This window comes from Apodemus sylvaticus, chromosome 16, assembly GCF_947179515.1.
Source record: "Apodemus sylvaticus chromosome 16, mApoSyl1.1, whole genome shotgun sequence".
In the NCBI taxonomy this organism is placed as follows: domain Eukaryota; kingdom Metazoa; phylum Chordata; class Mammalia; order Rodentia; family Muridae; genus Apodemus; species Apodemus sylvaticus.
In genome coordinates this window covers 67,995,002-68,051,201 of record NC_067487.1, presented here as the reverse complement: position 1 = coordinate 68,051,201, position 56,200 = coordinate 67,995,002, and the positions used below count along the sequence as shown (strand labels likewise).

The 56,200-nt window shown below is 36.8% G+C and overlaps 1 protein-coding gene and 1 pseudogene across 4 annotated transcripts; one reads left to right on the top strand and one right to left on the bottom strand.

Moving 5' to 3' along the window:
• Positions 1 to 1,070: 1,070 nt before the first annotated feature.
• Tent2 (terminal nucleotidyltransferase 2) lies at positions 1,071 to 43,864 on the bottom strand. 4 transcript variants are annotated; one of them, XM_052159414.1, is made up of 16 exons: positions 43,527 to 43,863; positions 41,363 to 41,456; positions 37,470 to 37,643; positions 37,161 to 37,250; positions 35,468 to 35,705; positions 27,451 to 27,565; positions 27,271 to 27,362; positions 26,413 to 26,491; positions 23,598 to 23,667; positions 21,389 to 21,465; positions 20,931 to 21,059; positions 14,066 to 14,109; positions 7,793 to 7,929; positions 5,079 to 5,170; positions 3,667 to 3,746; positions 1,071 to 2,467 (listed from the first exon to the last, which is right to left on the bottom strand). In XM_052159414.1, the coding sequence occupies exons 3-16, from the start codon at positions 37,604 to 37,606 to the stop codon at positions 2,393 to 2,395; spliced, it is 1,455 nt and encodes a 484-aa protein (XP_052015374.1). In that variant the 5' UTR covers positions 37,607 to 37,643; positions 41,363 to 41,456; positions 43,527 to 43,863; the 3' UTR covers positions 1,071 to 2,392. The 4 variants fall into 4 exon arrangements, with proteins under 4 accessions (XP_052015374.1, XP_052015373.1, XP_052015375.1 ...); XM_052159413.1 differs by lacking the exon at positions 41,363 to 41,456; XM_052159415.1 differs by lacking the exon at positions 41,363 to 41,456 and having other exon boundaries at positions 26,413 to 26,479.
• Positions 43,865 to 49,832: 5,968 nt separating this feature from the next.
• On the top strand, positions 49,833 to 50,152 carry LOC127666770 (40S ribosomal protein S21-like; annotated as a pseudogene).
• Positions 50,153 to 56,200: the final 6,048 nt, after the last annotated feature.

Sequence of the window (56,200 nt, the reverse complement as noted above, 5' to 3'; positions counted from 1 at the left end):
GACTGTTTCTCTTTATCACACCACCTAGTTCTTATAAGCAATTGAATGTTTCTGAAAAGGTCGAGAAAGTTGTTTCGGCTAGATCTCCAAACCTTTATTTTAATCATCGCAGATTCTACTTACAGTGGTTAAACGAGATGGGAAATAAGGGTATTATTCTCCAATTACATCAGCTTGTATGCTGGACATTGGGCCCGAGGACAAAGAGGTATAGATCTGCAGCCTCTTTTACCATTGATTTTGCCAAGACCCTATTTCAAACTAACTCAAAACTTAGAATTACTTACAGAATCCACACATTTAATATTAATAATATGTTAACAGCACATACAAACAAAAAATGCAGTAGTCACTTGAAATTGAAAAGAATTTAAGTCTCCATGTGGGGAAATAGCTCGATGGGTGGAACATTTGCCTAGCAGACACCAGCTGTGTTCAATCCCCTGCATTGAAAATAAATTAGGAAAAAAACCTGTCTAATATATTAACAGCCCACTTAGCTGATACCGCTGGACTGCCGAGGGTCTATGATCTTAAGTGCTGGCTCATTAACTCCGGGATGCAGATTTCTTAGCCTTTTGGTCTATTTGACACATATCTGCTGACTTGGAGAGCAGGGCCACTGAAAACAGAACACAGTGGCAATCGAGTCCACACCACAGCAAAGTCTGAGGCTTTATTAAATGCCATATGACGCAGAGCAGGAGACCCATCCCCAAGGGACTATGATGGACAAACATTACCTGGGGTCACACTCAACTGCCATACTCAACACACTCTGAAAAAGCACTGCACAATGTGGAATAAATCTTAGGGATATTTCCAAGAAAAAAAATATATAAAAAAATTTTACTGCATCAGTATTCTAAAAAACTGGCCCATATAGAAAGTTCTATTCCTAATTATGCCACAGAAATAATGTGGTTCACAGGCTAGCCACAGATGAACTTCATCCCAAGAACTCTGTGTATTAAACAATCAAACACAATTAGGTCCAGATCACTTAAGATAATTACAGCCTCAATCTTATTACAAAATCAACATTCACAGAAAAATAACACCTCAACAACTTCCAGATATAAACTTTATTCCATTTGACAGCATACAAAAATTTAAACATAAAAAGAAAAAAGAAAATATGCACCCTTTGTAAGTCAAACAAAGTGAAAGTTTTAGTTTTTTAATTGGTCTGCAAAAAATAGTTTGGTAGTACAAACTACCACTGTAGGCCTACAAGAAGCTTGCAATCTTTGAAAAAGTCAAAACTGCCTTCAAGATTATGTTTTATATTTAAATGTACAATACAGGTACTGATCAATTTACAAGTATTTACAGAAACTAAAAACAATCTTACTAAACAGCATAGCTTGTATCTGAACTACTACTTTCATGTGGAAAAGAAATACTAAAAAAGATTTTTGTATAAACATTAAACTTTTATTTATAACTTTATTGTCTTATCTAAAACACTTTGTAGTGGCTTACTGCCTAAAAATTCCAGTTTAGATTATAATCCACAGAAATCTGATTCTACAAATAGGATATAATCTTAACTTTGATGTTTCAGTTTTTTGCTGTTTCCTATCATGAGGAAAATAAAACCAGGAAAATGGAGGTGAAGCAACAGTGCACAGAGCACTGTGCTATCAGAAAGCATAAGAAACTCCATTTTTTCCAAAATATTTAAGTCAGAGACTTTCAAATAGTCCATAAACAAGTCACTAACTGTTGTTAGTGTTCCCATTACAACAGTGCAAAATGTATTGTTTCAACACAAAATCTAAAGCAACCTCCAGAGTCTATCAGAGCAAGGTGTGAGGTGCTAATCAACACACTAACAGACACACCTCAGACTGTCTGTCCCAGAGTCAAGTGAAGACTTAAGGCAATTGTCCAGTATTTCAAGACTCCACAGTGATTTCACTGAATGAAAGATTTCATTTGCTTCAAGTAACTGAATAACTGACTTGAATCTTGACTTGACTAGAACTGAGCTAGACTACTGTCTAGTTACACTAAGTACGTATTACTTAGATCCTTTGCAAAATTCCACATAGTTCTTCAGTATAAGCACGTGGTACAAGTACTTGAGAATATATCAAAACCTTATTATTAGTTCAGGTAATTTCTCAAAATATATTTTATGCTGAAAAGACATGCCATAATACTACTAATCATCAATGTAAACATTTTCAAAAATACATTTTTAAATCAAAGAGTTTATTAGGAAATGTCATAATAAAATATGCAATCTTTATATAAGTATGTCCTTTTAAAAATAAAACATGAAAACAAGAACATTAAAAATAAACCATGATGGAGGTAAACAAAATGAATTATGATATATCTGTTGTTCTTTATTTCTTGGAAAAATTTAAGAATTAGAGACCAGTTATCTTTTCAGGGTAGCAGCTCTCAAAGGTAGAACACTGTTCAGATCTCGCTTGTTTTTCAATCTCTGCCATGACTAGGAAAGGACAAAAAAAATCAATCTTAGAATATAAACTAAACACAGAAAAGACCAAATTCAAAGAATTAAAAGAATATTAGTAGTGTTTCTAAGAAGTTTAGATTATGTTTCTTATTTTTATTTCCCAAGGTAATTATTTCCCAGAAAAGAAACAATTATTTAATATTCTTCAATATTCTATTATTTTTTAAAATAGGCACACAGATACACAAACGCTATGTGACAATAACATTACTTACAGATTAAATTATTTCATCTAAAATAGCAAAGTAGTCAATTTGAATTTAAGAAGGAAATGACTTTGTTTTCTAGCTTTTATGATTGAAAACAGTATTTTTATGAAGGCCAGAGTAAATGTAAAGCTTTGTATTTACCCTGAAAAATAGTGAAAGAGTTCCCAAGGAAAGACTGCAATTCCCAAACACCAAAGCTCCAGGTCACAGCTTTGTGAATACTTTAGTTGTTGGAGTAACTAAAGTATTGGTTTTATAGCTGAGTGACCTTCAGGAAGCTCCCTCACTACAGGACAGACAGCAGGAAGGGAGGCAGCGTTGCACTCTGCCTGCCATAAGGCAAGGCCTAAGTTGAAGAGAACTCGCAACAATGCACTACTTGCCTTTTCACTACATCAAAGTCTGTGTGTGTCCAAACAATGGAAACAGTCTCTCTACTGTCCCCATCTTCTGATCTTTCCCTCCTACGAAGCCTCCACTTCTAGTTCTTACAGATGTGACTCTGTCAATGCATTCATTGCAAAGAGGTGCCTCATCAAGCAAAACTATGGATGAATATTATGGACACAAACACATGCATACATCTTTTAAACTTTCAAACATGCTTAAGGTAAAATGCCATGGTGGGAGCAGGAGAAAAGGTAACAGGCATGATTCACACATCAAATCTTTTCTCTGTAATAAATGCCCTGAGATTTAAAAATATCCAGATTCCGTTGATAGTCCATTATTCAATCATTTGCGAATTTAATATGCTCCCCATTAAAAATGTTGTTTCCACAAAAGTAAAACTCATAAAGGAAAAATAGAGTTAGCTCTCTCTGGAGGAAAATTCATCTAAATTCAAGTCATAAATTCTTTTTTCTGTCACATTGGTGATTTTTTTTTCATAGTTTTAGTCTTTTCATCTTAAAGCAAACTAGTCCACTAACATCTTTAGAGTCAACATGGTCTACTGTTTACCTTTAAAAATTGATCCTTGATCATATCAAACTTCTGCTTCTCATGCACAGCTCTGGCGGTATTAGTTCCATCAAAAGGTTCTGCGTCATGAAATGTATACGTGGAAAAATTAGCACAACAGGGTTAGTTTTTTAATGAATTGGGATCAAACATAGGGCCTCATATATGCTAGGCAAGTGTTCTACCATGAGTAATGAACAACAGTTTAAGAACATATTTAGATTAGGTCCAATGATAGGAAATTGCCAGTTTGTCATAGCCTTTGATTTATAAAAACAGCAAGTTCATATGGCTTAGTTTAGTATTTTTACTAGATGTGTAAGTACACACACACATACAAATCTGATCTATCGATGAGCGGTCTGATAAGACAGGTGGAATTCCTGTCAGAAGAATGACTAAATGAGCAGGACCATCTGCAGGAGAATCAAAAGTGACATAAAGACTCAAGGGATCCGTCCTAGGTGTTACAGGAGTAAGCTTAAATTTTATTTAAAAGCTGATCTTGTTCAGGAGGGGAAAAGTCAGGAACCTTTGAGTAGAGCAGTGTTTCTCAGCCTTCCTAATGCTGTAACTTTAATTCAGTTCCTCATGCTGTGGAGACTTCCAACCATCAAATTTTTTTTATCACTTTTATGTAGATTTATTTCATTATAATGTAAGTTTATTTACATTACTGTAGAATCATGATGTAAATGTCTGTTTCCTGAGGGTCTAAAGCATCCCCAAAGGGGTTGCAATAGCCAAGTCCAGATTAAAGCATTCTTGATTGGCCTGGTATGGTAGTGCACGCCTTTAATCCCAACACTCAGGAGGCAGAGACAGGTAGATCTCTGAGTCCAAGGCCAGCTTGGTAAACAAAGTTCAGCCAGAGCTATATTGAGAAATCCTGTATTATGACGAAGATGATGATAATTGTTATATTATTACAAATATTCTCAACCTAATGTTTACTATAAATGTTGATATTTTTATTCTTTTTCACCTCAAGATTGAAAAGAATCTTCAACTTTTATTCATGAAAGCAATTTTACGGTTTTTATCAGGAGCACAAGTAGTGCTGGAGATACAAATCAGGGCCCAGCACGCTGAGGGGAATCTGGGGATTAGTTTCTCACCGAGTCAAAGAAAATGTATTAAGAACATATTCAACTACATCTAAACTCATTTTAGAAAATAGAATTATTTTCAGATTATCTTTAAAGTTAAATCAACTTCGTAATATGTATCACAGATTATACAGTTTCAATAGATTCAGTATGAAGAAGGCATGAACTGCTCAAGTCTTACCAACTACAATGTTCACATTCACATTTAGCATTTCTCACAAGTAAGGAACTTTACAGAAATAAAGGTTGGACTCAGTAGTTCCAGGTGGTAAAGGTAACTAGACAGTGGTCAGGGGAGCCTACCTTCAACACAGATGTATTTATTTCTCCATTCCATATCATCAGGCCTTGGGATGGCTTTGGCTTCACGAACTGAAATCATCTGAGTGTTCCAGCTGACGGGAGAAGACAAAGAATCAGCTGCTTTCTGAATGTTTCCTGTATTCATCAGCTGAAGCTGACCTGGCTGCTGACAGAACACCAGCCTGGCCTCCTCCACCCTCAGCCCCCATTCTCCATGTATGTCACTATGTGTGATGTGATTCTGCATACTCTTCCAAGGAGAGTTTAAGTTCCAGAATACGAGATATTTCTTTCACTGTTCTACTAGTTTCTCAGTATACTCTAGATACTGTATACACTTTCCGTAAGAAAGAAAACAGTACAAAGATGATTCTTTAATGTTCTTTAAAATTTAAGTAATAAGTAAAACACAAACACTGCCTACTGCTAATGCTGCAATAAAAATGTTTTAGTTATGTGTAGTTATGAGGTAATCTTATGGAATTTTATTTTTCTAGTAACATTGCTTAATTTTCTTTAGGTACACTTTACAGGATTTTTCAATAAAAATTTGAAAGTAGCTAGCAGAAGTAAGGAAGAAAACAAAATTAATGTTTTTTGTGTGTGTGTGTTTTTATATAAGAAGCAGCATTAGTTAACTAAGGCAGGATGTCATGTAGCCCAGGCTGACCCTGAATTTTATACCCAAGAGGACCCTGAACTTCTGGTCCTCCTGCCTCAACTTCACAAATGCCAGTTTATGCAGTGCTGGAAACACGCTCATAAACAGAGCTTCCTAACCATAGCCACGTAGTTTACTAACTGAGCTATACCCACATCCCTAAGAGTAAGATGTTCTGAGTGAAACAATTTTGTCTACACTGATCCTCCATCTTCCACCCCTTAAGTGCTGGTTTATGGTTTATGCAGGGCAAGAAATAGTACCTACACTTCATGACCCTAAGCAAGCAGTTTACCACTGTATACCACATATTCAATAGAAAATATTCTGAGTGGAAGTTTCATCTATATATTTTAATATAAACCATATCCATTCTACAGTAGCTACTAATTTTACATGTTTTTAAAGATTATAAACATTTACTTTTATTTCTAAGTTACTATAATAAAAGCATTTTTCATTTTTCCAAGGAACAGTCCAACATATATGAGCACTCAGCTGGTTTACAAAAAAATAAAATAAAAATAAATTTGAGAATGAGGTGAAATACTGTCAACTGTATTTACTTTTGTCTATCAACAAGATGAGAAAGACCATGGCTTGGGACCCACCAACACTCAACCAACTCCTGCTCCATGTATCAGGAAATCTCTAAAAACATAATCATGGGTCACGTATGGAAGGTTTCTAGAAGAAAGATTTTCATTTTTAAATATGTAAGAAATAATTTGTTTTTTGTGAAGTTCGATCATTAGGAAGCATCCTCTAAGCATGGTTTGTTATGTCTTTAATCAAGAGCTGTTCAGAACATAGGGTGGTGACATGTCCCTAGAACCCTAGAACTCAGAAGGCAGAAGCAGTGAGACTGAAAGTTCAAAGCCAGCCAGATAGTGAGACCAAAGACTGAGGACCAGTAATCGTGAGTACTATTGCCTGGCATGAGCAAGACCTTGGGTTTGAACCGCCAGGGAGTGCATATGGGGAAGGCAACTAGTGTTGAGCATTAAGGTACACATCTATAAAACTATATATATGTGTGTGTGTTTATGTATATATATGTGTGTGTGTGTGTGTGTATATATATATATATATATATATATATATATATATACATACATATATCTTGTGAGTTGTCTAGCGAAGATATTCTAACAGTGATTGTTGCTTACAGTTCCAAACAGAAAAAGAACTTTGTTCCATAACTACAATGTTTCCAAGATTTTCTATTTAAAAAAAAAAATTAGAAATGACTTTCCATTTATTTATTTATTTATTTATTTATTTATTTATTTATTTATTTTACATGAATACATTATAGTTGTCTTCAGACACACCAGAAGAGGGCATCAGATCACACTGCAGATAGTTGTGAGCCACCATGTGGTTGCTGGGAATTGAACTCAGGACCTGTGGAAGAGCAGCCAGTGCTCTTAACCGAGTCATCTCTCCAGTCTGATGCAGTGAGAAAAATCACCACATACTGAACAAGACACTGTTACAATGTTACATTTGCATCACTTTATATTATACTATTCAAGATCTTTGTTGTTGTTGTTGTTGTTTTTGAGGGGAGGTAGAGGTCTTACAAAACCCAGCCTAGACTCAATTTTGCTATGTAGTCAGGACATCCTTGAAATGCTCAATCTCCAGCCTCCACCTATTGGGAATACATGCCTATCCCACAATACCTGATACTAGAAGCTGCAGCCCAGACTGTCCTCAAACTTATGATGCCCCTGCCTCATCCTTTCTAGCATATTACCTTGCAGTACCACAACCAATGGTAACTTTTACTAACTCATCTTTATTAGCTTTTATTTTGTTTTAAGAGACTATATTGCTAGCCGGGCAGTGGTGGTGCACGCCTGTAATCCCAGCACTCTGGGAGGCAGAGGCAGGTGGATTTCTGAAATCAAGGTCAGCCTGGTCTACAGAGTGAGTTCCAGGACAGCCAGGGCTACACAGAGAAACCCTGTCTCGAAAAAACCAAATCCAAAAAACCCAAAAATAACATAAAATAAAGGAACAAGCACAATTTATAAGTTTTACTTACTCAAATTCTGTAGCATAGTATTTAAGAAAGCCCAGTAGGAGTTCCCCAAGACTCGATTCGTTCTTTGAGAGGTAAGGAGGAACATTACATGGGGCGTGATGAACAAGGTGCAGCTGCACAGAAGTACTAAAAGATTCCTGTTGGAAAAAAGGGAAACACACAAAGCCATTTAAAATATACACTCAGAACGTTACCCAGCGTATCTAAGATCTCTGAAGACAGCACAGTTCTTTGTACTGGCAATTTAGAAATTTTTCTAATTTTTTTTTCACTAAAGATCTCATCAGTACTTGGAGTAGGGTAGAAAGTATATGAAAACATAGTATTTGGCTTGAGTATATCATTGTGGTAGCAAAAGATTTCAAACATGAGACAAATTTTATTATACATACCATGATTCTCCTTAATGACCTACATTCATAAATATAATCCCCTTAATTGTTTTTATGGTGAAGGGCTGTACTTTATGTATGAAGGGGATATCAAGCACAAAGCAACAGCTTTTGCCAACTGCCACTTAACATTCTTCTCAAAGGTCACAAAAGTATATGTATATGAGTAACTATTCAGTATATGAATAATTCTGCATTGGTTTTTGTGGTTTTTTGGTTTTTTTTTTTTTTTTGAGCCTTTCAAAGCTGTCTGATTTTGCTGTTGTATTTTAAGGAAAATAGAAAGATGGATGCTCCATGTGCTAAGCTTCATCGACTTGAAAAGACGATGAAGGGGAAGGAGACAGAATATATACAAACAACAAAGGTCCACCAAACTTTTACCATAGTGATCCACGAAGCAGTTCTTAGTATGTGGGGTCTAGGTCTAAATAAGACATTTATTAGAAAAAATATGAATGGGTACTTTCTTTTTTTTTTTTTTTTTTTGGTTTTTTTGGATTTGGTTCTTTCGAGACAGGGTTCTCTGTGTAGCCCTGGCTGTCCTAGAACTCACTCTGTAGATCAGGCTGGCCTCGAACTCAGAAATCCGACTGCCTCTGCCTCCCAGAGTGCTAGGATTACAGGCGTGCGCCAGTACCGCCCAGCGAATGGGTACTTTCTGATCTAAAATTTATCTTTCCTCTTTCAGCAAGTTTGGATCTGAAATATACTAAATGAACAGGGTGATTTTAAAGTAATATATATTCACCAAGTCTTTTTAACTTCAGGCCCATGCTGGCCTCAGGCTTAGTCTGTACCAGAGGATGACCTTGAACTTCCAATCCTCCAGTCCTTCTGTCCCAAGGAGGAGATCACAAGCATGCACTACTACACCCACTTTTAAAAGGTGGGGTTGGGGAGGTGGGTCGGAATTAGGGCCTTGTACATAGTAGGAAGTCATCCTTGCAAATCACATTCCCAATCCCCCAAAGACAATCTAAGGTAATTTTCACAGTGCCATTAAAAATATAAAAAGTTTTTTCTTCCCTTATTGCTGTTCTATTTGAAATGTATTTTAAAAGGGAGCTGGAAAAGGATTACAGCAGAATAACATTCTTAATTCTGAAATATATCCACCTTAGGTACCATTTCAATTGGTGACAGCTAAATAATTACAAGGTTAAAAACCAAAAAAAAAAAAAAAAAAAAACCCAAAGAAAAGGTTTTGCCTAAATATATAAGTGGACAATGTACCACTGACTGCAATCCTCAGGGTGAGGAGGGATCAATAAAAACAAAGGAACAAAAATTAAAATGTTCCCTTGTGTTATTATCTGTAATTCCATCACTAATACTTATTAATTAAGGCCCCCCTTCCCAAAAGTACACAGTAAAAAAAAAAAAAACAAACAAACAAACAAACAAACAAAACCACAGAGAATCACTCTGACAAGGCAAGCTGCACAGCAGAGGAAGCTGTCTTGAGTCATTCTGCTCCTGTGAGGAGCCCCTCACTCACCCTCCATGTAAACCCTTTGCACTTCAGTGGTATATGGATCTGGGTCTGTTGTGAGCTCCCTATCAGGGTTAGTTAGTAGATGTATATGTGTTGTATCTAAGAAAGTTTGTCACATAACAATGAGTGATTTCTTTTCTTTCCCTAGGAAAAAAAAACTGTATTCCAGTCACAACTGCAACGCCAGTAGACGTTTAGTTTTACATTTCTAACAGTAGAGAGAGATACATCACTCAACTCAGGCTCTTAACTGATAGAAATGTGGACAGAAAAGCAGCTCTACTTTACAACAGAGCCTTAAGGAGAAAAAATGCATTGTCCCTATCACACTTTTATGGGTGGAGACAATGCATTTGTCTCCTTTTGATTTATTACCTATTAAACTGATCATCAACTATTAAGTTTAAAATTAAGGAGATATGAGACTTATTCTTCTAAAATACTGAATGACCTGAAACAACAATTTGGCTAGTCTACTTCTATTGTTCCTTTTGGTATGACTTTATACAAGAGTTATGTCATGCTGTCAGAAAAAACTTAAGAAAGTAAGTACACACACACACACACACACACACACACACAGAAAGTTAAAATAAATACCCCATCATACCTAAAAAAAAAAAGCCACAAAGAAACAGGAATTTATGGGCAGAAATCCTCAGTTTGGGGTAAATATTCATATATGGAAAGATTCTCTGGATTAAGAAAAATATAAACGATTCTAACTGCTAAGCAGGTAAAGAACTTAAGACTAATGTGTCGGGAGCATAAGAATAAGAACTACATAATCAAAGGGAAGAGAAGCCTTAAAGTACAGTCTAGAATCAGTGGGAAAGCAATTTAACCAAATGCAGTCTCTGTTAACGGATTTTCCAAATTAACACTTAATGGAAGGTTTTCCTCATTACAGTTTTAAAATATTCTTACTTTGAATAAAAAAAAGTATAATGACCTTCTAATGTGTGAGAGTATTTTCCAAATAATATATATAAATGTTGATTTTTTTTTGGATAATATAGTTTGCCATTTCTCTTTCATCAATGCCAGCTTAAAAAATATTTAAGATGAACCCTGAGAAATATCTGATAGTCCTTTTGTAATTGCCTATCAATACCCTGAGCCACAAAAACACTTTGAGCCACTACATCATCTGAACAAAGCACTTTGTCACGACGCTTAGGCTGCTCCTTCTGAGGTAGGAACAGTTGACAACCCTCTTCTAATACAGCTTGTGGAGGTGATGCTCTTTATATCTCTTATGCTTTTTCTGTCACACTCAGTATCACAAGTGAACTGAAATGTATCAATTTTCAGGATTATTTTACCTCAGGGACTACGGCAATAACTAGACATAATTTCAGTCCTCAAAGCCAAGCAAGAGGCTGCCCTTGGTAGCACAGGCTACAAGGTCAAGGCAAACCTGGACCTGTAAGAGGTGCTGTCAAAGGTAAAAACTACACAAAAAAAAGGGAAAATATTTAATTGTAATCTTTGAAAAATAGAAAAAAAAATCTCATAAGTCATTTGTAAGAATTTGCCATATTCTTTTTTTTTAAAGTTCATATAGGAATATAAGTCTTATACAAATAAAGTAAAATGCAATATACAAGTACAATTATATTAGTGAATGCTACAGTAATCTTTCCCTAGGAAACACAGTATTGGGGAAATACCAGTTTCTGGATCACCCATTTGCAACTGTATGATTTGACCAATAATGAAAGCCCTTTTGTAGCACTAAAATAGGCATCAACATTACAAGGTTGTTTGTTTGGGAGTAACTAAATTTCATACAAAACTTGACATTTTTAGTAGTTAGAAAAGTGATGGTTATTATTAGTGAGAAACAATATAATTTGCTTGTTCTATCAGATAGACCACTGAAAAAGTGTTCTGCTGAACAGTAAACAGATTTCATATAAAATAAATCCTACATAAGATGGGGTAGTAAGTTCTTATGAACATAAACATTAATCGTATATCAAATATAACAGTGTAGTTTAAACAGTAAAGACGGCAACTAACCCCACCTGAAAGCAAATTAAAGCATTCTCAATCTAGGGCATTCTACAATTAGTTTTTGATATTGGTGGTAGTTTTTCTTTTGTTTTAATCTGGCCCAACTTCTTTCTCTTGCCTCTGCATGCCTATCTCCAACATACTAGGGCTACCTATGTGTTCCTTCCCTACCAAGTACACTTAGTATCATGTAAAGCTGTGAGACTAAGTTAATATTATTTTAGCTATATACATTGTATGACTCATTATAGTCATACAAATAGGATCCTTAGCAAAAGAAAGATGGAGAATATAGAAGCACAAGTGGATGTAAATAGAAATCAGGACTGTTATGAGGGAAAATTAAAAAAATTAGAAAAATGAAACAAATAAGTAAAAACTAGGGTGCTTACTAGTAAAACTTAGCATGTTTACTGCCTCTTCCACCCCCAAGCACAGTATATTAAAGTGATATTTCTCTATTGTATTAGTACAAAGGATTTCACATAGAACAGGATTTCAAGTGAGATTTTCACAGATGTACTTTCAATGCACAGTAAGATTGTTTTTGCTTCTTGAGGCAGATCTTATAGTATAGCTCAGGCTAATCTCAAAGTCACAATCCTCCTGGCTCAGTCTCCAAGTACTGGGTCACAGGTGTGTGCCACCACATCAGCTAAGGGCCTTTTAGAGTTAAGTACTGGATACTTTGTATGATGAAATACATCACTCTTTTTACATCAAATACTGGACCTTAAGGAAAAATAAAGCTGAAACAATAAAATGAACACATAAATAATATTTCAGATCATTCAGTATGAGCTAAAGTATAAAGTATTTGTGGAAGGAGGAAGACATTTAAGAATAACAAAGAAGCCACTTCCCAAGCAGTGTCACTGTTAAGCTGGTTTACCTGTCTTGCTATTAGGACATTTCATTTTGAAGGATGCTTGTGGCTAACTGTTCAGATCTGGTGCTGACTGCTGTTCTTAGCCATCACAAAACATTAAATTCATGTAATTGGAGCTTCCTGCTGTTCCCCAGAAATGGTGGGAATGCTCAGATTTGTATATTCCCTAAAGTATATTAAAATAAAAAGAAACTATTGCTACTATTTAAAAGAGAATGACAAAGTTAAGTAAGCTACTTTTTGTTCTACACTTGTTATATTTATTTTTCCTATTTAAGAGCATAAAGACTGATTCCTAACTATATTAGAAGCCCACTAGAATAATTCTTCACTAGGAGAAGTTTGTTCTAAAAAACAAAACAGCCAGATGCCAGAGGTTCTTATCATAGTCTGTTCTAGTAGATGACCCACAGGACCTGGGAGACCGACCCCACCCCACCACAGTACCTAGGGAACCTCTATTAGGCAGCATCCCACGTGTGCAGTGCGGCAACTGCTATTCAAATACAAGGATCATCACGTTGCCTGAGTTACCACAGGCTCAATTGTACTGAGCTGCACGCCAAGAATACTTACTTTATGCACAACAAGAATGTGCTGGAATACCAAGCATACACGCTGCACAGATATTCACCTTTGTAATATGCCCATCAAGTATTTTTTTAAAAAATCTTTTATGCATGAAATGTATAACATAACATAAATGAGACAGGCCAACATTATATGGTTTCACAAGTTTTAGAATGTTGGCCATTCTAGTGAAGCAGCTAAACAATGATTTTTAAAATAAATCATGAGCTATGATGACACAGATTAAAGAAAAATTATCAAGAAAAAACATGAGAACATTGAAAAACCATCAAAATGCCTATAAATTATGACTATGTATCTGGATTTCTCTCAACTGAAATAATATATACTAAATTTTTGCTAGGGTGGCATGTCAACTTTCTATTAATATCAGAATTCTTACTATTATATAAACAAGATAGTATGCTACTGCTATTTTTTCTGCACTGTTATTAAAATGATGTGAATGTGAAAAGATTATCCAATTGTTAACTTAATTTTTCCCTTTTTTCAAAATATAAATACACTAAAATGAAATTTTTCTGAAGTACTAAACACAAATGCTGCAAAATTATATAAAACAGTATGAAGAAAATTAGGATAAGGTCAAATGAGCCCTAACCAACTGAGTATGTGATTCATATTAGTGATAACCATGCATATCATGCAAGAGAAATTCAAACAACGTAACTGACCAGATTATGTACCAAGAACCAAAAAGTATCAGAATATTCTTAAAAAGTGAACGAAATATTTAAATGTTCTCAAAGTTAATACTTCAGTCTATATAGAAAGTGCTATTATGTATTTAGCTTTATACTTTTTATATTCACATTAGTACTGCATATAATAATTCCATACATATTGACAATATATATTATAATAAATTCATAAGAAACACTTACTGGGTAAATTTTTTGGAGGGATGGAAGGATGGGTTCAGGTAGGGCTATAAAAAGAAAAAGTTTAAAGCTTCTGTGATTCACATGATTCATATTACAATGCAAACTTGTCAGCTTCACCCCAGGTAGAGACCTCAAGGGTTGACATGAAAATTCAAGATTTCATGTATCTCATGGAATCTAGCTCCTACATTTTCAGTTCATATGAAGTGTCAACTTAAGATTGCTAGTGAACTCTGTACATCCATATATATAAATTAATGTCTCTTCAGGGTTTCAGAGTAGAGTCCACACAAGTCATTCAATTAATTATCAAACACAAAATAGGCAAGACAGAATTCTACAGATTCTGAACGGACATTAACATGAACATGACTATCAAAACATGTAATTGTAAGAGTTCGGTGCTCCTAAACCATCATTTCAATGTTCCTGTATCATTAGAGAATATTGTTATCATTACTGTCCCTTTATTATTTAATTTCTATTAATGAGCAATACTAAAGTTATAAGAAAATTGAGCTATTTAAAAATCAAAACCAAAGTCACATTCAGATACAGAATAACATTGTTTAAAGAACATCTTAGTAAAGATCAGAAATTTAAATCACAAAATTTGTACAGCCATCCTAGAAACATAAATAAAATATATCACACGAAACTCATTAACCTATTTATTGCCCTTGTTTAAACGTTTTTCTTTCTTTCTTTTAGGCAAGATCTCATATAAACCAGGTTGGCCTCAAACTCACTACTTAGGTGAGAATGACCTTGAATTTTGGGCCTTTAGGCCTCCACCTCCCAAGTGCAAGAATCACAGAAATGCAACACCACACATCTGTTCTGGAGTGCTAGGAATAAAACCTACAGTTTCACATATGCTAGTAAAGTTCTTACCAACAGAACTACATCTCCACAACTCAATTATTTTTGAGCAAACCCAATCTTATTAAATGTATAAAAAAAAATCTCATATCATTATAAATCTGATATAAAAGACAAGAATACCTGTTATTCACAAAATATGAGGAGTATGACAAAATACAAGTGCTTTAATTCTAACATATCTTTTGTATTAGAGGCCAAATACAGCAGCATATGATAAAGTTTATACTTAAGAAAAAGGACCACATTATATATCATTGAAGCTTAGTAACAAAGAATGCCCAATACTTGGCTACCTAGCCAAAAAAAAAAAAAAAAGTAAGTGATCTACATTTACAGACATGTAATTAAGCATTATGACCAACTTATATGGCCTCCAGCTGTCATTTCTAACATGTATAGTAGTACAGAGTACATTTACATTTCTCTTTTATATACTTCAATCCTAATTTGAAAATTGCACTAACAATTTTGCAGTATGAACATGTGCAATTATGAATAAGACTACTCTAAAGAGAAGAGAAATATTTGTCTACTTACCAAAATCACCCTCACAATTAGTGTTAAATACATTCAGTCATATATACTTTCTCCAGAGGTATTCAGACATTTACCATTCTACAAGACCTTCCATGTAAAATCAGACCCAGACTCTTTTCTGAATGTCTTTATATTTTTACAAAATTTTTACAAAAATTTTTAGTGGTTTCCTAATAAATTTCACAATATAGAAGTAACATTGTGAATCTCTTACCAGCAATTAGTTTTCTTAAAATTAAATAATTTACTTATAAGTAAAAATTAAAATTTAATTCCATTAAATACTTTATAAATTAAAACTATTATAAGACAAAATTTTTAAAGAAAATCACAGAATTTTTATCACATTCTAGAATCATTATTTGGAGTAACAAGGGAGAAAAATACCAATAATTGGGCTTAGATTAATTCAAAGAACCTTTAAAAACTAAGGAATTTAGAAGGTTTTTGGAGCATAGATATGGCGGCTGGAGAGAGAATGGTCTCCATAGACTTTTTTGCTTGCTTACCTCCCAGTTGTTGGAACTGTTTGGGAAGGACTAGGAGGTGTGCCCTGTTATAGGCGTGTCACAGGGGTGTCTGGCTCCTGCTCATGGATCAAGATGTGAGCTCTCAGCTGCTCCTGCTATCATGCCTTTGCTCCAGTATCATGAACGCTAACCTCTAAAACCATATGCCCAATTAATTGCTTACTTTTATGTTACCTTTTAATTTATGGTCTTTTGTTACAGCAATAGAAAAATAATTAAGACAGAAGTTGGTGAGCTATGGATGGGACAGACCTGACCATATGCGGTTTTTGGAGGAATGTGAAATACTTTGGAACTGAGAACCAGGGAAGTGGCTTAATGTTCTAAGTGTATCTTAATGGGCTATCCTAGTAGGATCTTGGAAGACTGAGAGTTATGCTGTGAAAGCCCAGATCAAGAGGTTCCATAAGCTAGAGACCATTCTTATAAAATTTGGCAAAGAATGCGACTGCTTTTCATGTCCTAAGAATTCTCCTGAGGCTAAATAGAAAACAATAGAAAACAGACTAATTTCTTTGGCAGAGGAGATTTCAAAACAGTCTAATATTGCCTTTGTGCTATCAGTAATCACTCTTATGTAGTAGGTCTATAATGAAAAAGAGCGAGGAACAAATAGAAATACAAAATATACAGCTGAAGGAGCAAACAAACACCAGGAGACTTGATGCTGAAGCCAAGGCTAGGCTGAATAAGATGAGAAGATTAAAGAGAAGCTTGATATGGAACAGAATAAAGGGAAGGGTGCTCCCAGGGCAAGACCCCGGCCAGCTAAGCTTACAACTTATAAAAAGGAAAGGCCTAAGGAATTTTCTGCTCTACTGCAAATGTGATTCAAGGGAGCCTGGTTCCATCCCAAGCAGGCAGTCAAACTTGGCAGTGCTATCCACATGGTTCTAGCTTTAGTAACAGAAAGGATGCATGAGTAAGGTTAGTGCAGTGAAGCTGACCCACTGAGGTCAAGTGTGTCCCAGGACTCCTTGCACGGAGAGACTATTCATGAAGCTATCAAAAGTGAAGCCTGGATTACACTGGAGACCCCAAGATATTGGAGATAGCAGAATCAAGAGACTGCAAGAAAGCTACACATGAGAATTATAATGAACCAGAGGCGGGGGGGGGGGGGGGGCGGGAAGGGGGAGAGGAATATGTGATAGATGCCAAAACTGGAAGAGGCCTCTGACATCAGACACATAGCTACAGAGGGGTTTGGAATTTGCCCTGCTGGGTTTTAGTCTTGCTTTGGTTCAGTATTTCTTCACTAAGTCCGCATTCCTCCCTTTTGGAATGATACTATACTGTGTCACTATATGTTGGAAGTACATTTGCTTTTTAATTGAAAAGGAAGACTGCAACTTAGAGATTGCCTTGAGTCTCACAGGCCTTAAGATTTGAATAGTATTGAGACAGGAAAGGCTGCATACTTTTGGAGTTGAACTAAATGCATTTTACATTATAATCATGCCCACCATGGAAGTCAGGGAGTCAAATGTAGTGCTTTGAATTTGAATGGTCTGTCTGCCTCATGCTTATGGATTAAGATGTGAGTTCTTAGCTGTTTTGATGCCAAGTCTCTGCTCCTACCATCAAGAACTCCCAACCTCTGAAACTGTAAGCCCAATAAACATTTTCCTTTGTAAATTGTCTTGGTCACGATGTTTTTGTCAAATTACTTTTCAAAAGTAATTATGACAGACATTATTTATCAATTTCTTTGCCTTTCAACCTTAAAGATTTTAGGCATTAAAGAAGCCGTAGGTAGATTTATATAACAGGTAATTGTAAACACTACCATAATGGTAGCTTAACGAGTTCACTAGTTTAAAAAATATCTTATTCAAAAACAACATGAACTCAGAAAAAATAATCTGGCTGTATAATTCATTTTTATTTAAGAATTTTGGATTTTAAATGTATCTTTTAAATTTATCTTTCAACGGAAACAAAACATAAACAAAAGTTTGTTTTCAATATAAAACTATTATATAATACCTTGACAAGGACTTACGGTAAGATTACTAAAACATTACACAATAAGCATCCCATAATGATTCATCAAAACTTTTTAACAGCCAAAGAGTACATTTTCAATACTACTAAGCAGTCATTAATTTTGAAAATTCAAGACAATTTAAAAGTAGATGTTGGGAAGTTTTCTTCCCCAAGAACATGCTAGCCAATCATAATATTCTTATTTCTCCCCAACTGATAATTTCATCTCGGTAACTCTTGCTCTTAGATTATCTTTAGAATCTATTTCAGTAGTTTTCCTGTTAAGCTTTGATCAGTGATTTACTGAAATATGTGTAGTCTGTGACTCACTACTAACATGTATCATAAGAAATGCTATGGTCTTTATACTCTTTCAACATGTAGAACACCTGTTTACTTCATGGTAAATATTATGTTTTAAAACATTCATAAAGCTTAACAATAATCATTTACTCAACAACTTATCTTATAGGTTGGAATATGCAGGCAAAAGAGATGAAATAATATCATCAATTTCACAAAAGTGATAGTAGTTCCCTGATAATAGTCAGTTCCCTGTACTAGACCGAACTGCTCAAACCAACCTTCAGTCTCTTGTAAGTCACTTTCCCTCCCACCAAGGAGATAACAACAAAGAAAATGATTCCTCATCTCATCATTTATTGGGGAGAGGGGGGACACAGTGATGGGTTAGCTTAAGTTGGCCAACATAGTTATATATTATAGTAGAGTTTCTTACCAACAAATAACTGATAACAAAGTGGTTTGTCATTAAACACAAACCACTCCAGTAAAAAAAAAAAAAAAAAATCTTAAAACAATTTCATTAATCTGGCAAGATTTTATTTCTTGATGAACTTTCAATCTGTTTACAAACCAGCTTAAAACAGTCTAAAGTACTAAAGTTGTCAAGAAAATTAAATTTTAAATATGACCAGGATTGGGCATATATCATATAGATACTTGCATGTTATGACAATCAAATATAATTCTGAATTACTACCAAAATTGAAATGAGTCAACACTGGATGAAACATGGTTATTGTATTGTTCTTCATTGTACATATAAGAAACCCTTTCATTTTTTAGTAAAAGTCAACTGCGATACAAAAGATGATAGCAGTCCCTAAAACTTATCTAAGAGATTATACAGCTGGAAAATTAGATAAAAATGATTAGTGGCAGTGATATATAGAGTAGATTAAAACAATATATAATCACATTCCAAATGAGCAAGCATTTTCAATGAGCAAGCAAATCATCAAATTAACATGCAACCAAGACAGATCAGCAAAAAATACGCATATATAGCTTAAGACACTTTATCAAGAAAGAGGACAAAAGACATTCTGATGACATCTAGAAAATACTTGGTGTACTTAGACAATTTTAAGTCTTTCTATAACTTTAAAGAACAATTTTCATGTCTATGTTCAAAAGAAAATGACTATTTTGCATAATATATAAAATATATACTGTAGAGTAAATATTAAGATAAAAGATCCCGGGCAATGGTGGCACATGCTTTTAATCCCAGCACTTGGGAGGCAGAGGCAGGCGGATTTCTGGGTTTGAGGCCAGCCTGGTCTACACAGTGAGTTCCAGGACAGCCAGGGCTACACAGAGAAATCTTGTCTCAAAAAAAACAACAAACAACAACAACAACAAAAAAGATAAAAGATCCCATTTCCTATTAAAAATATGACAAAATTTTGACACATAACTTCTCAATATTTGCACACATATATACATAAAGTTATTTTTCAAAAAAATGATTAGTCTCATGTTTTATAAGATGTTCCTTTTTAAAAAATCTTAAAAAATCACTGTGCTAACTATATAGCTTTTATATTATAATATACCATAATTAATTTAACCATTACATTCATGAAAGCTCAGATCTTTGTTTTGTTACTTCATAAATACTATGAAAGTTTTATATGTATATCTGTTTATTACTGCCTTAGAATAAATCTCTAGAGAAAAAGAAAACAAAATTAGAGTCAAAGTACATGAACTCTGTTATCTTTTCCAGAATCTAAATGCAGAAGACACCAAACAACACAATAAAATTTTTTACAAATCACTACACTGGAATAATTAGTTAAGACCACATGATACCGACAGTGATCTATTAGTAAGTCATAGTATGCTGGGGAAAGGTAACATTTTGTTACTAAACAAAAAGTAAAGATTATGACCCTCTAATGGTCATAACAGTATGACCAAAGGGTAGCCAAGCTGGGCCCTACAGAGTAAAAGCCCAAGATCAGGCTTCAAAATCCCACCAACCACAGGCCACCCTGGAAAAGTTCACCCCCAAGAAACCCTATCTAAAACCTGCCCCTCACTTGTTCTCTGCTCCCAAGCAGAGGCAGCCACCCTCCTGTATTTCTCCCAACAAATCTCTTGTATGAGGAGGTTTGTTGTGCAGTATGACTTTGTGGTTAGTACTCCGTGACTCTCAGAGCTCTAATTCTTGTACTGGGAGAGACCTTTCATCTCAGCTATATGACTGCAGCTGGGGATAGCTTCCCTTCAGAGCTAGAGCGCTTCCATTAGTGGCTGCCTTCCCCTCAGAGCTGTAACATGTTTCAAAGAAAAAACTAGTCTTTCCGGACCCTCATCTGTTGCAAAACAGTGGGATGGATCAACAATACAGTAGTGAAACGTCTTTAGTTAAAAGTGCATCTAAGAAAACTGTTAAAAAGATAAAAGCATATTGAAACTTCTTCACAATGTTTTCCAAGGAATGAAATTTCCGAAATATTAGTTCAGGGTAACAAAACAGGATAAAAAGTTGTATGGGCCTTAGACAGAGAACCTTTTTAAAACAATGCAAATTATAAACAAGCAAAAGATACTGCAATGAGGTTGATCTGAATTTCAGTTTTAAAAAGTGAAAAAACTCCCACAGTACTTACTTTGTAAATAGTGCAAAACCATCAATACAAGACTATAGCTGCTTAAAGTGCCACGACTGGCGTCATTTATATCATGGTGACTTGCCCACTTCTTAATCACCAGCACTAATGGACGAACTCGATTTTCAACTGCAAGTAAAATCAACACTTAAAAATGATCATATCACAGTTTCTTTGAAAATGTATGATTTCCTAATTCTATGCCACTAAGAAGCACTACTTCTCTCTATGCTAAAGATAAAACTCATTCTCAATGAGTTACTTACAAGCTTACCTTAGTTTCCTTTAAACCATTGTTTCCTTACTTACATATAGTAACATATCCAAAAAGCAAGAAACAGTTTAACAAAATACAAGTAATGCGGTATTGCTATTTATTGTAAACATAGTTAAAGGCCCACAGAGAATACAGGAAAAACTGAAGCTGGCGTTTATTTACAAATAAACCAAAAACTTACGGTATGCATAAGTTCTGAGAAGGAATGTGTTTCTTATCCCAACGGTATTGTTTACATTTAAGTCGAATTCCACACAACTATTTAAAAGAACAAAGGAAAACACACTTCAATATGAATACTTGGAGGTGGACTATTAATTAAACTGATTCCAATCTATCCACTGATGCAACATGGAATGAAAACCACCACAGACTGCATTTTTAAAATGAGTCACTAAAGTAGGAATATATACCTAGTGTACCATTTAAAGTAGTTTGGTGTGTATTAAAAATATAAACTAAGATTATTATTTAAAAGACCCATAAGATATAAATATTTCTAATTATTCCATATGAAATTTTAAAATCTTGTAAACTTTTCCAGATAAAATTCCACGACCAAAACATTCTTGTGTGAACTATCCCACTAAGTTATATCTTCTCAAAGCATAGGCTTGCCTATTTTCAAACAATAAAAATAAAAAGACAAATAAAATTCAAGTTTTAAAAAACCAGTATCTATACATCATATTTCTTCTAAAACTGGCTGAAAAACTCTATGTTAAATGCATGTGCTGATGATCTAGAAAGAGATACAGTACTTGAAACATCACCAAAGGATGCTTCCTTGAAGCAAAAATACCCAGCTCACAACATAGAAAACAGGCAATTATTGTTACAGTCTACAAGAAAAAATTACTTTATATAAATTAGTTCCACTTATACTCATTTTCTACTGCGTCTAATTTCTTTTAATGCTGCATTGTTCTGTGAAAAGACTTCCAAAAGGGTAAGATGACTCAGCAAATAAAGGTGCTTGCTGCCAAGACTGACACTGTAAATTCAATCCCCAGGACCCATAATAAAAGAAGAGAAGAACTGCATATACACTATAGTGTGTCCTACATGAACACATGCACTAAATAAATGTATTCCCCTCTTAAAACACTGTCAAAAATAAAATTCCTGCCTATGATGATAATGCATGCCTCTAACCTAACACTTGGGAAGCCAAAACCAAATTAAAAAATTTGAGGTCAGTCTGAACCATGTGTGAGATCTTATCTCAAAATAAATTAGTCTTATCAATTAACTAAAATAATTATTTTCTGCATTATTACAAAATCTGAAATTTACCTTATAATTTTCTTGCTTGGGGGAAATCAAAAAAACATCTAAAAAGTAGTCCCTCACTTCTACTTGTAATAAATGGATAGTAGGTATTAGTGCTACAGAGATATGCACAACTTTGGAAAACTTATGGTGACAACAGTTACAGTTTATGTCTATGTGAGAAATGCCAGAGGCAATTGATATATCCTCTGCAGACAAAACTATGTAGGTAGAGACCTGTATACTCGCGTCTTTTCAAAGGAGCTGGAGAAATATGTCAGCAGTAAGTTACTTGCCTGCATGTTTAATGCCCTATGTGAACATTCTCCAGCACTAGCAGAAAAATAATTTTCTAAAAATATGAACGGAATACCCATAATGTTTCCTCCATAGGACTAATCAGAGGTTTTTCACACAAACTGATAAAAAAAAAAATAAGTACAAGATCATTCTAAACAGTAAACTATGAAATATAAACAGTGACTATGAAAAAGGGCATTTTTCTGCTGTGCAAGAAAGCTTTAACAAGAAGGCAGAATGTCACAACACGAGGAACTATATTAAAGGGCTACAGCATTAAGAAGGTTGAGAACCACTAGTGCAAACCAAGCCTGGACTCAAACCCATAGAAATCCATTTGCAAGTGTGTACCATTATGCTGAGCAAAAAAGAATCACTTTAAAACCTAAATTGGTCCCAAATATTCAAAATTCAAGCAGAGTAGCTAAGTTCAGTTAAGCATGAAGACTGCTAGATTATTTCAAAATATAATTTAAAAGACAATGGGCGCAGAGAAACACACCTACAATCCCATCCCTCGGGAAGGGGAAGCAGAAGAATCCACAGTTCAGGGCTGTCCTTAGGCATATAATAACCTCACAGCCAGCCCGACTCATGAGACTGTCTCAAGAAGAAAATAGGAAGAGGAGGAGGAGGAAAAGAAGGAAGGAGGAAAAAAGGAAGAAGAGGAGGAAGAGATTATTTAGAAAATTCTTTCTCAAACCTTGAAGGTAAGCTGTTGTGCTGTAACCCTGGTTTCATGGCTATCCACATTAGGTGACTAGCCAACATTAACAAAGCACCTGAAAAAGAGGGGTGGCTGGTTGGTAATTATTTACCTGACTTTATCCCTGAACTTCACAATTGGCACTTTTGCACGAATCAGCTGAGGTCTCTCAATATAGCCAGCTGAAGAAGAAAAGATAATGTGAGTATCTGCCAATGTTTCCCATTTATAATGTTCCAATGCACAGTTTTAAAAGTAGCATTTTAATAAACTAAACCAACTTAAGAACAACCATACTGTCCTTGAAAGTGAAGAATAAGGACACAAAGAGAGTTCTAAGAATCCAGGGCTACACAGTGAGACCCTGAAGGGAAGGAAGGAAGGAGTGGAGAGTGAAGTCCAGATAACAGGGACTACACAGTGAGAAACCCTGACAATGGGGTTGGGTAGGGGCAAGGAATAGAAATCAAGAGAAGGAAAAGGAGGAATGAAAGAAGGACAGACAGACATCAAGTCCTTGTAAGAGTTGCTGATACTATTTAAAGGGCTTTAAGGTTTTGTTTTCAAAAACACCATCTAGTACATAGTAGCATCTATAAAGACATTCAGTGGAACATCTGAGTGCAAAAACAGCTAAAATTAAGGAAACTGCTAAATTCTGGTAGGACAAATAATGGGAAACAGAAATCAGTTGTAATGCTCAAATGTTCACAAATTGGTGAGCCAAGAATAGATTCAATTATGTATGATCTCAAAGAGGATAAAATATATAAACATATTTTTAATTTCATCAAAGGAGTAAAGAATATGTTGCAGAAAATAATACATGTAACTTGCAGAAAATCAGGAACTGCAGAGGTTAAGGGCGCACACTGCTCCAGAGGACCTAAGTTCAGACACTGGCACCCACTTTTGAGAGCTAATAACAGCCTGCAACTCCAGCTCCAGAAAATCCAATGCCTTCTTTTGGTCTCCATGGCACCTGCACATGTGTGCACACACCCAAAAGCAGACAGATAATTAAAAAGAGAAATACTTTTTTGAAAAAAATTGCAAACCTTTATCACAGGAGCAGTGTTCTAAATTTTTAACTATAGAAAAGGGCAAAACCAGATTTTTTAAAAAAAAACAACTTTGTTATTATGTTGTTGGTAGGGAGGATACTTTCATGTTTCCCTCCATGTACATATGTAAGCACACATGCATGTGAGTACATGTGTGTGGAACCCAGGTCACAATCCAGTATTTTCTTCTATATTTCTCCAACATTTTTTTAAGATTAAAAATAAATGTCAGTGAATCTTATGCCCAATAACTGGACAGAATGGATGCTCATAGCCAAGATCCTCCGGTCTGTACCACTCCTGAGCCCTAATGCTGGAGTTACAGACATAAGCTCCCACATTCAGCATGTTATACATGGGCGCTGGAGATCGGAACTCGGGTCTTCATGTTTACACAGCAGGAGCTTTATCTATTAAGCTTTACCCCAGGCCCCTGTTTATTAGGTTTACCATGGCAGGAATGATTAAAATCCACTGAAAGTAGGAATTATTCCTTTATAGGTAAAATAACATATCAACTCCAATAAATAACTGACTTTTTTTTCCTACAGCAGATCTAAACTATTCAAGGATAGTGACTTGTTACAGTTTCACATTCAAAGCCTTGGACATAAATGTCTGTTTAACATGATGGAGAAAAAGCTCTCCACCAGGACTGGAGAGATGGCTCAGCAATTAAGAGCACTGACTGCTCTTCTAAGGTCCTGAGTTCAAATTCCAGCAACCACATGGTGGCTCACAACCATCTGTAATGAGATTTGGGGTGTCTGAAGACAGTTACAGTGTACTTACATATAATAAATAAATAAATCTTTAAAAAGAAAAATCTCTCCAGCATCACAACATTCTTTAACATTCAATTGAAGTTCAAAGTAAAGTATATATGATAGATTAGTATAGGTTAAAAAGTAATGAGTTCATTAAAGAATAAAATCTTACAATTAAATGTCCCAAATCAACAACTTTGCTTTCTTTGGGAGTAACGCATTTGAGTCTCAGGTTTAGAGTTCACATTTGTAATATAAGTAAAGATGCATACCACTACAAAATAGACATCGTTCTTCCCTTACAAAGACAGTTATTGTAAGCCCCTCAAGGCACACAAGTGGCCAGCCTAAGGGCCTCTAACCAACCAGAATATTCTAATGGCTGGAGCTAGCTCCTTGAGACCCAGCTGCCCCCAAGCACAGGCAGCCACCCTCCTGTTTCTCCCAGTAAGTCTCGTGTATGAGGATTGTTGTGCATCTTGACTTTGTGGTACTCCTTGGCTCCAAGCTGCCAAGATCCCTTTCCCCTAAGAGCTGTACACACCCATAAGACTATTTCTATTTTTTTGGTTGGTTTTTAACTACTCACATACTTTCATTACAGCTAGCTGTTCATTCATGCCTATTTCCCTAAGCATCTTTTTAAGAAAAGGGAAGCTTATAGATCTTAAAATCTTAAGATGACTTCAATAGAATATTTTTCAAGTAAATTCAATAATAATTTGCTGATTCATGCTTTTTAACTAAAAGCTAAAAACCAAAAGTTAAAAGAAGACAAAATATAGGTGATACACACCTATCACTCCAGAACTCAGGAGGTGGTGGCAGGAGGAGCACAAGTTCATGGATTCCCTAGGCTCGCTCTATCTATCTATCTATCTATCTATCTATCTATCTATCTATCTATCTATCTACCTACCTACCTACCTATCAATCAAGACCCTATCTTAAAAAGAAAAAAAAAGTTTAGAAGAATTTAGTTGGAAGAAATCAATCCACATCATATCTCTTCTCATCAGAAAATAAACAATTCTTACCAGAAAAATTAAGTGACCAACATTTAAATAAGTTACATCAGAAGGTGTATGAGACTTACAAAGTCTAGTACAGAAGTGCTTATGGACTAAGGTGAGTATATGTCGTGCTTCAGTCTTCTGATTGACCTGGAAAAAACACTGAAAAGTTAAAGTGTTTTTTCATTATTTTTCTTAGCTTGGAGTTTGATTTTTTTTTCTTAAAGTAACATAACAGCAAAACACAAACAGTCAAACATATATTTTTCTTTCAAGTTACTTTTCAGAATATATACTACAAAAGTCAACCCTCGATGCTGTCTTTCATATCCATATTCCTTATCTCAGCAACTACAAGAGGCTGTGTTGGGTAAGTTTAGTGAATACCTATTGTGATAGTACTAAGATATATTCAAAAGATCAGTTAGCAGGAAATTCAAATAAAAATAACTCTAAATAACACAACTGGTTGTTAATAAAAATAAAAGCAAAATTAAAGCCAGTATCTTACAAATATATTCTTAAATTTAATAAATCACAATAGTCTTAAATTTCATTGAAGCTTTATCCTCCCCCTCCCCCGCTCGCCACCAAAAAACCTCAAAAGCCCATAGCATTTTCAAAGGGGAGGGGGAATGAAGATTTTAAAAAGGAATCACTAAGAATCCAAAGGAAAGAAAAAACATCAAGAAGATACTACATGCTTTGCTTTACAGCATCCTGGTAAACACTCAGCCCAGTGACATTTCACACTAGGAGGTGTCACTTGAAAAACCACACAGAGAAACTAGCTCAATCAACAGCTCAAAACCAATTACTGCTAGAGCTGTTCTTATGCACACCATGCTAGTGTGCCTTACATGTGTGGGGCAGGGGAAGAGGTCTTTCTGGAACTAGAGTAAACAGAAAATTCAAATAATTAACATAGTGTCATCACTTACTGGTTCTTCTTTAACAACTAAGCATAAATCGCCATCACTGCTTCGGGCACCAAATCCATTTAAAGACGATCCAACCAAAAAAAGTCTGCTTTCTAGAGAAGCAGAAGAAAACCGTAAGAAATTCTGCAGGTATAAACAGGACATACAGACAGCAAAGACATGCAGAGAGGGCAGACGTACGTGGGAAGAGCAGCTGGATCTCTCTCTGCAGCTGTGCTCTACAGAGTTCTTTCTTCTTCAAGTCACTTGCTTGCTGCTGACAAGTTTCAAACAACTCTAGTATCTGCTGACTCAACTTGAATATACCACAAAAGAAAACAAAACCAAAACACTTGTTCAGAAACGTGTAACTACTGTACTAAGCAGTACAGATGAACACTGACAGTGTTTTAAAAATAGATACACACTATCTTAACCCTTTCTGATTCAAAGCTACTCAAGTACAAAGAATGGCCTGAAAAACTATACATACATTTTATAAAATAAACTACTATGTAAGTGACACAGAGTAGTCAGATAATTCATAATGAGTATAATTATGGCTCATCAGACTGAAACCCTTTCATCACTGTCTGCTTTTATGTGGACCATGAAAAAAGGATAAAATTGTATGCTTTTAAGAGTCAGGAAACCAAGTGAATAAGAATATGAAAAAGTAAGAATATGCAACAGCAACCATATATACATGACATATTCTAGAATATTCACTATAGGTCACTTTCAAGAAGTTTGCTCAACCTCTAATAGTCACAGTGAGGAATTACTGCTAAATGTAACAGATGTTAGGAATTCCCCTGTCTTTTCAATCCACACAAACATCCCCTATTTTTATAGCTTTCTTGGAACTCTGATGTCTTGAGAGTTGGCCTCTCCTTTGTTTACGTACCCACATAGTTAACATTATTCCTTCACCCCAACTCTCCCTGCCACATGGGATGATAGGATGATTAAGTGATACCCCTAGATGTAGTCAACTACTTTTATCACAACATATTCTTCTGAAATTTATTTTACTATAATATTTTTCACTGGTGTACTCTTATACGTATTCTAGTCCTGATATTTTAAATTCTAATATACTGCTTCAGCTTTAATTTCCTGTTCAACTCACTTTCTTATTACCCCCACCTCCAATATATCTTCTCTAGACATAGTCAGGAGTCCCTTGAGACTGCCCTTTTCTTCTAACCCATCAGTACCTAAGTGGTCCTGATGTCCTTCCCTTTACAGCCACTATCCCAGAATGCATCTCCTGAACTCTGTGATATCATACACCAGCAAGATTATACCTCATGCTCTAATGCCTGTGCTGCAAAATCTTTACCTGAAGGCAATCCAACACCACCTTCTCTCTAAAATTAAATCTAACATATACAGAAAGACAAAACTAAAAAGTTTTTTAGAAAGAGTTTTTCAAATGTATGGTGTAAGAGTTAGCCTAGCTTAGTATCCTTAGCCTTTATTTTGATGTTTCGGGTAATACTGTTCCCATTTTTCACTACTCCATTCCAAAATGTTTACTGCCTTCTTCAAGACCCCTAAACTTACTTTCTCTTGCAGATAAGCTCACATTAAAATTTTCTAAGAAAAGCCAAGCGTAGTTGTGCACATCTGCAAATCCCAGCACTCAGAAGATGAAGGTAGGAGGATCAGGAGTTCAAGGCCATCCTTTGCTTCATAGGGAATCCCAGAACAGCCTAGGCTACATGAGACCCTGTCTCAAAGAAAAAAGGGAGAAACCTAAGAAAATTAAAAATACCAGATTCAATTCTTCATTGCTAAGGCTTACAAATTAATATTCTCGAAGGAAATCTCACCTATTTCCTTCCTACTATGTTCAAATCTAATTCCCTCTACCAATACTTTTATATCCAAGCCTGCTGTTCACCTCAGGAGCACAAACAACTTCATCAATTCTTAATCTCTTTTGTATTTTCAGCCTCTCCTTCTTCAGCCTCCCCATACTCTATATATAACCAGCCAAAAGTCTTATTCATCATTTAAGATGTTATTTTTTATATCATATTCAAAATATTTAAGAAGATTCAAGAGCTGTTGACAACTTGACCATGAAACTGCTGTGATTTTTTAAAAAACCATCTATAAATACCTGCCCCACAAAAAGAGACAGAACAACTAGAAGAATAAAGTAGATTAAACTAAACTAAAACCAAACAGTGGCAACAAATACAACATAAATGACTGAGTATCCTTCATGAACCCCTTTCTGACCAGTAAAGGTCAAACTCAAACACCAGAATGGCACAGTATCTAAATAGTGAGAAGAAAGGGAAACAGCGTTAGGACAGCCCTTAAATAAGATACTCAGAAATAAAATGGTCTCTAGCTACTACTGCCTTTTTGTTTCTTTCCCTCCAAACTGAAGGTTCACTGTTGATGTAGAATACAACTGAGATAGTATACAATTCTAGTAGAAACCTTCACAAGCTATAATGTAAAAGCAAATGCAAGAAGTCCTTTGAAAGCTCAAGGACTTTAAAGAAAAGTCCCTTGTATAACAATAAAAAAATTGTCAAGCACTTATCTCTAAACAGAGCAAAGCCAAAAGAAATAGGAAAGGTCTAGAATGATTCTGACTACTCAGGGTATTTGATAATTTTTGGAAAGTCTTTTGGTTACCATAACAGGATAGAGTTATATAACTAGCATCAAAAGACAAGGGATACAACTAATCATCCTACAAAACACAATATTAACTGTCCTCTGGGAATATTTGGTCTAAAGCATCAATAATGGAAAAGTCAAAGTTCCTGTTTTAGACAAAAGTAGGGAAGAAGTAAAACAGAAAGAGCCGTAAAGCCGTGGGGCTAGCCAGCCCGACCTTCTCCATCTAAAAGCACAGAAAAAGTAGCCATCTTAATCACACACACACACACACACACACACACACACACACACACACACAGAGGGGGTGGGAGGGAAGAAAAAAGGAAACTAAAATCTCAGGAAGAATAGGAATAAAATTAAAAATTAAAAAAAAAAGGTTTGAGAATAATACCTAAAAAAGATCTGAAATTATTTCCATAAAGTTTTTCTAAGAAAGGAATGAACAGAGAAACACTGCTAAGATAAAGCACATTTCCATGGAGACCTGAGGACATGTTAACATTTTTAAAGGCCTTTTCTCATTTTAATTCACTGGGAAGATAACAATTTAAATTATACATATGAACACTAAAAATTTTAGTTTAGAAACAAATTACAACAGCAACAAAGTGCATGAAATCTGACAAATCTATTCTTCAGAAGTTATGCAGTACGTATAGACTGGAGTTCCCAAACCCTGCCGTGACAGACATCTGACCGTGAGACGGAAGCCTGGTGTGCTCAGCATCACCTCCACTCCATCCACATCTGCAGCACTTGGGAGCTGGGGGCAGAAGTGACAGGAGCTCGAGGACAATATGATCTACAGAGCAATGCCCTATCTCAAAACAAAATTAAAGATATGCCATACTAACAAAACTATTGGTAAATATATTGATTCTCTTGAAATGGATATGTAGAATTGATATAATAATTTTTTAAAAGCAGAAGGCTTCTTTCTAGAAATTAGAAAATATGTGTTTTATTTGGAAAAGTAAAAGATCAAGAATATTCAGGAGAAAAAAAGAAGCTAAAGAGATAAAGCTACACTGTCAAGAAGAAAAAAATAAGAGAAATATACATATATTCATGACTAATACATGACAACTAGAAGTTGATCCAAAACTAAAAAGTGGGAGAAGTATGGACTAAAATAAGATTGGTTCTATGATCAGTCATAGGATATGATCAGTGGGCATATTATACTAATATAATAGTGGGATGGTCAAAGCTGAAAGATTTACTAACAGTACTGACTACATTATATATATATATATTTTGCTATTTGCTATAACAAGAAGATACAGGTACCCAAGTTTATAATAAACTCAGTAAAAAATGGTTAGTGAAAAAATTTTAATGTCATGTAAAGATTAGATTTTATTCATCTGGAAGAAAGGTTGATAAACTAGAACCCACAGGCCAAATACAGCTTCCAGTCTATAATATATGAACAAGTTAAATTATTTTCACATTTTATTAAGTGGAGGGAAAAAGCCAAAAGCCCAAATAGCTTGAATTCCTAGAATAGTTGTTATCTGGTCTTTTAAAAACATATGCTTGCTAACTGAAGTAGAAACAAGTAATCCCAGATGTCACATAGGTACGGAGTATCTGTTGCATAACACAATGAGGAAACTGGCACAATGCTGAAACAAAACTAACTGTGGTTATACGGGGGCCAAAATGGTGCATATCTGTAATCCCTGCACTCAGGAAGCTAAGGCTGGAGGGCTGTGAATTTGAGGTCACCCTGAGCCACAAAGCAAAGCCCTATCTATCCATAACCCTTAGACACTATCTAACATATCATTTTCCCTGACATCTGTTACAACTTAATGCTGCAGTATCTCATATCCAGATACGTTAACAACCTAGATGACAGTTCACCTACAAGGCCACTTCATTCTAAATGACTCTATTCTGCAAAAAATTATCCTCCCAAAAATACAAACTCATAGTGTTATTTCATCTTTTCAAAAACTTTAACTACACATTCAAGGGCCCAAATCACTGCCTAATTAACTCACATTAAATACTGTATTCACTATACTTTATAGGAGTAACATGTAATTGGTGATCACGCTGCTAGCAGCAATAGTCACTCAGTAAAATTATTAGTTTACAGTCACAGATCATGTGATATTACAGCCAGGTCTCACAACTTTAAGCACATTAAACTCCTCCTCTCTGCATATCTACAGACACAGGTCAAATCTTGGTTTTAACACTTAATAGATATGACTCTGAGCAAACTATTTAACTTTCTGAACTTAATCTGAGCTTTCAGAAAGTGGAACCAAGAGGATCACACAGTGAGATCCTATCTCCAAAAACAGTCTCTTATAAGAACAAACAGAAGTGCGTTCCTTCTTTTTCCTCACAATAAGTCAGAAATAAAGTTATCACTCAAGAAATAGGTTCAACTACAAAAATCTATCTTTACTTTTCTGGGGGAAACATCTTAATTCCAAAGATAGCATATTTGTGAGAAATTTTTCTATATGACTAAGCAAAAAAGATATGGAATCTCATCTTACCATATGATTTGATAGACTAATAAGAATCATACTTTATTAACTTTACAAAGAATCAACGTATGCCTAGGCTACATGTAAAAGTAAGTTCTCTGGTTTGTTCTACTTGCCTACTACAAACATAAATATATACAAAATGTATTCCAGTATCTATACATAATAAACCTGTTTTTAAATGTCCTATTAGCATGTATACATTTAAAATCCATTTATAGTAACTATATTCAGAGAATTCACTGCGTTCGCCTTATAACACAGATGTTCACAGTATGGTATCAGGAATTAGAAAGCAAAGCAAAGAAGAAATGGCGGAACGAGGAAAACAGAGCAGCACAAACATCCCATGTTGGTGTGTTTTCATTTTAATTTGCTTTCTCACTGATTTTTGTCTACTTGTTCCTATTTCACGGTAAGGAAACTGGTAGCATAGAAGGGATAAAGTCTTTTTAATAAATAATCCTGGGACAATGAACCAAGCACCGGAAAATATAGTTGGAGCCTACTTTCTACCATATATATAAATCAATTACAAATGGATAAAAGTCATAAATATAAGGAATAAAAGTAAAAATTCGTAGAGCACATTCTAACTCTCAGGAGAATTAAATGAGCTCAAGGGCAACCTGGTCTCTATATCAGTTTCAAGCTAGCTAGAGCTACATAATGAGACACTGTTGATAGGTAGGTAAGTAGGTGAGTGGGTAGGTGTGAATGGATGGACACTAGATCAATCTTATAATACACAGGTATCAATATTCAAGATACTGTACTGAAAGATGGTTTCTGAGATTCAACACTAATAGCATTAGCAACCAAAGAAAAACTAATAAACTGAACTACCAAAAAATAATTTTTGTGCTGTAGAACTCATCACAAGCCAGTCAGTGGTGGCGCATGCCTTTGATCCCAACACTTGGGAGGCAGAGGCAGGTGGATTTCTGAGTTCGAGGCCAGCCTGGTCTACAGAGTGAGTTCCAGGAGAGCCAGAGCTACACAGAGAAACCCTGTCTCGGGGAAAAAAATGCATCACAATAAATCTAAAAATATAATCACAGAAAGAAAAAAAACACCTGCAAATCATCTATCTGACAAGAGCTAGTACGTAGAATATATAAAAATAATTCTAACAATTCAGTAGTAAAAAGACAACCTACTAAAATCTGGACAAAGAATCTGAATGGACACCTCTCCAAAGAATACACACGTGTCCACCAAGCAAAATATAAGATGCTCAGCACCACCAGACATCAAGGAATGGAAACTGAAATCACTGTTACGCCGGAAGGCTCCAATATAAGAGACAAGTTAAGGATAAACCTTGAGGGGCTGGAGAGATGGCTCAGCAGTTAAGAACACTGACTGCTCTTCCAGAGGTCCTGAGTTCAAATCCCAGCAACCACATGGTGACTCACAACCATCTGCAATGAGACCTCTTCTGGTGTGCCTGAAGACAGCTACAGTGTACATAAAATAAATAAATCTTAAAGAAAGAAAAGAAAAGAATAAACCTTGACAGTAATTCAGTGTTTGCTTAGCATGTTGAAGTCCTGGAGTCCATCTCTAATAATATAAGGAACTGAGAGGAGGGCAGAGAGAGGGGCGGGGGAGAGAAAGTCACAGACACAAATGTCACAGGGATGTAAACAAAGTTGAGCATCTGTATACATATAAAATCCACTACTGTTCTATAACACTTAGGTGGTTCCTAAAAGGTTGAACATATTTTGCCATATTACCCAACAAATTCACTTCTGTGTACATATCAGAGGAAAAACACATATCCACTCAAAATTCTGTATACAAGATATTTACAGCACCATTATTAACAGTCAGAGTAAAAAGCCTAAAAGTCCATCACCAAGGAATTCATTAGCAAAATACAGTATATATCTACACAATAAAATATTATTCAACTGAAAAAATGCAGTTTCAACACTCAGTGAAGCTGAGACAGGAGGTTAGTGTATTCAAGACCAGCCTAGACTACACGGCAAATGCCTCAAAACAAAAACAAAAACAAGTACACGTGGATAAACCCGAAAACCATTACTTGAAATAAAGAAACGAGGCACAAATGGCAACAGATCACATGGTTCTCTTCACAGCAAGTGGGAAGAAGTGAACACTGTTGAGGTACGAGTTTCCGTGGGAATAATGACTATGTTTTGGAAATAGGTAACTGCACAACTTTATGAAAAGTTTTGCACATTTGAAAAGGGTGAATTTCAATCTGAGGCCAGCCTGAACTACACCGCAAGAGCCTGTGAAGACAGGAGTAAGGGAAGACATGTTCCGGAAGCTCTCAGAGGACAGGGAGGGCAGACAGTATGCTCCTTTCCAGCCACCTACATGTGCTTTGTAACTCTCACTAAATACAGCTGAGGAAAGAGACATGAGATATTAAATAACGCTTTGTTCCCTATGTTAACATCATTTTCCAAGGAGGAGCAAATTCTTCCATTTAACCAAAATAACTTTTATTGATCTTTTGGATAAATCTTTCTGATCACACCATTTAAATGTATATTTCCCCAGAGAACATCCAAAAAAACAATGCTTTTTAACATTTTACTATAATTCGCATATGACTGGCCATGTTTTTCTATAGTAAGAACATGTTGTAGTGGGTGCAGTGGGACATGCCTTTCATCTGAGGACTTGGCCACAGACGCAGGCAAATCTTTGTGAGTTCTATCTAGACCAGCCTGATCTATAAGAGTAAATTCTAGGATCACCAAAGGTATAAAGAAACCTTGTCTCAAAAAACCCACCACCACTACCACCACCACCAATAATTCATTCATTCATTCATTTAAAAAATAACAGGTTGCAAAAGAATTCCCTAACAACTAAGAAATCAAATGTTTTAGGTTTTAATCCCAAATTTCGTACGCTAGAAAAAAATCTGATCCTGAAAGGTATACTTATGAGAGGAAAAAAAACATTGATATTTAGAAAGAAAATAAATATAGAAAATTAGGTATTCTGATCCTTTTAATACATTCTTTATATGAAACTTCAAAAGGCAAAACAAAAAACTATATTAAAACTACCTTATCTTTGGCCTCAGGCAGTGTGATTTCTCTAGGTTCTAACAGTGGAATTTCTCGAAGAGGTGGAACACATCTGACTATATCTGGTACATAGTGTGTGTGAAACAACGGTGGCATGGAATATCTTCGGTCACCAGATAAAGGCACTAGCTGGTTGATTATAGTTGGCTCTTGGTGGGGTGAATGGAAACGCTGCCGTTTACCATCAAGAGGAAAGGCTTTTTCATCGCTTATTCTCCTGAAAACAAACAAATATACCTTAGTGACTAAAGTCACAGCTTCATGACCAGAGAAGCATAAACCATGGAAACAGATAATAACAACACAGTGACTCTTTGGGAAAGGTAGCATTGTAAACTCTCTAGTGGACTTTTACTATTTACTTTCAGCACAAGAAATGGCTTCCAATGCCTGACAAAAATAAAGACAATTAATGGTATGCATTTGAACTACCAAAATGAGTCCCACACTGAACACACTATAGAAAAATGGCTACTTATGCATTATACAATAGCTAAGAATTAAAGATAATTAACAAAAGGTTAAGTAAATTGAATAAGATATAACGACACACAAACATATATTTTTAAGGGCCTTCAAACAGACCTATATTCTGGTTCACTGGTTGGGAGAAAATGGACATTTTTATAAAGGCCATAAAAGGTATAAGACCTCAAGAAACACGTTAAAAAAAGCTGCATTTCAGATAAAGTGTGTTAGCATAAATGTCTTGGGCATGATTAAAGTATTCTGGTTACATAGGTTACATGTATTTTTACTTAAAAGGCTGACATGTTTTAGCATAAAGTAAAGTAATGCCAACAATTTCCTTCCCTATAATTCAGGGCAACTGTGAGAGTGGGAGAGACAAAACAGGCAGCCAAGGTGTGCAACAATGATCTAGCAAAGAGCACACAGATGTCCATTATAATATCTTTTACATATTTCACAAAGTTCGAAAGCTTTCAAAAAAATACAAAAAAAATAATTAAGTCAGAACAGAAAGCCTGCCAAAAACCCCAGTACCAGAAAGGAGGGAGGTAAATAAGTTGACAAGGAAAATAATATTTACTAAGCTGTTCACATAAAATATCTTATGTCACAGAACATGGTCCAATTGCTTTCTAGCTCTAAAATCCTTTGGGTCAACACCATCTAAAGGTTTTATTACTATACGGCTCCTCTGGGATTCTTCCAAATTGTCTATCTTTGAAGTCTCACAAAATTACCAGAACTCCTACTCATAAGTAAAAGTATACAGGGCTAGACATATAAATATTCATTTGTTATTTTTAATACTGAAAGTAATTACAGCATACACAGAGTATCTTCAATTAAAATACCAATTTTAATTTTAAAAAATATTTCTTAACTATGAACTAATGGAACTTATCTTAACTCATGGCTACTAAGGCAATTTCAAAAGATACACAAATAAAACTAATGAAGTCAATATTCTTAAAATCAGTATATAACTTTCCCAATGATAATCCAGAAACTTGCAATGCTAATCCTAAAGCCTTGGTTCTAGAAGCAGAAAACTAGATTTCAGTTCCAGCTATACCATCTATGCTGCATCCTTCAGCCTTGATATAAAGGAATGAATAGCTACACTCTCCATATAATTCTATACAACTATTACATAGTTCTTAGGACTATAACATTTCTTCTAAAACACTTAAGAAATACTTACTTCCTTCCTCGAAATAATGGGGATGTTGAGGTCTGTATTGGACTGACAGTTCCATACGTCAGGGGCTGTAAGGACACAGCTCTAGACAAGCTACCAAAAGCAAAAAAACAATAGTAACATGAACATTTTTCCTTAGAACCAAAAGTTCCACACAAACTATATACTTTTCTAGTCAAAAAAGAAAACAAACAAAAACCCCAAGGTTTAATAATATTTTCTCTATTTTCAAATACTGAACACAAAAACTTTATATATCACAGAAAAAAACAACATAATGACGTGCACGGTTCAACACGACACTGTACTTACTCTACATTCTGAAAGTTGAACTGTGCGTCTATAAGTTGCTGGTGTGAATAAAGAGTTGGCGAGAGAGCAAAGAAGTTATTATGCGGCTGGTGGGTTGGAGTGAAGGGTGGGCGACCCAAAATTGAGTTTGGGAACATGCTCTTGTTCACTAAAGGTAAACATGTATTCTTCTACCTATAATTTAAAAAAGATAATACTATGTTATTATAGTTTAAAGATACAGAACTCTCTGATAAGTATCTTCTACTTAAAATAATCAGCTATCAAATTAGCCATTTCATTTGCAAAGTTATTTCTGATAGTTTGAATAGGCTTTAAGTTCTACTATAGGTAACAAATCACTGATAGTTAATTCAAAATCTAAACCATAGTCAAACACTTTCAATATTATTCATATTTCAAATTTTCTGATGAATTTACTCTAATAAGTTTACCTTAAGAGCAACAAATCTTTTATCACCACTATTCTTACAATAAATCATTCAAGAAATTTAATTAAATTGCTCAGACTGTTATATTTATTCACAACCTAACTCATAAAAAGGCACAAGCTATCATGTAATAACCTGACCAGAATATGGTACTTTACATATCTCAAGAGATGAGGAATGTATGTCACCTACCAATTCATGAAATTCCAAGATTCTTCCCCATGTCTATACATAAAAGACACAATAAAATAGTGTTGTTCCATAGAGGAAGAAAAACTATAGAGGACAATCAGAGCACCTTACTAACCTAGTAAGATACTAAATGCTGCTTTTTAAAATTTTTTCAATGACTAATCCAGCAAAGCCGTAGTCTTCAAATGGGTAGGTAAGGTAGTATACAAAAACCAAATAAAGGAAAAATGACACTCCCTGGTCACCTTCTTAAAACAGGCAATTTGAAAACTGTTAACTGAGGAACAGTGTACAACATAACAATAAACAAAATGATATAACCAGTAAAAGGGTCTGCCATGAAAAAGAGAACACCCAGCACTCTGAGAGGCAGAGGCAGGAAGATTTCTGAGTTCGAGGCCAGCCTGGTCTACAGAGTGAGTTCCAGGACAAAAACAAAAAAACAAAAAAACAAAAACAACTTAGTAGCTTATCTACAAGAAATGCTAATAACTGCCAAGCACATATATTTTCCATTTAGACTTCTAACAGCTCATGCCTAAAATAATGTATTCACAGATCACCAAAGAGGGAGGGAAAAGGGGAAATATGCAAAACTATAACAATGAACAAAAAGGAAAAATAATAATGATGATGATAATAATAAAAGCCTAGAAAACCCAAGCATGCTATATTTTCAGCAAAGTTCATGATAAACAGAGACACAAATAAGAAAATCACTGAACAAATAAAAAATTATCCTGGACTAAAAATTACACATACACACAGACAGAATTTCAGAATAGCCAGAGAAAAACAATTTAACAATATTCCAGGGAGGAAATATTAAGAAGCTGGGGATCAAAAATGTCTCTGGACTTTCTAATAGCAACAGTGGAAGCCACAAGAAACAAACTAATGCCTCTAACTTTTTAAAGCTTAAGTAAAACGTTCTTAAGTCCCTGACTATAGGGAAAATGAAAATATTTGTAGATATGGGGGGTAAAAAGAGAAAGATGAGGCTAGGTGACATCCACAAGTAGTCCCAGCACTCAAGAGACTAAGGGAGGTGCAAAACTGTTTTCAGCCACTGGTGACACAGAGCCAAGTAGATCCTCAAGGGATCAAGGCCAGCCTGGTATATACAGAGTTTCAAGCTAGCTAGGGTAACATAGTGAGACTGTCTCAAAAGAAAGAAGCCCCAGACTAGGGTAAATTCCCAGAATGATAGAAAAGGGAAGCTGACAGTTGCTCAATCAGAAAAATAATCTTAAGATAATGATCAAGAAATGCAAATCGAAATAACTTTGAGATATCATCTTATCCCAGTCAGAAAGGCAAAGATCAACAAGACAATGAATAGCAAATGCTAGAGGGGCTGTGGGAGAAAGGAAACCCTCACATAGTCACTGTAGGATTACAAACTGGTCCATGCATACTGGAAATCAACATGGAGAATCCTCAAAAAGCGGAAAAATAACTGGGTGTGGTGGTCCGTGCCTCGTCTTGCACTCAGGAGGCAGAGGCAGGAATACCTCTGAGTTCAAGACCAGCTTGGCCTCTTCTACAAAGAGAATTCCAGGAAAACCAGAACTACACAGAGAAAGCTTGTCTTGGGGGGAAAAAAAAGCCCAGCACTTGGAGGCAGAAGCAGGCTGATTTCTAAGTTCAAGGCCAGCCCAGTCGGTCTACAGAGTGAGTTCCAGGACAGCCAGGGCTATACAGAGAAACCCTGTCTTGAAAAGAACCAAAGAGCTGGGCAGTGGTGGTGCACACTTTTAATCCCAGCCAGCACTTGGAAGGCAGAGGCAGGCAGATTTCTGAGTTCAAGGCCAGCCTGGTCTAAGGAGTGAGTTCCAGGACAGCCAGGGCTACACAGAGAAACCCGGTCTTGAAAGAAAAGAGAAGAGAAGAGAGAAGAGAGAAGAGAGAAGAGAGAAGAGAGAAGAGAGAAGAGAGAAGAGAAGAAAAAAGAAAAAAGAAAAGGAAAGAAAGAAAGAGAAAAGAAAGAAAGACAACAACAACAATAATAACAATACCTAGACAGCTAAATGAATTAGAGAATAACTAAGAGGATTGGAAAAATTCTAAGAGTTAGAAAGGGGGCTGGGGGAGACTGAAAAGAAAGTAAAACTCATGTATATAAATTCTGTTCCTTGGTTTTTCAATTCTATGGGATTAAAATTCCCTAGGTTGATAGATACATCAAGCCAAGGTTCATTATAGGTAGTAGATAGGCAACTTATCGCCATTATCAGACCTCATTCCAAAAGCCCAACTCTAATTTGAATCAGGAACAAAGTATTTCCCATAGGAAATAAGTCTGTCCAATTCCTCCACCAAGTCTACACTTCCTGCTATAGGGGTTTTGTTGTTGTTGTTGTCATTGTTATATTTTATCAGTAACTGCAGACCTGTACTCTGAATTACACTGCTCAGAGTAAAGGGGTGGTTAAGATTTGATTCCCTTTACTCTGCTTCCCTGAACAAACTTCTCATTCAAAAACAATCTCTTTTATGGGGTTTATGAAAAAAAGTCATTAAGTGGTTAGCTATAATGAATTTTGCTTGACATATCATTTTATTTGGAATACAGAACCTATGGACCTAAGTAAAAGAAGCATCTATACTTAGGAAAACCAGAACTAAAAAGTTCTATTTCAAATCCTGCACAGAGAGGCACACACCTGAAATTTCGGTGCTTGGAACGCTAAGGGAAGATGATCAGCAGTTGGAGACTAGCTGGGAGGCTCTCAAAAAACAAAACAAGGAAGTTCTATCTCCCAGCTAGCAGTAGTGGTACATTCCTGAAATCCCAGAACTCAGGAGGCTGAGGTAGATGGAAGTGAGGTGTAAGAATAGCCTGAGTTTCAAAGGAGTGAAAACCTCTCCAAAAGCAAACAAGGGGTTCTAGGGTCAAAAAGAACCGACAGCTCTTACAGAGGACCCAGGTACAGCCCTCAGTACCAAGCCGGTGACTCCAGTTCCAATAAACAATATGCTGGACCCAAACAAGTCCTATATGTCTGCATTCAGACTTAAAGATGCAGAAATAAATGTCAGTAATAAGCTCTTGCTTTTATTTCTATCCCATTACATGATCAAATCCAAACAAAGTATAAGTCAAAAGATGATATGGTATGCAGAACTACTCTACACCATTAAAACCAGATGATTCTCAGCTTAAAATTTTCATAGCCAAAAATTCTAGGGTATATATCTAATTCAGCATATTCAAATGCAAAATAAGTATTCATTTCTATGTATTATTTTATTAAGAAAGGGTCTCACTGTGTAGCCTTGCCATCTTGAAACTATGTAGACCAGGCTGGCCTTGAACTCGGAGATTAGCCTGCCTCTAAGAAACATTCATTCTTCTGGAGTCCTAAAATAAAATACTAGTCAGGTTCTCTCAGGAATTTTGACCCTTAGGTCAAACTTACCTTACAGACTTCAAAATAGAACCATTCCTAAGAAATTTAACCAACAGCATTCTAGGCTTTATTTAACCTTCTCCCCACTGTCCCCCAGCCCCCATAGCCTACACAAAGTTCTAGAGATAAGAAAGTAAATCAAAACCCAGAGATTTCAAAACTGTTTTCTAATATACTTTAATAATGATTGTAATGATAGTGAAACAATGGTCTACTGCAAAACCAAAAGGGAGCCAGGTGTGGTGGCATACACACCTTTGATGCCATTGCTTGTAAGACAATGGTAGGCAGAGCTCTGGGCGCTCAAAGCCTGCCTGGTCCAAAAAACAAGGTAAGTTCTAGGCTAGCTAAGGCGATTTAGAGAGTCCCTGACTGAATAGCAAAACAAAACACAAGAGATGTTTACAAAATAGTTTAATGAAATAAAATCAAGTGAAACTATCACTATATCAGAACTTCATAAAATCTTAACCGTTTTCTTTATAGTCTTAATAAAGCTTCCCCCACTAGAGACTACCTGTAAGTTATTTCACATTTTCTGTAGTAGTATGAAAAATTTTACAGTAACACCCAGAAATAGACAGTATCCTGCTTTTCATGCCTTAAAAGTTACTGGCTTTCAAATCCATATGCAACAGTAAAACAGGATAATCTAGGTAAAATGTGTACTGTTTTTAAAAATCATTGTACAACTTCTTGCCTTGAGAAAAGAACCTTAAAGATTACTTTGTCTAATACACTTAAATCAAGACAAGATGAATACAAGTTTATGTGTAAATGAACAGACACGAGACAAGACAGTAACAGACAGTATTTCTAGTGATAACAGGATTGGGTCTCTTATTTGCAACTAGAATTAACTGTAGTCAAACTGATCTCTCCAACCAGTAATAAAATTTACATAACTGTCTCTTCATCAAGATTCCTTGGTGAAGGAATTTATAAAGTAGCAGTTACCTACTATAAACAAGAAGTGTATGGCAAAATCAAGTTATGTGTGCACACTGTCCAAGGGTCTTGGATCAGTTCTTTACTCCACAACAGAAGTGTAACTCCTAAATCCTGCTCAGCATGCACTGTCAAAACCACCTTCAGGTTTTGAACAGAACACTCATCTTATTAAAAATTAAAGTCCATCCAAGAGTTAAGACAAAAACTTAGCAACACGGCTCCAAATGGACGTTTCTCAAATGACTAAGTTTCTCTTGGAGTCTATATTTCTCGATCACATACAATTGGGGCTCTTCACACCAACCAATGTTTCTATTACAGGTTACTAATCAGTACAAATTAATAGTGTTAATAGTTGTTAACACAACAAAGCCCTGTAGTACTAAACTATATACTATGATGGCAGTCTATCTGTACACAAACGAACCTATAGTCTTCCCTGTAGGAACCATACACTAAACATGTTAAGTTTCCAACCTTATTTGACCTGCACAACTTTTTTTCCTCTTCTTTTTCTTTTATCAACAGACTAATTATTTCAAACAACTCTCAAAGGGGCAAAACAAGAAAAGAAACATAAATCACAGATACCAGGAAACACATAGCCCCTTGTGTTCAGACCTGATAAACGATGAGAACTTCATCACAAATCTGACTAGGAAGTGGATTCGACCATCAGCCAGTCGCAACCAAGGTGTTTACAGAGACGGCTCCATGGGGTATAACTGTCTTCAAGATAAATGCCTTCCACAAGTGTTAATTAATTTAGACATTTACCTAAGGTCTCCACTGCCTTTTGGAACTCCAAGACGGAGTACCAAGACAGTCTTACTCTTTCGGTCTAGGGAGTGAGGACAGGGCGACCTGAGAACTAGACATTATCAGAGAGAAGCCAGCGGCGCCAGCACGCTCCACAGAGTCCAGCGGCCTGGGAACGCCCCTGATCTCGGAGCTCCTGGAGAGCGCCAGGCTCTCCCGCGCAAAACACAACGCCAGTTTCACGAGTTTCCCGCGCCCGGCCGGGACCCACGGCCTGCACACGTGCATCCCCCCGAAGCCCCCGAACTCACCGGCGTCCTCGCCGAAGGGCCGAGCGGGGCCCAGCGGCACTGCCCGCCAACACGCTCCCAGGCCTGAGCTGCCGCCCGAGCAGGCAGAGGTAGGAGCGGCCCGCGGCACGGCGAGGCACGGCGAGGCACGGCGAGGCCCAGCTCGGGCGGCCAACCTAGGACCGGGCAGGGCGGCAGAGTCACGAGCCCAAGGCCGGGCCCGCGCGGGCGTGGAAAGCTGGGGGTGGCGACAACAAAAAGAAAGGGGAAAAAAAAAAGCGGAAGACTAAAAAGTCGCCGAAAAGGCGGCGTAGACAAGCCTGTCACAGACACCCGGAAGAACAACGTGACACCGGAAAGGGATAAGCAGCAGGAGTGAAAGGTCAGACTTCCGGCAGCCCGCGGTGGAGAGCGCGTTTGCTGAACTGCGCAGGCGCACAGCTTCCCCGCCTCGTTCCCGCCTGGGAGCGTGCCGAGGGCTTCCACGGCAGTGGGAAGGGCGGGGACAGACGCAGCCATTCCGGGACAGTCGGCGGCCGCGCTCCACGGGCGCCGCGTCCTCAGCCGTGCGCCGCAGCTCCGCTGTTGGCCATTTCCTGTAGGTCTGTTCTGTCCATGGAAGGCCTTCCAGGAGATATCCAAACCAACGTCGCCAGTGCTGGAAAGATCAGTATTAAATTTTGGGTGATTTTTGCCTCAAAGAAAAAAGAAAAGAAAGAGGAAAAAAGTTTCTTGGAAACATAAAAATGCCTATAATACCAAAAACCATGCCCTAGCTCGCACTCATTTGTCCAACAAGCACTGTTGTTTCTCATTCAGAGCTTTAGCACCTGGTGAAACCGTCTAAACTGCTTGATTTATTGATGTAAATCTGTAAACAATAGCCCTGTTTTGTCCCCAAAGGAAGTATATGACAGCTCCCATTCCTGGAAGTAATAGTTTACTGCTTTTAGGTTTTCTTGTTGTTTCTTCTGGTTTTTTTTTTCCCCTTGATTTTGGTTATTAAATTTTTAATTTTTCTACTTCCTTAACTCACAAACTGAGGTCATCTTCGTGATAATACTTAGTCATTTGATAACTTACTATATGAATAATAACTTAGCTGATAAGAGTTATTTGATAAGGGTTTTCATTTCACTTGACCTCCAAAATGTTAATTATATTTGAATCATTTAAATAATTTTTTAAAACTTGCCGTGTGCTTCTGAGTATCATCTGATGTGGTAAATGCTCTTTGTGCTTTGGTGATAAAGTAGGCTCTACAGTTAGTGTGTTTTATAAGTGTCAATCAAGTTGATGGCCCACACCCCCCTGGTTCCTGTCTTGCCTGTCCTTTGAGGTGTGAGAAAGATAGAAAGGCTGCGGCTGCGGGTCAAGCGTTCAGCCTATCATCTTGAGTCCCCAGGTTCGATACCCGGTGCTGAAAAAGTACTGAAATACTACCACAACGACAGTAATGGCTCATTCTCTGTTTCTATTCTGTCTGTCAGCTGTTTCTGCCTGTATTTATTACCTGCCAGAGAAAGTTTTGTCCTTGTGGAATGACCCACATTGTAAACTGACCTATTCTTTGCTGCTGTTATTACTCTAGAGTGTGTTCTTTCTGGTCACAGGCAGCTTTATGGTGGATAGTAAGCATGTGCATTTTAAAATATCTGACAGAAAGGTTTCCTTGGCTCATGGTTTCAGAAGTTTCTGTGCATTGTAGCTAGAAAGTCATGAAAGAGTTCACAGCAGCCAAACGGCGTGCTCACACTTGCCCAGTACCAACCGTCATGAACTTCTGTAAATTAGAATGGCTGCTTTAAACCATGAAGCTCCACTTAGGACTTTACATTTTCACTACCAATTACATTTGTGTATACCTCACCACCGTGACCACTACCACACACACATTAAAAAGTAAAAAGTAAAAAAAAAACAAAAACAAACTATGACAGAATTGAACTATGACTCACAAATATGAAACACAAATGACTACTTTTAAAACTGTTCAACATCCCTAGTCTGTAGAACTGTAGATTAAAATTATTTGAGTAATTTAATTCTCACTCCAGTCAGAATGTTATCAAACAATCTGACAATAAGAAACCCTTATCCTGGTGGAAAAGCAAATCAATGAGCCAGTATGAAACTCATTTGGAAGGCTCCTGAAAGATTAAAAATAGATCTGCCCTATGACCAGCTTTTCCACTTCTGGATGTTATGCCCAGAGAACGCCATATCCTATCATAGAGATATTTTGCACATTCATGTTTGTTACTGCTCTAGTCTACAACAGCGAAGAAATTAAGCCAATCTAAATGTTGTTTGATAGATGAACGGATAGTGAAAATGTGGTACATACACAAAATGGAGTATTCATCTCTAAAAATAAAAACAGATTTTCATGGGAATGATGTGTAGACTTAGAAAGTATAATACATGAGGTCACACAAACTCAAAAGAAGAAAAAGAGCTTTATGTCCTCCCTCACATGAGGATCCTGGCTTATAAAGCCTATATATATATATATATGTCAACAGATGTAGATGAAGGTATTGAACGTATTACAGCTCTGAGGAGAAGGGCTTCCCAAAGGGAAGTGTTACTACTTTACTTCTGCATCAGGGTTGTGACAATGTCCCCAAAGTAAGTGTCACAAGCTCTGAAGGGAAAGGCTTCCTGGCTGTCGGGATTCAAAGAATACCACAATTCACTTCACACAACAAACCTCATACAATAGTCTCACAAAGAGTGGAAAGCCCAGTAGGGTGGCTGCCTCTGCTCAGGTAAGCAGCAGCAGAGAACTAAGCAGAAGGCAGAATGTATACAGGGTTTCATGGAGGCTGGAGGCTGGAGCTTTCCAGAGTGGCCTACATTTGGAGGGATTTTGAGGTCTGATCTCGGGACAGCACAGGGATAGGTGTTTTGTTTTATTTTGCTTTGTTTTCTGTAGAGTGAGGCCTGGCCACTCTCACATCCCAGGGGCTTGGAACAGCCTTTACATCCATTAGGGAAGTCTGGGGGAGTTGGGGGAGAGATTGGCCCTGGAGCTCCTCAGGGACAAGACCTAGCCATTGGAGCTCTTCAGGGGCGGGGCTTGGCTGCAGCACCTTCCTAGGGTCCTAGGGTCCAGGGGTCAGGAACAGGATCCAGAGAAGTCTAGAGATAGAGCCTAGGGGCTGGAAGTCTTCAGGGGCAGGGTTTACAAAGGGAATCTCTACAACCACAGGAAAAGTGGTTGAGTTTTGGTTTGTTTCTTTGGCTCCTCAATTAGGGTCTTACTATGTAGTCCTGGCCATCCTGGATGCATTTTAATAGCTGACAAAATAGTCTACACCAAAAATAATCAGAAGAAATTTGGAAGGAAATTATACAATCATTAAAAGAAAAATGTAGTCAGGGTTCTCTACAGAAGCAGCGCTGATAGAATGAAATATATATATGCATGTATATGAATATATATACATGTATTGAAACTTACTAGAGTGGCTTACAGTCAGTGGCTCAATTATTCCAGAAATAACTGTCTCCTGACAGAAGAATCCAATACTTGTTTAGTCCGCCATGTCTCAGATGGTTTTCAGTATACAATGGAAGAAGGCTGTAATACCAGTGAAGGAATCAACTAGAAAGCAAGAATAAGGGGAAGTAGGTATAGAAAGCAAGCTTCTTTTTCCATGTCCTTTATATAGGCTGCCACTAAAAGATATAGCCCAGATATAAGGTAGTCCTTCTCACTTCAAATGATCCAATCAAGAAGAATCCCTCACAAGTTTATTCTGCCCCTTAGGTTTGAGTTCCAGATATTGTCAAGATATATATTTCAGATATATTCAAGCTGACCACTTGGAATATCCATCCCATCTACCAAAAGTCTATTGCAAATCTAAACATTTATGCACCAAATATAAGAACACCCAAGTTCATAAAAGAAATCCTACTACAGCTAAAACCACATATTGACACTCAGTGATTGTGGGTAACTTTAGTACCCCATTCTCACCAACAGACAGGTCATTCAGACCAGAACTAAACAGAGAAATGGTGAAGTTAAATAGTATTATAAATCTAGTGTATCTGGGAAATGTTTGGAGAACAGTTCCCCCAGACACAAAGGATACAGTTTCTTCTCAGCAACTCATGGAACATTCTCCAAAACTGACCAGATAGTAGGACATGAAACAAGTCTTCAACAAATATAAGAAATTCACAATAACACCCTGCTTCCTATCTGACCACCATGAAGTAGAACCGTATAATAGCAGCAACAGAAACTATACAAACTCGTTCACTGTTGAATGAAAATTGGGTCAAGACAGAAATCAAGAAAGAAATTAAGTCTTTGTGTTTTACAATTTGATGAAAATGAAAACAACATTTCCAATCCTAGGATGAAATGAAAGCAGTTATAAAAGGCCAGTCATCGTGGTGCTCACATCACAGTACGAAAGTTATCTCGGTCAGTACTTTAACAGCACACTCAAAAGCTGAGCAGCAAGAAGTGACACCCAAGACACAGGCAGCAAGAAATAACCAAACACAACGACAGAGAAACATGGAAGAAAAGACAATATAAAGAAGTAATGAATTGACAAATAGGTTCACAGAGAAAAATCAACAAATTGGCAAACCCTTAGCCAAATTAATGAAAAGACAAAGAGAAGATCCAAATTAATAATACTAGAGATAAAAGGGGGGACATCACATCAGGCACTAAGATAATTCAGAGAACCATAAGAGCATACTTTTAAAAAATCTGTACTCCCCAAAACTAAAAATCTAAAGGAGATAGATAAATTTCTCAATATATACGCAACCAACCAATGTTAAATCAAGATCAAGCAATTCAAACAAACCCGTAATACTTAATGAAATAGAAGCAATAATTAAAAGTCACCTAACCAAAATAACCCAAGGCAGATGGATTCAGTGCAGAATTCTACCAGATGTTACAGGAAGAATTAACACCAATACTCCTCAAATTATTCCCACAAGATAAAAACTGAAGGAACAGTTCCTAATTCTTGTAAGGCTACTATTATTCTGATAACAAAACTACACAAAGATCCAACAACAGAAAGAAAATTATAGACCAATATCCCTTGTGGACATAGATGAAAATATTCTCAGTAAGATACTTGCAAATTGAATCTGAGAATGCATCAAAAAGATTATCCACTATGATCAAGTTGGCTTCATCCACGAGATATAGGAATGGTTTAACGTATGTAAATCAATATATGTAATCCGTATATAAACCGGCTGAAAGCCAAAAACCACATAATCATCTCATTAGATGCAAGAAGGCCTTGACAAAATCAAATATACCTTTGTGATAAAAGTCTGGACATATATCAATATAATAAAAGTGGTTTACAGAAAACTCACACCCAGTCACACCTAAATGGAGAGACAGGCAAAGCATTTCCACTGAAATCAGGAACAAAGCAAAGATATCCACTCTCTCCACCTACTCAGTGTAGTACCTGAAGTCTTAGCATTGAGGCAACGTAAAGAGATCAAGGAGCTATGAATAGGGAAGGAAGAAGGCAAAGTACCTTTATTTGTGGGTGTTATGAATGTACAGATAAACATCCCTAAAAACTCCACCAGGAAACTTCTACAGCTTACAAACACTTTGAGCAAAGAAGCAGGTTACAAAATTAACTCAGAAGAATCAGCAGCCTTCATGTATACAAGTGACAAACAGGCTGAGAAAGAAATCAGGGGAAATGGTACCTTTCACAATAGTCCCCCCCAAAAAACATATAAATATTGGAATATTGGGATAACTCTAACAAAGCAAATGCAATCAAAACTATGAAACATTGAAGAAAGAAATTGCAGAAGATGCCAGAAATTGGAAGTATCTCCCACACTCAAGGATGGGCAGGATGAATATAGGGAAAATTGAGCTCCTACTAAAAGCAATCTACAGATAAATGCAATCCCTATCAAAATCCCAGCATAGTTCTTCATGGAAATTGACAAAACAATGTTTAACTTCATGTGGAAATACATAAACCCAGGATAGCTAAAACAATCCTAAATAGTAAAAGACCTGTTGGAGGTATCACAGTGCCAGATTTCAAGTTGAATTATAGAGCTACAGTAATAAAAATAGCATGGTATTGACATAAAAACAGACACTTCACTCAATGGAATCAAACTGATTTTTCGTTTGTTTTTGTTTTCACTTTTTTGTTTCTTTCTCAGCGGGAAGAGATACAGAGAGACAGAGAAAGAGAATGAAATAATAAACAGAGGAAATAAAAAAGAGCATCCTTTCTATGCTCTCGCTGGACCAGAGAGAGGGCGGCCTGAGAATGCAGACCAACGCTGGACCAGTGAGCAGGGGCGGCCTGAGAATGCAGAACAACGCCGGCGAGTTTGTGGACCTGTACTTGCCGTGGAAATGCTCCGCGAGCAACCGCATCATTGCTGCCAAGGACCACGCGTCCATCCAGATGAATGTGGCCGAGGTTGACAGAACCACAGGCCGATTTAATGGCCAGTTTAAAACCTACTGCATTGTGAAGCCATTTGCCGGATGGGCGAGTCAGATGATTCTATTCTCCGATTGGCTAAGGCCAATGAAATTGTCTCAAAGAACTTTTGAGCAGAAGAACTCGGGAATAATTTGCTACAAATAAAAATGATAAGTACCTGTAAAAAGAGTTGAGCAAAATGTTTGATGAATAATTGACACTAAAGCCAAATAAATGGCAAAAAAAAAAAATCTACACACAAAAAGATACATTATTAATGATTAGGAAAATACACTGAAAATATACTGAAAAGGGCTGGAAGATTGGTTAGTGGAAAAGCACTGGCTGTGAAACTGTAAGGACAGTGTTCAGATACACAGAACCCATCCATGTAATCAGCCTGGCTGTTTAGGCAGCCTGCCTGCAATTCCAATGCTTGGGAAAAGAACTAGAGGATCCCAAAGCTAGCCAGAACTGGTGAGCCCACACAAGGGCATATGCACACATAATGAACACACAGGGCATGTATACATACACATGCATACCCATGCATGCAAAACTAAGTTAATGATAAAGTAAACTAAGTTAATGACAAAGTAAAAAAAAATGCTAATCAAGCTTGTAGACACATTCAGTGATAGAGCAATTGCCTACATGCACAAGGACTAATCATACCAAGATGTGCTAGTGAGAATATGGCGCAACTGAAACTCTCATGCAGTACTATTGGGTACTTGAAATGGCATAGGTGCTGGGCGGTAGTGGCACACGCCTGTAATCCCAGCACTTGGGAGGCAGAGGCAGGCAGATTTCTGAGTTTGAGGCCAGCCTGGTCTACAGAGTGAGTTCCAGGACAGCCAGGGCTATACAGAGAAACCCTGTCTCGAAAAAACCAAATCCAAAAATAAATAAATGAATAAATAAATAAATAAATAAATAAATAAATAAATAATAAAAAATTTAAAAATGGCATAGGTATGCCATCTATAATGTCTTGACAGTTTCTTTAAAAGATAAGCATACAGTTCAAGCATATTAGAACATTTGTGTAATCCCAGCACTTGGAAGGCAGAGGTAACAGCATCGGAGTTCAAGGCCAGGATAGGCCATATGTCTAAAAGATGAATGCCAGGCTAGCCTGCTCTATACGTCTTCTAAAGCATGAGTTAAGTATGTGTTTACATGGGCTTCTAGGACATTGAAAAAAAGTGCACACTCATACCAAATATTTGTGCACAAATATTCCCAACAACTGTATCTGTAATAGCCAAAAATTGAAGGGACACAGTGTCTATTGACAGGTAAGTGGCTTTAAAAAAATCATAATTTATCCATTTAATGGGCTACTATTCAGAATAGAAACAACTACTATTGATTGAAACAACATAGGTCAAAGTAATGATGATCACTGAAAGAAATGGGGCCAACCCCAAATGCTTGCAAAGGAGCACTGATTATAAAAGCATGTCAGAGTTAGCCTGGAAGATGGAGTAGGAGCAGGGAGGGGTGGGGGAGGGGAGGCTGCAAAGGCATATGAGGAAGCTTCCTGGGAGTTACACTCATGACCATTGCCTCAATTATTATAGTATGTATATGTATCTGTGCATAAGATTATATGCGACTCATCATGCCACAAATACACCTAAAAATTCTATTAAGGTTAGAAGGAAACTCTTGTTCCATCTTGCAACTGGACAAAGTCTCTGTACATGATTTTGTAATATGCTGGACTGGTCATTTAGAAGTATGGGTTATGAAGTTGTTTTCAGAGCGAATTAATTGAGAAAAGAATATTCATCCTTAATATGAGAAGCACCCCATGCTGAGAACCTATGCTAAATATAAAGAGTGCCACAATCTCTGTGTCCTAGTACATTGAAATGTGAGACACTCTGGCCATACGCTACTACCACCATGAATTTCACCATGAGCAACAGTGCCATTTCAAATTCTGAGACAAAAGAAAGCCTTCTTCTGTAAGTTGCTTGTTGTCAGCAGGCTGTTCAGAGAGATGCTAATAATCACTAGCTCACAAGTCTCTTGTAACAAAAGAAGAAAGGAGTCATAATATGCCCATTGAAGAAACTAGAAGGAATTTATCATGGGACCAAGAGCTATTCCTTCCTTCCCTCCTTCTTTCCTTCCTTCCTTCCTTCCATCCTTCCTTCTATCCTTCCTTCCATCCTTTCTTCCTTCCTTCCTTCCTTCCTTCTTTTCTTCCTTCTTTCTTTCCTTCTTTCTTTCCTTTTGCTCTATTTCATTCTTTCTTTGCTTGTTTCTTTCTTTTTTGAGACAGGGTCTCTCTACATAGCCCCGGCTGTCTGAGAACTCGCTATGTAGACCAGGCTGGGCTCAAATTCACCAAGATCTGCCTTCTCTGAAGATATGCCTGGCTCAAGAGGACTTTCTTTGTGTATGAGTTACATTAGTCTGCCACACCAACTCCAATGGAGTCTGCATGACTTGGTCACAGGATTAAGACATAAAATTCAAGGAATTCAGCCTCCTGGAACAACGTGTGCACTGAGTACCTTTTTTGGCTTTGTTGCAGTTCTTTTGATTACAATGATTTGTGCTGGCGCTGCGGCTATCAGGATTGACAATGGAGATCAATTCCATGTTCAAGAAGGCCACGTTCCTTGGAAATTAGATATTGAGGAGGCTTTAAGAACAGTTCCTCCTTTTGCTGCCAAACTTCCTCCTGTCCTTCAAGCGGTGATTAAAACAGGATACCAAAAACCCAAGTGGGGAAGAGTATATATGGTACCAGTTGCAGCAATAGAAATTATTTGCAAAATTCCTGAAAAGACTTTTTTCTAAGAAAAGAAAGTAGTGTTCCCATAAAAGAAACAGTCACTATTATAACTCAGAAGGGTCTAGTTTATGTCATAGGAAACAGATTATGGATGCCTCTGAATTTTCAGGAGAAAGATCATAAAATTCCAGAACCCACTGATGAACCTCCTTATACAGGAGCTTGCAGGAATGGAGATAGGATAATTAATGTGAAAGGTAAACATGTCTCTTTGGTTTAGTCTGCCTTTCTTGGAGAGATTAGGAAGGTCCCATCCTCCTTAGTGCTTATTAAACAAAGAACAACAGGATGATCTCAAAGAGCAATTGTTTAAAACTCACAGATATTGGATAGAGAAGCTTCAATCTAGGGACGGAGGATGGCATTCAGAAGAGAGAGCAAAAGAGTGGATTTCAGGCTGGTATAAAGCACATGCTCAGGTCTCTGAACAAAGACACAGAATGAAAAGATGCTGTAACAGCAGAGACCAGGAAACAGAAAGTAAAAGCTGTAGGGCAAGAATGGTTATCTTTAGGGCTGGAGAGATGGCTCAGCGGTTAAGAACACTGACTGCTCTTCCAGAGGTCCTGAGTTCAATTCCCAGCATCCACATGGTGGCTAACAACCATCTGTAATAGGATCTTCTGGTATGTCTGAAGACAGTGACAGTGTACTCATATAAATATAATAAAAGTCTTTTAAAAAGAAAAATGGTTATCTTTATGACTATCTTTAAGTGCTTGAAGTTCACATGAATTAAACTTTTCTTCTGACCTTTATATGAGCACCTGATTTAATCTTTTATGATCATTGTCAAATTTTGGTCTATATAATCAGCTGCTTTGACTTAGTAAGAACACATTCAGCTCCAGCCTTGTGTGGTGTCTGTTTGTCACTCGCCAAATCCCTGTGCACTGCTCCTTCTTTCTGTTCCTGTTGGACTTCTGCTCCTGTCTGAGTCTGGTCTGCCAAATTAGTCCAGTCATTAATCTATCTTCAAAACTTCTCCACATTTGATTAAACTTTGCTATATATTAAAGATAGAGATACTTCAGAGAATATAACATTACTATGTGGCCTATACTTTCCTTGCAGTGAAAGACTAATTAGAATAAATCCACTAGTTGTTGAACAACAGAAAGAGTGGATACAAATAAGTGTGACATGCCAGTGATCCTAGAACTAGCAGGCAGAGGAAGGCGAGAGAATCAACATTCAAAACCTGCCTGGCCAACAAAACAAATTCAAAGCCAGTCTATGATACATACTGAGACTCTGTCTCATAAAAGCAAAAGCAACCCAAGCAACAACAAATACAGACTTGAGGTTGTGGCCCAGTGATTGAATACTTGCCAAGCATGCTGTGGGTCCTTGGGTCCAAACCCCAGCCCCGTGAAAAATAATAATCACAATAATAGTGACTATTAATATATCTTGTACATATTAGTGCCTCTCATTCATCTTGAGGATGAATAAGATTGACCTGGCGACCTCCTTCATATGGCTTTAAGTTAAACAGAGGGTGCAGGAGCATTTTAACATTTAAAAGACAAGAATTTTCATGATATTAACAGAGAAAATGAAAATATATTTTACTATAAGAACAAATAACTGGGGCAGCTAATCTGTTACAGAAGGCAAGGCGACCACAGGTCTGTGCTCCTAAGATCTCTTAAGTGCAGAGTACAGTTGACTGGCAAGCCCAGATGCAGTGTCTTTGAATTTACCACCACACTGGTGGACGAGGCTGTTCTCCTCCTATAGAAACCAGCTAATGACTGAGCAGTGTTGTGTGACACTGTTCCTGGAGGATGTTAATAAGTGTCTGCTCATCCTAGATAGGGATCCAGTGACCACCCGAAGTAAGGATTCCACCAAAGTCCAGCTTGGTGACCCAATGAGTTTTTGGGGCGTTACTTACAGAAGTATAGGTGAGACATTACTTATAGGAGCACAAATGATTCAAAGACATGTACATCCACCCACCCCAGCATGGATGACAGCTGACAAAAGCTAGAAACCTGAAGAACACTGCACAACCTGCAGGCAGACCATTCAACCGGTTAGAGTATCCTTTCCAGGTAGCTCAGTTGGGTGGAGTCTCCTTCAAGCTTCGAGGCAGTGTCTGCTTCTTCCAGGCAGTTCTGCCACTCTGCCTTTTCCAAGCGGTTGGTCAGGATGAGAGAAAGTCTCTTAGCAGGTCGTACTACTTATAGACAGACTCAAGGGAGAAGCATTCAGGAGTGAACCTTATCAGAGTCAGAGATTTCCAGGCCATCTAATTGATTACTTCCTGAGCTTAGCCAGGCTCCATGCAGGATGGAATGTTTTAGAACATCTCTTGTTTCACCTCCCTTTCAACATCCGGTGTCTTAACAAGCTTTCCTCCAAAATTGAAGCTTTTAATTTAGAAGAAATTGGTACACAACACTACGGCCGGGACACTGGTGTTAGTTCATCTCTGTATAGGGCAGGACTCCTCTAATGGGTAAACCTGGCTAAGGAACTTCCCACTGACCTAAGTAATCTTCAGTTCAATCTCCTTCCTTCTTCCTCTCCTCAATAGTCACCAACGACTTAAAAGCACACACACACACACACACACACACACACACACACTTCCACTTAAAACAAAATAACAAGTCTTTTAAAATATTTTTAAAATAATTCCAAATCATCTCAATTTTCCTCTCCTTTCTTTCTTTTGGCATCAAGGAGTATCTGCAAAGCACGTGTGGTGTCTGTCCATACAGACAAACTAAGATCATAGCTCTTAGTTTTCATTACTTTGAAAGCTATAAAAAAACCAATGCAAAATAGAATTCTGAGCAATATTTACAATGTAAAATGCTATTCAAATAAAAATAATGTATAAATTTTACAAATCAAAGATCAACTTGCTACTAAATGGGGATCTATGGTAATGCCTTAAGGGTAGACTCAAATATCTGAAGAGAAAAACTGTAATTAAATGAGTTAATTAGACAAAAATATTTCACTGAATCAAGTCATAGTTTAAATAGTGAGGGTTTTTTTTAAAGCCAAGAACTGAAATTATATAGGTATGTGAACTTTTTATATTTTTGTACAAGTTAATAAATGCTAAGGCTAGGTAAAAATATAATATTATAACAACTTGTTGGAAGACCCTACTATTAAGGGGACACTGAGGACTCCCTTTCTCAGAAGGGTTTCCCCTTCTTCCCTGATCTCATCTGGAGTGTCTCTGAGCACAGGTGCCTCACCTTGTCTGATGACCCTGCACAGAGTTTCCTACAAGCACTCTGTAGGTAAGTCCCCCTCAGCCCTTGAACTGTATGCTAATTAGGTACTATGTTATGACCAATCATCCCTTCCTGCCCACAACCCCCAAACCCTTATATATCCTACCCCGGGGGCAATAACATAGAGCTGTCTCACTGAAGCTA

What these genes read in the sequence shown, in the direction of transcription:
- Tent2 (XM_052159414.1), bottom strand. Translation starts at nt 37,606, where the DNA reads ATGTTCCCAAACTCAATTTTGGGTCGCCCACCCTTCACTCCAACCCAC. An exon ending in TTCAACTTTCAGAATGTAGA is followed by an intron (nt 37,251 to 37,469) that starts GTAAGTACAGTG and finishes TGCTTTTGGTAG; the next exon opens with CTTGTCTAGAGCTGTGTCCT. An exon ending in CCATTATTTCGAGGAAGGAA is followed by an intron (nt 35,706 to 37,160) that starts GTAAGTATTTCT and finishes GTTTGTTTTCAG; the next exon opens with GAGAATAAGCGATGAAAAAG.